The sequence below is a fragment of the Benincasa hispida genome, chromosome 3 (genome assembly GCF_027475165.1).
Source record: "Benincasa hispida cultivar pf3 chromosome 3, pf3_genome.v1.1, whole genome shotgun sequence".
Taxonomy (NCBI): domain Eukaryota; kingdom Viridiplantae; phylum Streptophyta; class Magnoliopsida; order Cucurbitales; family Cucurbitaceae; genus Benincasa; species Benincasa hispida.
The window spans coordinates 76,890,722-76,962,810 of NC_143480.1; the positions used below are offsets into that span (position 1 = coordinate 76,890,722).

Here is a 72,089-nt window from a genome sequence, read left to right on the forward strand (position 1 = left end):
ATTGTTCAACGTTGTACAGTGTAGGATCCGTGTCGAGCCCTGTCGGATCCTACATTTTCAATGTAAGAGTGGCGGGTAGGTTTTATGATAGAGAGGGGGAATGGCAAAGCAATGGGATGAGAAAAGTGTGTAAAGGGGTGGTGTGTTATAGGCTTAGTTTTATAATAATCATGGGGGCTTGTGTTTTAGGGAGTTTGGTTTCGGTGTTTTTGGTGCTTAGGACGGGGAATTTTTACGAAAATAACATATATGCAAGGTTTAGAAAGGGAGAATAAATTACAACACCACACACTAATACTACTACTAATGTTTCTACCTTTAGTGCTCTTTCCCTTTCACAACAAGAAGGAATGAAACCTTAAATGTATGGTTTTTACTTCCTAATAATTTGGTTTCTTTTTTCGTTTTCTCTTTATTTTGTTCTCGCAATTTGAAAAGTTTCGATTTAGTCTGGCTTGTAAAGGATAATAGAGAAGTAGATGAAAACAACCATGGAGGTTGAATATTGAAATTAGGGTTTTAGCTCACTTCCACGAGACTAGACTAAAAGCAACCTTAAATACTACCATGATTAAAATAGATTCAATGAAATTTTACATATGAAATAAATATTAAGGGTATTTGTAAATATAACAATTGGGTCAAAAGTATTTGCAGATATAGCATAATGCAATTACAAATATAGAAAAATCTAGACCCAGTTCTCAAAGTCTATCAATGAAAAATCATATCACTAATAGGAGTCTATCAGCAATAAAGTTTCTATCACTAATGAGAATCTATCCTCAATAGAATCTATAAATGATATATTTTTCTATATTTGCATTTTTTTAAAAAAGTTGGTATGCACTTAATTATTATCTTTAAAAGTGTTATTCAATTTGACTTCCAAAACTTGCAATGAGTAGCACTTTTAGTCATAATAATTAAGTGTATAGAATTTTTTTTTAAGAAGTACAAATATAGCAAAATCTATTAGGGGTTGTTTGGGGCACTGAATTGAGATATAGTCTAGAATTCATGTCTGTGGAGTTCATATATTTGTGGAGTTCATGTGTCTGTATTGAAAGAACTCTTATACAAGAGTATCTCTGAGCGGAAGCAGATTGTTCCAAATACATTGTGACAAAATTTTCACAATCTAACAGACAAGTTATGCAATAAACAACAAATTACCGGCATGCTTTGAATAATAAATAACAAGAGAACAAAATACGTATCAGTTGAAGAACACTTCTTCATCAAAACTCGTTCTTTCCAAACGAACTACTGCTCTCGCTCTCGCTGGAACGTCCAAGCAATCATTTACAAAAACTCTGGTTGTCTACTCACGAACGGCCTCCACACGAACACCGCAACAATTGGGATGACACCATCACTTAGAACCCTTGGTAATCTCGGTGTGAGAATCCAAAGTGTGGGTCTGTTCGAATTTGGTAGAGGGTAGGAGGATATGAAGATCGTATACAATGACCAAGCAAGTGGGAGAAGGGCAGGGTCTATCGTATAGACAATGCTTGATCGTTTAGAAGAATTGTCACACCCCGCCCCAGACCACCTTCTTAGCCTAGAGAAAGGCGTGACTGCAGCAGTTACCAACCCTTGGGCTGACACTTACTGCCTAATAACTCTTGCGGAATAAATTTGATACCAAATACAAATTATATGCAACGGGACGGCTGTAGGCCCACAAATTATTAACTTAAGAACTTAATATGTTTAGAGTATTTACAACATTAGATTTACAAGTCCCAAAACCCACAAACCCTAGTCCCTATATGAACAATAGCAACATGTGTACAATATTAACCGTAACCACCTAACAAACGGTTACAAGTCTTTTAGTCCTTTAGTGGCAGAGCAGATACTGAGCTATCTTCAGAGGATTTGACCGCTATCTGTGAGAGGGAAAAAACAAAAACATTTGAAAATGGGGTGAGCTTACGCTCAGTGAGTGACCGAGAAAACATAGTAAATTCTCATGCATAATTTCAAAAGATAGTTTTATCTGAAATATAATTTAATGCTGTATAAACAATTTCCAAGCGTAATGTATATAAAACTGTTTTAAACATAAAACAGTAAAATCATTTCTCAAATCAAAGTACTGTATAACTGGTAAAATAATCCCAACACCAACTGCTAGTCCAGAGAGAACCCTTTTGCTCAATCTCTGACTTTATTCGTCTGTGGCCACATTAGGTACTACTGCTCAGATACCTTCTCCTTGTACTTCAGTATCGAGCTACTAGGATACCTTCTCCAACATACTTCAGTATCCCGTTGGCTTGGTACCTTCTCAAACGTACTTTGGTACCAATAGATACCTTCTTCTTGTATTTCAGTATCTAGTTGGGTGGATGCCTTCTCCTTGTACTTCGGCATCGCATTTTACCAAAACTATTTATATACAACTTTTCTCTTTAAAGCATGTACAGTATAACACATATACCACATGGCTTTAAAGATGGTAATGCATGCTGGATAAAATCAATACATATACATATGTAAATAGTTTTTCAACAATATGCATGCGTTCACAACACAATTCAGATCTTGCTTGGAAACCACTTTATAAAACTAGTAGGCATGAGAATTATTTTCGCAAACATACTTTCTGTTAATGTTGTAATCAAACAATTTAAAAACATTTTAGCCACTCACCTCAAACTCTTAGGAACTTTTCACTCTAGTAGCTCCTCGGGTTCTTTTTTCACCCCTAGAATCTAAATTCAAATTACAACCTAGATTACTCATAGTTCCAAACCTTATTTGGAAATACTTCCTTCTACAAACTTATTCTAAAATGTCTTAGGAATCTTACCCTAAACTTTCAGCTCAGAATTCCTCGTGATTTGGCCGGAATCTCAAAATATTCAAGACTGGCCCAGACTGATTCGACAGTCTGACTCTTCTACCTTCTTCTCAACCTCCAGCCCAGTTCCTTTGAGCGTTTTCCTCCGGCAGCCTTACTATGAATACTAGACTTCCAGAGCTTTCAGATGAATTTAGAATCACTCCAAACACACGAGTATATTGGAAGATCACCTCGTCCAAAGTTGACACATTCCACTGAACCCTCACTGCCCTCTACTTTCTCTACCAAATTTATGATTTTTGTGTGATTTGAAAATGAAATCCCAACTCCCTATGCATTCAAATTGCTCGTGGGATTGACAGCACCTACTTGACTCATGGCCAAGTGTTAATTCTCCCTTTATCAACGTAAGCTGACTTCACCTTGATTCAATGTGTTCTTCCCAAACGCATCCAACACAATTTCTTAGGGTTTAAGAATTTCTCTTAATCGGACAACTAGATTTTAATTGACGTTTGCCTTTACGTCTTCAAGCTTTGTTTATATTCAAATTAGGGTTTTTACATGCATAATCCACCCCAACGTGTCCAAATACATCACCCAGAAGCTTGCTCGGCCATTCAATGCATAGGCGAGGTGTGGGCGTGACGTTCAAATCGAACAAAGCAAGGCTAACGCATAGGCGCTCTCGCTCTTTCCGCTCTCAGCAGTGTCGCTCTCTCCAACTTTCTCGTTGGTCTCGCTCTCTCCCCCCTTCTTGCTCAAAATCTCGCTCTCTTCACTCTCGCTCTCTCCAGCAATCTCGCTGGTCTTGCTCTCTCCAATCTCGCTCTCTCCAGCTTTTTCTTTTTCTCTCCACTCTCACTCTCTCCAGCTTTCTCGCTGGTCTCGCTCTCTCTAGCTTTCTCACTGGTCTTGCTCTCTCCAATCTCACTCTTTCTCTCGCTCAAAATCTTGCTCAAAATGATCTCGCTGATCTCGCTGATCTTACTCTCAACGATCTCGCTCTTAGCTACTGTGAACATTGTTTGTCTCCGTGCAATTTCTACACAATTGTGCCACTAGTCACTTGCCTTCCAGTGCCTTGTGCGCAACACGCATTTCATATACATTTTCCATACTTAGCCAATTTTTCCCAAATTTCCCAACCTCAATGTCCATATTTTTTTTTTCAAATTCCCATTCCTTCTTCACCATTCCACACTAACTTTCTCATCAACCTACTTATTATTCAAATTTCATTACAATTTTACCAATTAAAGCTCAACTTAAATTATTCAAGGAAAATCTACTTAACACTTAGAAATTTCCCTCCCTTTAACTTAGGATTTAACTTTCACTTAGATAATTCCTTTTATCACTTGCTTAAGTAAGGAAAATAGAAATCCGGATTTCACAAGAATGTACACGATCGTGTAGTAAATAGGATGCGATCGTATAGACGATCGTTTAGTAAACGCTCGGTGCTAAACGATCGTTTAGAAAAACTTAGGTGATCGTTTAGAAAGAGGCGCGCGTGTATACGATCATGTAGCAACGATGAGCTATCGTGTAGTCTCTCGATTTGCTATGTGATAGGTTGTATACAACTCGTGAGCGAATTATGTGATCTTTTGCAAAATGAAAATGATTTTCATTTTATTCTTCAGTTACAAAAACTAAATGAAACTTCCCACTATCACACGATTACGGAGAAAACGTCGGGCACAATTATCCTATAATTGTCCAATTAAAAATAATAAATATAATCATATTATATTTATTAACCTATAGTTTAATATCACATATAAACCATAGTGTTTTCTTTCTCCTCCACTAGATATAAATCATATTTATATCATTTTCCTTCAATTAATGTATCTCATACATAAAGTCAATCATATCATATATAATTAACCAGTTCAATCAAATCATATATAATCAAACTCCCTCTTGTCAATTTGAACATTTCAAACTAACCCAAAAGCTGATTCTCAACTTGAATTCATTGAGCTACCAAGAGGACTTTATGAACCTATGGCTCGAAGCTCCAACGATACATGAATAGCTGACTAAACTCTTTAGCCACGAGATCTACCATCCGTTAACTACCAAGCATTCCACTAAAGACCGACAACTGAACTCTTCTTGCCACAGATATATTTCTGTGTCCATCGGATATAACCAATCAACAGTACAATAACCCTTCACAAATGCTCGTAAGTACAGCTGGGCCAATTTACTGTTTTGCCCCTATTGTTACATCTAACTCCTTAACTAGGATGACCATAGGTAACATGACCTCAATCCTAGCTGTAACTACAAGGGCAAAATGATACTTAAGGATTTAGATGTAACTACATGGGCATAATGGTTATTGGCCGAGCTGTACTTACGAGCGATCTGTGAAGGGTTGTCGCACTGCTGATTGGTTAAGGTGGACATATAATATATCTGTAGTAAGGAGAGTTCAGCTGTTGGTCTGTAGTGGAGTGCTTGGCAGTTAACGGATGGTGGATCCTGTGACTAAAGAGTTTAGTCAGTTATTCACGTACCGTTGGAACTTCGAGCTACAGGTACATAAGGTCCCCTTGGTAGCTCAATGGATTCAAGTTGAGGATCAGTTCTTGTTGTTGATTTGAAATGTTCAAATTGACAAGATGTAATTCGATTATATATGATATGATCAGTGTGGTGTATGAGATACATCAAGTGGAGAGTTAATGTAAATGAGATTTACATTAAGTGCCATGAAATAGAAAAAGAGCTTTGGTTTGTATGTTTTATGAGATGAAATATTAAAACTATAGGTTATAAATATAGTATGGTGTGAACCCTGGACCCTAATTTCTCTACTTGAGTATGTTCCCTACTGAGATCAGTATGGTGAGTAGGTTGATGTGGAAACTAATGTGTAATGGTAGAGAAAATGGTGAAAAATTAGAAGAAAATTGTGAATTTGAAAACTTGACTCTTGGGAAAAACTTGAAAAATTGGCTAAGTATAACCCATGCGTAGGAAGTAAGAAAATTGACTAAGTGTTGTCCATGCATTGACCTTGATCATTTAGAGGTTATTTGGGGCGTTGAAGGAAGCCAAAGTGTGGCCAAGAACAATGCATGCAGCAGCCAAATGTATTGAGAGGTTAGAACAACGCATGCGGCAGCCTCAAGTTATGCATCCAAGGGCGCTGGACGTTGGACACGATGGTATGCATGTATGCGGCCGAAGGAGATGCATTGGTAGTTTTCAGTGGTGCGAGGGCATGCGGTGCAAGAGCTTGCAGTGATGCGAAGGCATGCGGTGATGTGGTACAAGGCATGCATCGATGGATGGCATGCGGCGATGGGGGCATGTGGCGATGGATGCGATGGACGCGGCAGTGCTATGCGATGGTATGCGGCGATGGATGCGGTAGTGCTACGCGATGGTATGCGGCAACACTATGCGTTGGTGATGTGCTATGCGTTGGACATCCGAAGGCTTGTGAGCGCATAGGACAAGCTAGTAGTATGCATTGAAAGAGTGTTGGTCATTATCCTAGTTGAGCGCATAGAGCAAAGGTAAGCCATGCGAAAGGAAAGGATATGTGGCCAAAGATGAGCTTGCGAGCATCTAGCATAATTGACCAAGTTGCATCAATTAGATGCACAAGGAAAGATTGAATGGACGCATGCGCCGGTTGATGGTGTCCGGACATAGGTAGGTTGCGGCAATTGGATGGGCGCATTTGTGGTTAACGCATATGAGGACGCATGCAAGGTCTTCATCCGGACATATGGCTTGTTGAGAAGAAATATTAAGCCTTAAGGAAATGAGATGAACACACAAGAAGACATGCAAAATTGAGCATTTTGTGTTGGCTAAGGATGAGGAAGACACCTTAGTTTGCAGTGATTTGAGGGTTGCGTTGATAGTGTGAGGGAAAAGACACTTGGACATACGACCAAGTAGGAGGTGTCGGCCTTGAAGAGTTTTTGGACGTCTATAAATAGGGCCAAGGACTTCTTTTCAGATCACAAATCAAAAGACATTAAGAAGAGTGGGAAAGCTGATTAAACTTTGCGTTGATATCAAAATCTATGCGTTGGTCATAAAGCTTCAACAGGGGACGCAGTTAGGCAGTGAAGTCTGGAAATAGCATCAACTTGGGATGAGGATTTCTCCTAGTATACTCGTGAGTTTGGAGTGATTCTAAAGCCACCTGAAAGATCCACAAGTCTAGTTTTCAGGGTAGGGCTGCCAGATAAGAAGCTCCAAGGGATCAGACTGGAAACTAAGAAAAAGACAGAAGGGTCAAGCTGTCAGATAAGTTTGGGCCAGTCTTGAAGATTTTATGATTCCGGCCAAACCACGAGGATTTATGAGCTCATATTTTAGAGTAAGTTTCCTGATATATTGAGCATGTTTGCAAAAGGAAGTATCTCAAAATAAGTCTTAGAACTATGAGTAATCTAAGCTTTAAATTGAACCTGGATTTTAGAGGTTCAAAAGGGAGCCCAAGGTAAACAAAGAACTTCTAGAGTGAAAAATTCCTAGATGATCAAGGTGGGTGACTAAAATATTTGACTAAATATTTAAAATGTTTTAAAGAAAGATTATTCTCATACCAGCTAGTTTTACAAAGTGATTTCCAAGCAAACCATGAGTTATGTTTTAAAAGCATGCATGTATGAAAAGTTTATTAAAAAGCTATTTATGTGTGTTTAAATATACCCAGCATGTGTTAGTATCTTTAAAGACATGTTTTCTATGCATTATGCTTTACATGCTTTAAAGAGAAAGTCATTTATGACTAGTTCTACTTGAAACGTGATGCCGAAGGACAGTTGAGAAGGTATCTGACCAGCTCGATACTGAAGGACAAGTTTAGAAAAGGTATCTGAGCAGAAGTACCCAGAAATATGACGGTACTTAGTATGGCCCCGTGCACCTAGGGAATTAAAGTCAGAGATTGAGCAAAAAGGTTCTCTCTTGACTAGCAGTTGATGTTGGGATTTAACCGTAGCAGGGTTATTTTCAACTAAGAAACAGTTTTAATGTTTTCTGATAAAAACAGCTTTATATGTTTTATGCTTGGAAATTGTTTATACGGCAGTAGAAGGTTACTGCAGAAGTTTATATTTCAGTTTAAGCTCACCCCGTTTTCAAATGTTTTCCTTCCCCCAAGTAGCGGTCAAATTCTCAGAAGATAGCTCTGCATCTGCTCTGCCACTACAGGACAAAGATATTATAACCCGTTTGTTAGGTGGTTACTGTAAATATTGTACACATGTTACAGTTGTTTATATAGGGACTAAGGTTTTGGGTATCGGGACTTGTGAAACTAGTAATGTAATTACTCTAAATATGTTGTGTTTTTTAACTAATAAATTTTGGCCTAAGAGGCATCCACTGTATATGAGTTTATACATTGGTATTAGAGTTATTTTCGCAAGAATTATTAGGCAGTAAGTGTCAACAAAAGGGATGATAACTGCTGCAGTCATGTCCTTTCCTAGGCTCAGAGAGTAGTCTAGGACGGGGCGTGACATATGGTAAGTTAGTTATTATTTATATTTATAATAATATTAATTATTGGATAATTATCTCTTTTTCTCTAATAACCAATTGAGTGGGAGGTTATTGGTGGTTTCATGGTAACCGTGAGATAAAAGGAAAAATGTTTTCCTAATTTTAGTAAGAAGTTAATTTGAGTTTTCCACTCTAAAAAATTACTCACTGAATAGTTGTCAAGTAAATCAAATTTACTAAACGACAGTTTGAAGAGACTAGACGATCGTGGAGTGTTCCTACACGATAGACACTTATATAGACGATGAGCTAGACGATCACACAACTTTTGCTAGACGATCGAATAGCTTTTGATAAACGATTGGGCATCGACCTATACGATAGGCTTTATCTTCTCCCACTTGCTTAATCGTTTATACGATTGCTCTTCCTCTGGTTTCTCATCCTCTAACCAAGTCCACACAGAGCCCACACTCTGGATTCTCACACTGAGAATATCGAGGTAACCTTTTTGGTGGTGTCATACTCAACTCGACACAGTCGAGGTTCTGTGGAGGCTGTTCGTGGTGTTCGGGGTGTTCGTGATCTTGGTGATTGCTTTGTTCGAGTTCGTTGTGATTGTTTAGTGTAACGATCATATTGTATGAACGTTCATTGTTGTTGTGTTGCTGTGATCGAGCATTCGTGATTAAGGGATCTTGAAGATGAGTCTTCAAAGGTTTGTTAAGTTCTTCCCTTGATCGTTTAGAAAATCATGTCATTATTTCGATTTATGCATAATTGTATTGTTTCTGTTTGTGACTGTAATTGTGTATGTTCATATATGATTGAAATTTGGAAAGATCCTTCTGTTGCTCATGAAAATCCACATGTCCGATTTCCTTCACCTACACCATTCCCAATGAGTAGAATATCGTCTACATACAACACTAAGAAAACTATCGAACCATTGACGATCTTCTTGTAGACATAAGGCTCATCAACGTTTTGGTTAAAGCCATACGATTTTATCACAGTATCAAACCGAATATTTCAAGATCAAGACGCCTGTTTCAGTCCATAAATGGATCGATTCAGTTTGCAAAATTTTTGCTCTTGACCTTGGGTAATGAATCCCTCGGGCTGCACCATATAAATGGTCTCCTGAAGATTGCCATTCAGAAAGGTCGTCTTGATGTCCATTTGCCAAATCTCATAATCATAATAAATGGCAATGGACAGAAGGATATGGATCGACTTCAACATGGAAACAGGCAAGAAAGTCTCCTCATAGTCGACTCCCTCCACCTGGGTATAACCCTTTGCCACAAGCCGAGCCTTGAAGGTTTTCACCTTCCCATCGGCACCCCGTTTCCGCTTGTAAATCCATTTACAACCTATAGATTTGACCCCATCAAGCTGATCTACAAGATCCCAAACTGAGTTGAAGTTCATCGACTCCATCTCAAGATCCATAGCTTTGACCTATTCATCCCGGTCAACATCATTCATTGCCTTCTAAAAAGATAACGGATCCTCAACGTCACCATCGACTACCATAGCCAGGATTTTCGTGAAACCCAGATAGTGAACGGGTGGGTTCGCAACCCTCCCACTACGCCGAGGTTCCCTAACCTCTTGATGTGGAACCGACCTACCAGATGAACTATCCTCAACAACTCTTGCTGATGAAGCAGGCCCTTCAACAACTCTTGTTGATATTTCAGTAGTTTTGTTGGAAAGCTCACGTAACACGACTTTACTACATGGACTGTGCTCCTGAATATGATCCTCCTCCAGGAAAATAGCGTTTGTGGAAACAAACACTCTGTTTTCTGATGGATCATAAAAGTAACCCCCTTGGGTACCTTTGGGGTAGCCTACAAAGAGGCACAACCTCGACTGTGGTTCCAATTTCTTTGGATTAGCCTCAAGCACATGTGTTGGGCAACCCCATATGCAGAAGTGGCATAAACTAGCTTTACGCCTGTTCCACAACTCCAGAAGTGTTCTCACAACACTCTTGAAAGGAACAAAGTTGAGTATATATACCGCAGTCTCCACTGCGAAACCCCAAAATGAGTCCGGTAAGGAAGCATAACTCATCATCAAACGAACTATGTCCAACAAGGTTTTGTTTCTCCTCTCCGCTACACCATTCTGTTGAGGTGTACCTAACGCTAAGAGTTGGGAAACGATTACATCTTCTATCAAATAGTCTTGAAACCCCAAATCTAAAAACTCTCCACTTCGATCTGATCGAAGTGTCTTAATGCATCTATCCAATGCGTTTTCAACTTCAGCCTTGAACTCTTTGAACTTTTCAAAGGATTCAGACTTCCATTGCATCAGATAAACATACCCATACCTAGAGCAATCATCAGTAAACCTTTGATAAACATACCCATAGCCTCTTCGGGCTCGCACATTCATAGGACCACAGAGGTCAGAATGCACTAACTCTAGAGGCTCTTTGGCTCGATAGCCTTTTCCAGTAAAAGGTCTTTTAGTCATCCTACCCTCAAAGTAAGATTCGTACAACAATAAAGAATTTTCTTCTAACTCGCTTAGAAGGCCATTCTTCACCAACCTCTCAATCCTATTGAGATTGATGTGCCCTCATCGAAGGTGCCAAAGTTGGGCATTTTCTTTTGGAGAAACACGTTGACGTTTATTTTGAGTTACGAAATTTTTAAACATCTTTATGTTATTGAGGGAACTTAATGCTAACGGCCTTAACACATACAAGTTATTTTCCAGTTTTGTTGTACAAATTTTTACTCCATCTTTATGAATAAACACTTTATCCACATTAAACTGAAGAGTATATTTACATTGTAACAAGCACTTTACAAAAATTAAGTCATTTTTCAACTCAGGAACTACAAATACATCTTTTAAAATAAAAAAACTATTCTGTAAAGTCAACTGGATTCCTCCAATTGCCACAATTGAGAAGACATGCCCGATGCCTACTCGCATTGTCATCCCACCAGCCTCCAGCTGCCGCCAGGATCTAATCCCCTAAAAAGAAGAACAAACATGATTAGTGGCGCTCGAATCAATAATCCAGGTAGAATCATCATTCTCCACCAAACAAGTTTCTAACACCAGTAAATCGTATACCTTTGTTCGCCTTGCCCTTAGCCTTAGTCACCTTCTTTTCCTTCAACCAGCAAGGACAATTCCTCTTCCAGTGTCCGTCTTGGTTGCAGTGGAAATACTTTCCTTGTCAACCGACGTCGGACGCCTATTCCACTGGGCGATAAGTGGTGGGTTAGCAGGCGCCTTCCCCTTCCTCTTACCACCCTTCTTCTTCTTCCACTTTCCAGTGTTAGAAGTAGGAGGTGCAAACTTCGTCCCTGAGGTCGAACCTCGATAGACGTCTTTGAAGACAAGGCAACGTTGGCCTCACCTCCCCTCTTCTCTTTACTTTTCAACAAGGATTGATATGTCTGCAACTCGTTGAGGAGAGTTGTAAGGGTATATTCCATTTTATTAAGAATCACATCACTAACAAAGTGGAGAAAGCTTTCTGGCAATGAATGCAGGATTATGGTAATCTGACTGCCCTCGTCGATCCTAGACCAATTCATCTCCGCCACTTCACGAATAGAGGTGCCTTCCACCATTTTGGAGTTGAAGATGTATTTAAGAGCCTCGTGATGGAGCTGTCTAGACGGTTGTTTGAACATCCCCCCTAGGGACTACATGATCTCACGTGCTGAGACCATGGGCTCATGCTTCTTGGCCAACACGTCACCAAGACTGGTCAAGATATAGGTTGGGGCCTTCTCATTCGCCCATGTCCAACACTCATACGCCTCTCGAACATTTTGAGCAGTGTTAGGAGCTGGAATAGGAGGACGCTCTTCTATAAGGGCGAACATAAGATCCTCGATGATGAGTATTGTCGTTATCATATGTTTCCAACTAGCGTAATTATCGCTAGTTAACTTATCGGCGCTTAGCAAAGCAATAGTGGTTGTAGCCATTTTAAAACTGTTGCTGAAAAACGCATAAACTTTTATAAGTCTTTTTCTAAACCACATTTAAGTACCCTAAGTGATAAAGACTTCTATTTCGCAATGATGCCCCAACGAGGTGGGACAAACATCACCGGTGGGGTGATTAGATGCCCTTTCACTGGGATGAGACACTCTCAACCATTAGGTAGAACCAACTCCTGGAACTGAATCTAACAGTCACCATTTGTTCGGTCAAGAACTGTTAACCCTTAACAATTCCGTGTAAGTATAATCCCTCATTTTCGGCCTTAGAGTCCCACCCTAATGTGCCTACCATGGGGAAGAAACAGATTAGGACAAGAGATTAAGTAACCTTATCCTATACAGGAGATCAAATAAAGAAACATGCAAAACTGCCATTCTATAGGGGGACACTCCCAGGGTGCCTCGAGGCGATGCACAGAAACTTTATTCAACCTAAAGAGAGAGACCATGGGATATGTTGTTGCACTTCTCGCTCCCACTTACTATGAACATTCTCTCCATCCACCTTGATATTGACATACCCAAATACCATCCATTAGTGGGACACTCCTAATGTGCCACGAGGCCGAGGATAGATCTCACGGTGTGGACAATTAAAGGGAGAAATGCGAGAAGTTTAAATGAAGCATCAGATGCCTTAAGTATCTCTCACTGAATGTTCTACCTAGGGGCTCATTAACCTAGACAATTCGGCTACTGATTTTAGTCTAAGTCCGTTAGTCCGCTAAAAAAAAACTTTTGTCTTTGAAATTAAACAAGTTCAAATAGTCATATTAAACTTTTAATGGACTGTCCTTAATCTTGCATGCATGTATCAAATCTATCTAATTCACCTTTCCAGGTAGGTTCCCAGGTAGGGGTGTTTTGTTTCTGTCACCTTAAAAACCCCAACCTAGACAGAACTCGTCTTAGACAAAAGGTCCCTTATAGATATATTTGCTACATTTTAACCTTTTATTAGTCAATTTAATCCTATTAAACTGATTAAAAGATTAAATTCTAAGATTTCTAATCATATCAGAACCGTGATCTTAGGTCTATCTCCACCAAGTGTTAAAACATTTTAAAAACCATGATTTAAAACTAAGTTGGCATGCATGTCTTTCTTATAGTTTTTAGTTCTAATTTATTTATAACCTTTATAAAAGAAACAATAAAACCATATATTGCCACACAACGAGGTATATATAACTCTTATAAATTTAACCTATGTGTCATGCTTTATGCAATGTCCAGTCATTACTATACATAACTTTTATATACAAGTAACAAACCAAGCACACATGCTTTTCTTACGCCCTTATACTATAACACTTATAATATAAAGATGATGCATGCCAATGCCTTTATGCATACATAAATATAACTCTTATATTATATGATGCATGAGCATGCTCTTACGTAATTTAAATCATGTTTCTCTAAATCATAACACTTATAATAAAGAGATGACACATGATCAATGCATAACCTAAGGTGGGATTTCTTCTATATGGCATACCATATGACATATAAAATAAACATACATCCTATGTACATTCACAAAGAATTAATGGACCGGGATGAACCATTTCAAAACCGGAAACAAAAAGAAACTCTATCTACCAAATTTTCTATCGAGCAAACCGGTTCATAGACGAACCGAGTCTTGAACCGTCGGGAAAAGCTCCCATCGTTTAGTAAATGCGGCCAGGTATATGATTGTTTAGTGCACAAGAAAAAAACATGTGGATGCTAAACGATCGTTTAGACGACAACGAAGCTACGAAGCCCAATCATCTAGACGATCACTTAACACACGATAAGTAAACGATTTACTCCATGATTGTGTAGTCAGGAACTAAGCGATGAAGCTTACTAAGCTACACGATCGTCTAATGCGAGCGCGTAAACCAGATCCCGAGTATCTAAAACTCAACTATCGTCTACCTCATCATTTACATGACTCGACCAATGCTTAGTCATCTTCATCCTCAAAGAACAGTAACCCTTGCCTCGAAGCTTCTTCACGAATGTCTCACAGACTCAAACAACTTTGAAATTATAGACTCGATAGTAGTTAATATGCCCAAAATGTAGAGGTCCTTACAATTAACTTCAAATGTAAAATGATTTAAACAATCCGAGGCTTCATCCCATAAACTCCATTAATCCCACTGAAGGAAATCGGAAGCGAGATTTCCATGAGCAGCAGAATAAAACTATTCCAAATTACAATCATGAATGAACAATACATTTACAGTCGACTTCAAACAAATGGTTATACAATTCATATAGATAAATTACAGCATGAATAAACTCAAATGAACAGAGATCAAACTCTAAGCACATATGAGGATGCATCTCCACGCTCCGTTGTGCGACCGCTCGAACAACAGTGACCACGAACACTCGATCTACACGACCGCAACACAGCATGAACACCGCACGAACACTTTGCGCTTGTCCTCAACGATTTCCTTAGTCACGAACTCCTCCGCAACACGAACGGCCTCCACAGAACCACGAACGGCCTCCAGAAAACGTCGACGATGTCGAGTTGAGTCTGACACCACCAACAAGGCGACCTTGGTATTCTTGGTGTGAGAATCCAAAGGGTGGGCTATGTTCGGACTTGGTATGAGGCAGACGAATGAAGGAAACACTGATCACATACACGACTGGGCAAGTGGGAGAAGGCGAAGACCTACCGTATAGGTCGATGCCCAATCGTTTAGATAAAGCTAAGCGATTGTCTAGAAAAAGCTATGTGATCGTTTAGTTCATCGTTTAGCTCGGTCTATCACCTACAGACTCTACACGATCGTTTACCTTGGACAAGCGATCGTCTAGCAAAGCTATGCGATCGTTTAGTAAATATTGCACGATCGTTTAGCTCGCCCAGCCGTCATTTAATAAATCCGAATTTACTTGACAACCACGTGACTTTCTTTTGCATGGATAGAAATCTCAAAACCTTTTCAATCTTTTGTAAAAACTTTTTTTTGAAAATAGGAAAACCATTTTCCTTTTAAACTCACGGTTACCATAATCCAATAACCACCCACTACTTTGGTTATTTAAAAGAAAAAGTATTAATGATCTAATAATTAATATTATTATAAATATAAAAGATAACCAACTTATCATACTATATTTATAACCTATAGTTTTAATATTTCATCTCATGAAACATATAAACCATAGTTCTTTTTTTATTCCATGGTACTTAATGTAAATCTCATTTACATCAATCCTCCACTAGATGTATCTCATACATCAAACCGATTATATCATATATAATCAAAATACCTCTTGTTAATTTGAACATTTTAAATCAACACCAAGAACTGATCCTCAACTGAATCCATTGAGCTACCAAGGGGACCTCATGGACCTGTAGCTCAAAGCTCCAACAGTACGTGAATAACTAACTAAACTCTTTAGTCACGGGATCCACCATCTGTTAACTGCCATGCACTCCACTAAAGACCAACAGCTGAACTCTCCTTACCATAGATATATTATGTGCCCATCTTAACCAATCAGCAGTACGACAACCCTTCACAGATCGCTCGTAAGTACAGCTGGGCCAATAACCGTTATGCCCCTGTAGTTACATCTGTCTCCTTAAGTACCACTGATCCTTCTAAAGAACATAAGTCATAGTCCTACTATGACTGAGTCTTCTCTTCCGAAGAGAAGTTGTGACCACTATGTTCAAGCCCCAGAATCAGCCCTTAAGGGAACAATCTCTCTACTTATCCCTGCTTCGGGAAAGGAGTGAATTCCATCTTGTAAATTGAGTTACTAGCTCCCAGATCAGACAAGTCCTAAAAAAGGTAGGCATGTTGAGTTGGCAATCTGGCCACTCTCACCCATACTAATCAAAGGACCGCCCTCAAAGGCAGGAGTTCCCAAAATACTCAGGATTGAGGTCGTGTCACCTACGGTTGTTTAGGTGAGATGTAAGTCTCTAGTATCAACGGCGTTATATACAAAGTCTAATCATCTCGTGGTCCAGGTCTTATACAAACTCTTTGTATAGGATACTTCCACTCCAAGTCTCCACATGAATAGTCAGGATCTACCATCTGTAGTAGTTTACAACACTTGCAAGCCTCTACAAAGTGGTTCGTATCCGTAGTGTCACCAGGATCAGGTATCCCACCTTAATCCTTATACTACAGACCTATTTAGGTTATCACTTAGTGCATGATCCACTTGTTTATCACATATACATGCTTAAGTTCACATAAGATAACTAAGGAGCTTTGTTTATTGGATATGAGTAAATGTCAGAATTAAATAACATTTATTTTATTCATTGAACAATGTGTATCTTTACAAAACAACGAGACTGCGGGAGAATTAAGACACCAATCCCAACACCCACATCCACAAACTATTTAACGCTTAAACAGAGAGTAGATATGCTTCACCCACTGAGAAAGTAAATGAAATTATTTGCATCAATGATTTGGAATAACAGAACCTGGCTCTGATACCAATTAAAGGAACTCTTATACAGAGTTCCTTTAAGTGGAAGCGGATCGTTCCAAATACATTGTGACAGAATTTCCACATTTACAATCTAATAGACAAGTTATGCAATAAACAACAAATTACCGGCATACTTTAATTAATAAATAACAAGAGAACGGAATACGTACCAATTGAAGAACACTTCTTAAAAACTCGTTCTTTAAAATCAAATTGCTGCTCTTGCTCTCGCTGGAATGTCCAAGCAATCGTTCATCAAAACTCCGGTCGTTTACTCACGAACGGCCTCCACACGAACACTGCAACAATGGAGATGACACCACCACTTAGAACTCTCGGTATTCTCTGTGTGAGAATTCAAAGTGTAGGCTCTATTAGAATTTGGTAGAGGGAAGGAGGATATGAAGATTGTATACAACGACTAAGCAAGTAGGAGAAGGGCAGGGTCTATCGTATAGACAATGCTTGATCGTTTAGAAGAATGTACACGTTTATGTAGTAAATAGGCTGTGATCGTTTAATAAACGCTCGGCGCTAGACGATCATTATCATATAGACAATGCTTGATCGTTTAGAAGAATGTACACGATCGTGTAGTAAATAGGCTACGATCGTTTAGAAAGAGGCGCACGTGTATACGATCGTGTAACAACGATGAGCTATCGTGTAATCTCTCGATTTGCTATGTGATAGGCTGTATACAACTCGTGAGCGAATTACATCATCTTTCACAAAATGAAAACGATTTTCATTTTATTCTTCAGTTACAAAAACTGAATGAAACTTCCCCCTATCACACGGTTACGGAGAAAAAGTCGAGCACAATTATCATATAACTGTCCAATTAAAAAAAATAAATATAATCATATTATATTCATTAACCTATAATTTAATATTACATATAAACCATAGTGTTTTCTCCTCCACTAGATATAAATCATATTTATATCATTTTCCTCCAACTAATATATCTCATACATAAAGTCAATCATATCATATATAATTAACCAGTTCAATCATATCATATATAATCGAACTCCCTCTTGTCAATTTGAACATTTCAAATTGACCCAAAAGTTGATTCTCAACTTGAATCCATTGAGCTACCAAGGGGACCTTATGAACTTGTGGCGCGAAGCTCCAACGGTACATGAATAGCTGACTAAACTCTTTACCACAAGATGCGTCATCTGTTAACTGCCAGACATTCCACTAAAGACCGATAGCTGAACTCTTCTTACCACAGATATATTTCTGTGTCCATCGGATATAACCAATCAGTAGTACGATAACCCTTCACAGATGCTCGTAAGTACAGCTAGGAAAATTTACCATTTTGCCCCTGTAGTTACATTTAACTCCTTAAGTACCATTGATGCCTCTAATGAACAATACATCATAGTCCTACTATGTGTGGACATCTCTCGGGCCATGAGAAAGTGTGTGGTGCCACATTATTCAAGTCCCGAAATTATCCCTTAAGGGAGTAATTTATCTACTTACCCCTTCTTCGGGGAAGAAGTGAATTTCATCTTGTGTAGCTGAGTTCCCAGCTCCCAAATCAGACGAATCCCCAAAGTGGTAGATTTGAGTCGGAAACCTTGCCACTCGCACCCATGCAAATCAAAGGACCGCCCTCAAAGGCAGGAGTTCCCAACTCACTCAGGATTGAGGTCATGTTATCTATGGTCTTCTTAGTGAAGTGAAGTCTTTGTCATGAACAGAATTATATAACGAGATGTTAACACTTCGTGGTCAAGTCTTATAAAAACTCTTTATATAGGACACCCTCACTCGCATGTCCCCACATGAATGATCAGGATCATACCATCTATAGCAAGTCACAACACTTATAACTATTCTACAAAGCGGGCCGCACCGTAGCATTACCAGGATAAGGTTTCCCTCCTATATTCATATACTACAGACCATTTTGGTTCACTTAAGACATGATCCACTTGTATGTCTCCACATACATGCTTAAGTTACATAATGACAACTAGGGATTTTAATTTATTGGTTTTTGGTAAAGCAAATAAAACATCCAATATTCAAAGACAATAAGTGAAGAAAATATCATATATTATACATCACAAGCGTTTGTTCAAAACTATGTTTATAAACTACAGGATACGGGAGTTTAGGGCATCATCCCCAACATGTATTTGGGATGCAAAGTTATTTGGTCTGGGCTCATATGTCTGTATTTGGGATGCAGAGTTGAGTTCAGATATCGTGGGTATCGATGCAGCTTTTTAACTCTAAATAATCTGAGTTTTATGATTACTATTTTTGTTTTGAAACTTTTTATTCAATAATTCTAACCATGTTTTTTTGAATAAAGTGCGGATTAGAATTTTTTTAAGTTTTAAAGCTTTTCTTTCTTTCTTTCTTTCTTTTTTCTTTTCTTTCTTTCTTTTTTTTTTTTTTTTTTTTTTTTGTAATGAACAACAATTAACCCATTACATTTCTTACAAAAATATGGTTAAATAATAAAATGAGAAACCAAAAAAAATCAAAACTTTTTATTCCTAATTTTTATCCATGAATTTCATCATCTTCTTCTTTTTCTTCTTCTGCCATCGTTGCTTTGTATTTGTATTCTATCATGATTTTTCTTAATTGAATCTCCCTCACCATCTTAGCAGCCAATGGAATGCCACCACATTTATTTAACAATTTCACCTTCAATTCCTCCAAATTTTGAGGATCATCAGAGAATAAATTTCCATTTTTTACTAATTCTTGCTAAAAAAAATCTCCATTTTATGTTTTGTTTTTTTCTATATGTTACATACTTTTTCAAATATTCTTAACACTCATTTAATATGTGAATACAATTAAAAAAAAATATGATCTACAAATTTCTACGTATAAATATTGTACTTAATGTAGTCAATATATTATTATTTATATAAAAAAAAACTATTCAACATACTTTAACAGTCATCAGTCATATAATAGTCAAAAGTGATTGTCGAAGTTAATGATCAAAAATGATTTTTGCTGGAGTTTGTAGTCGGAGGTGGTTATTGGAGACCGAAGTTGGTCGCATGAAGGTGGTATTGAAGTTGGCTACCAAATTTTGAAATCAGAAGTGCTTGTTGAATCTTGAAGTAGGTCGCATGAAGGAGATAATGGAGTTGGTTGCTAGAATTTGTCGTCGGAGGTGGTCGTCGAAGCCCAGAGTTGATCGTCGAGGTTGTCCGCTTGAAGGTGGTCATCGAAGTTGATCATCAAAGGTGGTTTTCATCGAAGTTCGTAGGTGGAGGTGGTTGCCAAAGCCTAAAATTGGTCGTCAGAGTTGGTCACGCGAATGTGATTGTCGAAGTTGGTCGCCGAAGTTGCCATCGAAGGTAGTTTTCGGAGCCCGAGTTGGTTCCCAGAGTGTGACAGCGATAGTCACCAACAGTGGCCGATGGATGGAGCCATTGAAAATATTGGAAGAAGAGAGGGTTGGGGGTGAGATGGTATGAATACCAACTCAATTCCACCAACATTTAAAGTTTGTGGGCCAAACAGATATAACCAACTCAACTCAACTCATGTCGATAAGTCAAACACCTCCTTAGTGATAAACTCCTATAAGAGATATAGTCTATCACTAATTCGAGTGTTAGATCTAGATTTTGATATATTCACAAATTCTTTTGTATAGTGTTATATCTGTTGATAATTTAGGTCGGGCTCCTTGCATAAATAGAAAAATAAATTAAACTAAATATTATAAATATAGCAAAACTTTAAACTAATTGCAAATATAGCAAAATTTACCTTCAATGCAGAGAATATATCCATAAAGCCTACTAAAGACACAAAAACATTGAAGGCTCAAAATTTTCAATTTTAATGATAGACAACTATCAGTGTCTGATTAGTGATAAACGCTAATGGACATCTTATCAGTGTCTATCACTGATATACTTATTTGATATTTTATTTGTTTGAGGTTTGTGATTAGTGATAAACTTATTGTTTCTCTTTACTTGTAGCCACATTGATAATGTGATTTCAGAAGAAGTTAACTACGACAATTGAAATTTAATTTTAGATTTCATCTTGGTTATATAATTTGGATTAAATGAGATTAGACCTTGATGGAAGTATATATAAGTATGTCCTAGTAGAATTATATGTATATATGGCTAATAAACCTTTTCATTGATAAACTCTAATATACTATATGACTGTTAGATGTATATAAAAGTTTATTATTGATTTTTTTTTATTTCAACTCTATCGACTATTATCTATCAGTGGTAAACTTCTATCACTCTATATCATTAATTATAGTTCTACCACTAATTTTATTTCTATCACTAATAGACAGTGAGAGAAGTCTTATAAGTCTATCACTAATGTACTTATTTGATACTTTATTTGTTTAAGATTTTTGTTTAGGGATAAACTAATGGTTTTCCTTTACATGTAATCACCTTGATAATTTGATGTCAAAGAGATTAAAAAAATAAGCATTGGTAGTTATCTAGATCAAGGGCGATCATGCCTAGATCATGGGTGGTTTCCCGAAAATAGTGGATAAGTAGGTAATTGTCAATGTAATGGGTGGTTACCTTAGTTAGTGGTGAATGGATCAAATCACAATGCGGAAGCGTGTGAATGTGTGTGTCATTGAATTCAATTTTGAAGAATCAAGAAAAACCAAAAAAAAAAAAAAAAAAAAAAAAACATATATGATCAATTTCTAAACAACATGTTTTATAGGGAAGATGAGGCTTACCCTTGAAGAATGTCTTCAATGCTAATCCTTCTAAACGAAGCCCCACGTACAAAGAAAAATCTCCCTTGAACAGAATCGACGAAACACTACCACTAATGTCTTCTTCGCTATACTCAGGCAAGAATCGGGGTGATGGGATCCAACCTTTGAAGAGAACAATCTCACAGAAGGAATGGTTCTGTAAAAAAATTTTTGAGAGAGAGAGAATTCTTGTGTGAAAGGGATGGGAGAGTTTTGTGAAAAAACAACGTATATTTCACTTATTTGCTAAATCCCAATTAAAGGAGAACAAGGAGTTAATTGGAGGAGTTATAATTCTCCTCCACTAACTCACGATAAATAATTCCCAACGTGAGTTATCTTTTATTTAATTATATATTAAACCTAATTTAATATATAAATAAATAATATTAATTAATTAATAATTAGCTATCAATATATTAATAAAACCATATTTGAATCATATTCAAATATAAACCTTTCATAACATACAGTTTTAATATGAATCTCATTCACATTAATTTTAACCTATAGTTTTATATAAATCTCATTCATATAGTTAATATTTGAGTCTTATTCAAATATATCTCTCTTATATTATAAAGTTTAATTTTGAATCTCATTAAAAACTAACTTTATATTATAATATATCCAAACACATTATATTAATTGCATCTCATACAATTAATATTCCCTTATCTAATTTGAACAATTCAAATTAATCCGAAACTAAAATGTTCTTGTTTTATCATTAGTGAGCTAGCAAATGGACCTAATGGACCTACAGATTAGAAGCTCCAATGATACGAATTTAATTAATTGAACCCTTTAATTAAATTAATAAGCATTCAAGTTACTTCATTAAAGACCCATAGTTGAACTCTTCACGCTATAGATATATATTTTTTCCCACTGACATAACCATTAACAATAAATCAACCCTTCACGAACTGCTTGTAATTACAGTTGGATCAAATTACTGTTTTACCCCTATAGTTACTTTTTGCTCCTTAAGTACCATAGATCTCTCTAATGAACAATTAGTTCATAGTCCAACTATATACTAAATCCCTCTCGAGCTAATGAGAGAGTGATATCTTATTGTTCAAGACTCGGAATCAGCCTGGGAGCAATTCATCTACTTACCCCAAAAATGAAAATGAGTGAAATCTTGTGTAGTTATGTTTCCAGCTCCCTACTCGAATAAATCCCCAAAATGGTAAGTTTATTGAATCGGCAAAATTGGTCACTCTCACCCATACAAATCAAAGAACTATCCTCGTAGATAGAAGTTCATAACTCACTCAGGATTGAGGTCGAGTTACTAATAGTCATCCTATGAAATGTTAATTTCTTCAGCTAATTATGTTATAAAGAAAGATTAAACATTTTTTGGTTTGGTCTTATACAAACTCTTTGATAGGATACCCCCATGTCTCCACATGAACGATTAGGATCACATCACTTGTAACATTTACAACTCTTGTAACATTTACAAAGTGGGCCGCATCTATAGTGTTACCACGATAAGGTACCTGACCTTATCCATATACAACTATATAGGTTATTGTTTGAACATGATCCACTTGTATGCCTACCACATATATGTTCAAGTTACATAGGATAACCTAAGATCTTAGTTTATTGGATTGAGTTAATTCAATTTAAATGTCAAATAAAATAACTTTTTTTTTATTGATAAATAATTCGTATATATAAACACAAACTACGAGAACCAGGAGATTTAGGATACAATCTCAACAAGTGGAGAGTGGAGTAATACTTGAAATATGGGTAGCTACATGTGAGAAGGCCGTGATCGTGGGATAGTGTCTAAAATGTAAGGTAGCTACTCGTTCATGAAGACTGAACTCCTAGATGGAAAGGTAGGGGTGTTGATGCATTGTAAATTATGATCAATTATGGTATAAGTTGCAGTGATATGTTATGCGTTGCACATACAAATTTTCCTAATAAGACCCAAGTATAAGCCTCATTAGGTTTCTTGGTAAGTTCAAGGTCGAACATAGGGACTACTGAGTAAATATGCGACAATAAATTTGATTCCCTTGCTGTGGTGAAAACAAATAAGTTGGATGGTGTTTTGATTAAGTATATTTCCTATGCGACGGAGTTCGAATAAAAAGTTGATGAAATCAAGAATTACAATGAGTATGCGATGAACGGGTTGAGAAGGGGTTTAACTAACACTTTCTAAGATTGCGTTCAAGTTATGTGATCATGCTACACACAAATAACAGCAGGTCATCTCTCAATGCAAATTCAATAATTCCTATTTCTAGGGTGCATGCGATGCGTAATAGCAAATAGAACTTATGTCTAAGTTTCTATCTCTTGTTTATGCGGTACTAATCTGGCTCTCTCAAGCTTAGATTCTAATATGGCTCTCTCAAGTCTAGATTTTTTTTTTAGACTACTCTCTCAAGTATCTCTAAAGGGTGAATGACGTATACATAAGACAAGATGATCACATAAAGTGTAAATCTTAGGTCATGCTAGCTAAGTACTTCTCAACCCATTCAGAAATTTAGCTACTCATGCAAAGTATGGAGAGATTGAACATAAGTTGAAATGAGTTTTTCATTTTCTATAAATAAAATGCATAATACATAATAGCAATGGAATGTAGAGATAAGAAGCCCGGTAGCAATGTCTTGCTTCCCGCGGCTTTTTACACTGTCTTTTTCACTCCACTTTGTCCAACTGAATGTTCTTGCTTTCGCAAGTGTTGGCCCTCTCTCCCTTTGTAGCGCTTCCCGACAGTCTCTCGATCTGCCTAGGAATGATCTCTCGGATTCTTTGCCTCTTAGCTCGTCTCCGTCTTCTAAGTGTAAGTATGAATATGAACAGACTAACGGCTCTCTATCTTGTATATGATCTAACTTGTTAACCTCTTTTACAATGGTGGCCTCTGGTATTTATAGGGATTAAGGTTAAGTAGCCTTTCTCTCTAATGATTGCAATGATGGGCGGTCATTAAATCTCCTACTCTGATGCGCTGATTAATGGTCACTGAAAGTTGAGTGTACTTGCTACAGTGTGGCATTAACGGCTTATCAACTAAATTCGGACTCGACCGTCATCAGCTTTTCGTCCCATCATGATTTTTTATGTTGTCACCTTGATGCGCAGTCTTTATTAGGCCACCTTCTTGAGCAACTTCTCACGAAGGCATACGATCACATGACTTTGCGATCGCAATCTTTCAATGCGCGCAGACGCCCAATTCCTTGGATCGCAATTTTACTTGCACCAATGCATTTTTCCTACACAAAATAAGTAAATTAGCTACTTTTATGCAATGGGCGCATGCGATCGCAATTTCTTCAGTTTAGCGCTTTTGGACATGATTTTGTATATTTTTACTGTCATTCCCTCATTTTTTTACTTATTTGCGCTGTAATAATGTGCATTTCTACCCATTATCATGTGTTCAAATAACTCGACAACCTAAATAACCCAGACTACCCAACCCAAACTGTAAGGGTTGGTTTTAGTTTTATTCTTGGGTTGGGTTGGGTTAAAATTTTTCTATTTTTGTCAGGTTAGGTTGGGTCTCGAGTTGGCTAAAAAGATTTTGGGTTAACCAACCCAACCCAAATTACATATATGTTAATAATAATAATAATACTTTTTTTTTCTTTGTTTAAAGTTTGTTATAAATATTATAAATATTTGGTATTTAACATTTGAATTTTATGAGATTTTAGTTATTATCCATATGTTTAGATAAATTTATATATTTTAAATTAATAAAGAAAAAATAAGTTATAACTTGACAACCCAACCCAACCTAACCCAACCTATGTATACCCTTATGGAAGGGAAGTGGCCAGTTAGCCACCCTCACTAGCTCATTCGCCCCACAATTCTCTATTGAAACTTCTCATCCACACCTATAAAAGAAAGACCTTGGGGTTGTCCAAGGCAAGCCCTTTGTTGGGAAAGATCCTTGTAAGACACTTTGTGTTCCCTTGAGTCTTGTAAGCACTATAAGTTGATTTCTAGTGCGAGTTGCTATTTTGGTATGTTACTTTATCGATAGAGGTGACTTAAGCGATATTGCTACCAAGAGTTGTGTTATCTTCTTCTTCTTCTCTTACTTATTCTCATGTGTGAAGTCAAAAATTCTCGTGTGAGTTCATTATTTCTAAGTGTTGTGTGGTTGTTTGTTGGGCAACCACTTGTCACGTGGCAAAATTTTAGGTTGCACAAAAATCGTGTGGTTCTTAGGCCGCAATGTTGAAGGCAAAAAATTTATAATCAAATTCCACCACATGACAAGTGGTAGTAGAGCCTCTTTTCTATTCTACTCACACTTAAACCGAGAGTTTCACTGAAGCTTGATCTGAGACCACACACAATAAGGAAAAGCTTATGTTCGTACCATGTCTGAAACCCTGAGAGATCGAATTATTAACCTAGAAGATCACATTGGTACACTCCCAGACAAGCATCCAACCTCCTTGGTTGAGAAGATAATGATGCACGAGGCAAGACTTCATACAATAGAGAGCGACCTAGGAGACTTCATCAACCAAACAAATGGGCATTGAGAAGCAATCATTGCCAAGTTGGAGCACCTATCCTCGAAGATGGCCAACAACGCAAGGACGTTGAAGGAAGAACTTGATCTGACAGGTAACAAACTCTCTTTAGTAAAAAAGGTATTGGTTAACTCTTCTACTAAAACCAATGCTAGTTCCAAAGTAAAGATACCATAACCTATAATGTTCAAAGGTCCGAGAGGTACAAAGGAAATAAAAAAATTTCTATGCGACATAAAAGAATACTTTAAGGCCGGAAGGATCCCCATGGAGGCGCAAATTGGCATCACCAGCATGTACCTCACGACAGACACCAAACTATGGTAGTGTACCCAAGCACTTAACAATGAAAGTGTCAGGAGACCAAAGATCACTACATGGGAACCAATGAGGAAAGAACTTAGAAACTAATTCCTCTGGGGCACCATAAGTTGTACTGCAAGGAAGGCCCTCAAGAAGATCAAGCATTCGAGAACTCTTTGGCATGCAAGGAATTCATTTCTTTGATATAAAACATTCATCACATCTTCGAAGAGGACAAATTATTCAACTTCATCTTCAGACATCCATGGTCTCAGACGGAGTTGAGGAGGCAAGCAGTTAAAGATCCTTCTTTTGCTTTTTGTCGTCGCAGATCCCATTGTGGATATCACTACTACGACATCTTCCTCTTCCAATGTCAAGAAGAAGAGGGATTGGAAGAAGTCGAATCACAAGAAGCGCAGGCTCAGAAGCAAAGTGAATCGCGGTGACAAAAACAAAGGTAAGGCCACTAGTTCCTTCTCCACTAGTTCCATAGAGTCCTTTATGTCTTTTTATGCAAAAGGCCACATAGAGCCCGAGATTACTTCAAAAGGGATAAGTTGAATGACATGCTTGAAGAGAGGGAAGTCAAAGAGGAGACATGTGATATGTTAATAACATGTGATGGATTGATAAGACTATTGTGGTTTAACGCTTAGTTTTATCTAGTCGAACCCAAGTGCAAATTCAACCAGAGTCCTGGTGAGTCCGAGGTCGAACGCAGGGATTGCTTGTTAATGTGCGATGAAACTAAAAATATGATCGTAGTGTAAATTGAAATGTTCGAAATGGTTGAGTGAATAAGCTATTTTGAATCTAAATATTATGCGATGAGAATTATGTCTAAATGAAATAGTGTGAATTTTAATGACAGATATATGATGAAAGGGTTGAGAAGAATTGTCACTAATACTCTTAAACAACTAAGTGGATTATGCGATCAAGCGATTCCAACACTTCTCAGTGTATCTAGCCACATCATCTTATTTCTTAGATGCATGCGATGAGTGCAATGTGCAGAGGATATACTTATTTCTAAGAAATATCTTCTCTTGTTTTATGAGATCCAAATCTAAGGTCTCTCAAACTTAGATTAAATTTACTTAGAACAATCTCTCAATTGGTTCAAGCAAGTTGTATAAGCATGCATAAGACAAGTTGATCATCTGATTCTCTTGTTGTTAAGTATTGTCAGCTGCACACTTCTCAACCCATTTGACAATTTAGTTGTGTATGATATTGATGAAAAAGATGGACAAAAGATAAGATGAACATGTATTCATATTGCAAAGTCTGAATTTGTCAATAATAAAAGTACAATGCAAATACACAAAGGAAAAAAAAAAGCATATAGAATCAAGTCGTGGTCTGCAATGTCTTGCTCCCTATAGCTCCTTTGATGATTTCTTCACTTAGAACATTAAACAGTGATATCCTTCTTCCACTCTCACAGGAATCCTAAGCTCTCACTAGGAAATTTCTATGGAAAAATAGGAAGGTTTTTTAGCAGAGTTTCCTCTCAAAATTTTCTCGTCTCCCACTATATGTTCTTTCTGCATGAAATTTGCATGGGTATTTATAGGTGTTCGAGGATACTTTTTTTTCCTTTTTTTTTTTAATTTTATCTTTCTCATGATTGCATTGATGGGGGGCATTAAATTCATATCTGTGGCATCTCCAATGTGTCAGGGGTTCATTGAATCTTCACAAAGTTCTCTTGTCGGCTACCAACACAGTCTGTGATTTAACTCCCACCATCCATGTCATGTCAAGCCTCATCACTTATAGTAATGCGATCTTCCGATTTTCTGGCAGTTCTTGCTTGATCGCATCAGCGGGTACTTAGCTTATGCGATCATGCGTTCATCTGGTTGTGCTAAAGGGTATCCCGCACAAAGATAGCAATATCAGTCCGAAATTTAGATCTGTTAGATATTGAGAGTGTGTGATCGCATACTCCTTTTTTTTGTAAATTCTTTGGTAAAAAATGTTGAAACTTCATACCTTTCTTTTATTTTTTACATGGAAGAGATACAAAAACTTATATTTCTTATAAGTTATCAACATGCATAGTAAATCCCCTATAGTTCTTGAACACCATCTCAATTACCCCTGAGCCTTATCACTTTAATCTCACAGTGAATGTAAATGAGGTTAACGTGTTTGTTCTGCTAGAGATATGGGTGACCAAAAACTTTATACGGTGAGGATGACAAATTGGTTGGGTTTGACAGTCACATCAAGACTGTCAATTCAGCGGTCCAACCTACTCATGCATGTCAGTGGCTATGTTGGAGTTCAGTTCATGGTGTAGCCAATGTTAGTTCAAAGTGACGACCCTACATGACTTCGATGTAATGCTAGGAAATAAGTTTCTAGTCAAGGAAAATCTCTTATGCCTTACTTAAATGGGATATTGGTCTTCTAGGAGACGATCACGTGCTTTGTACGAGTGATAATGGTCAACAAGGGTTTGGATGGTAATCCTTTGGCACCTATCAAATTAATTGGGCCTTAAGGAAGGCTTGATTAGGAGTACTCATGTATTTTCCACCTTTAGCATGAGCATCCCAAGAAGCTGAGAATGGACACTTGGACAAGAACCTCTTATCCTTAGGAGATTAAACGGTAGTGTTCAAGGAGAAGGCGTACGATCATCAACCATTTTGTAGAGTATAGATGTATAGTGGCATGTAAATCCAGAGACAATCGATTGTGAGACAACTGAAAGAGAACAGGCCCAACAGGACACCGACTAGCTCAGGAGGGGGAGGAGCACGCTCAAGCCTAACTGGAGGTTAATCAAATACTCTTGGGCGAGGCTCGAGGGTTTGACAAACTTCCCCCACCTGAGCTAGTCAACATCCTAGTCTAGTATGTCCTTTTAACTAGTTTCATCGCCAACTGTCATTAGATTTACGTGTCATCATACATTTGTACTCCACAAAATGGTTTCCGATCATGCGCCTTCTCCCCAGGCTTTTCCTTTCAACCTTCTAAGGACAAAGACGTTCTCGTTCGATTGTCCATTCTCAAAACTTCCTAGGGTGCTCATGCTAAAGTGGGAGATACATGAGCATTCATGTCTTGATCAAGCCTTCCTTAAGATTGAGTTAGTTTGACAAGTGCAAAGCGATTAGTAGCCGAACCCTTGTTGACCACTGCTGCTCATATAAAGCATGTGGTACCTTCCTCAAAGACCAACACCCCATTTAAGTAAGGCAAAAGGGAGATCTTTACCTTAACTAGGAACTCCATTCATAGTATCACATTGAAGTCATCTAGAATCATCATCGTAAACATACATTGGTTCCACCATGAACCAAACACCAAAATAGCCACTAACATGCCATGAGTAGGCTGGGTCGTTGAATTGAAAGACTTCATGCGACTGTCACTCCAAGTTATTGTCCAACCCAACTAATTCGTCATCCTCATTGCCATAAAGTTGTTGGTCACCACTATGTCTAGCAAACACATCAAACTCATTTAACTTCATTACCATGTGCATGAGATTGAGTGATAAGGCTCTGAATTACTTGAGTTGGCATTCAAAAACTGGAGAGGATTTACTCTACATGTCACTTCTTCGACTTCCCTCTCCTAAGCCTGACATTTAACTTCTCCCTTCTAGAGAAATTGCAAGCTTTAAGTAGTGTTTTGCATAGAAAGCAACTAAAAGACTCTGTGGAATTAGTGGAAAAGAAACTGGTGGTCTTAGTAGGAAACGGTCTTTAAGGGGCATTTAGTGCAATGAGTTGGTTATTATAGTCCTAGGTTATTATAGTAGGGTTATGACAGTTTGTGTTTGGGGCATAAATTATTTTAGTTTGCATTATAATAGTTTGTGTTTAAGGTATCAACTATTTTAGTTTGAGAAGAAACTAGTAAACGTTGCAACAAATAATAAAAAGATGATAAATCTAAAATAGTAAAAACTGTAGCAAATAGTAAATACCGTAGGAAATAGGGGTTTTGAAATAATATTGACTGTAGTTAATTGAAAAGTAGAAAATAGTATTTACTATAGTATGAGGATGATAATTATAGTCTTAGGATAGTCCTTTCCCTAAACGTTTCCTAAGTTCTTTCCTCTCCTTAAGCATGACATTTAACTTCTCCCTTCTTTAGAGCCTCCCTTGCAACCCAACTCATGTTTCTTAGGAGGAATTGGTTTTTAAGTTCTTTCCTCATTCATTCTCATGTAGTGATCTTCGATCTCCTGACACTCTCTTCATCAAGTGCACGACATACGCCACTGTAGTTTGGTGTCTGTTGTGAGGTACATGCTAGCGATGTCAACTTATGCCTCCACGAAGATCATAATGGCCTTAAAGTATTCTTATATTTCCCAATATTATTATATGTCCCATAGGAAAGTTTTTACTTCCTTTGCATCTCTCGAATCTTTGACCATTGTATACTCAATACTTTGGAACTACCGTTAGTTTTAGTAGAAGAGACTGGCAATACCCTTTTTACTAAAAAGAGTTCGCTACCAATCACCTCGAGTTTTTCCTTCAACGTCCCAACGTTGACCCCCATTTTGGAGGATAGGTCATCCAACTCGACAATGATAACTTCCAAATGCTAGCTCATTTGGTTGATGAAGCCTCCTAAGTTTCCATCTATCGTATGGAATCTTACCTCGTGCATCATTAGCATCTCAACCAAAGTGGTTGGATGCTCATCTCATAGTGCACTAAGGTAATCTTCTAGATAAATAATTCAATCTCTTAGGCTTTAAAACAGGGTGAGAACTCTTAGCTTTTCTTGTTGTGTGTGGTCTCAAATCGAGTTTCGATGAAGCTTTCGATATGACTATGGGTAGAATAGAAATAGGGCTCTGATACCACTTGTCACATGGTAGAACTCAGTGATAAATTTTTCGTGCTCAACACATAGACCTAAGGAGGTTTTCCTCAGTACATCCTAAATTTTGGCCTAACAAACACCCACACAACACTAAAAAATGATGAAATCACGCAAGGATGTTTTCACACTTTAGGTGACTGCTAACTTGTAGAAATACAAGTTATTTATATCATCTTACTTAGAATATGCGGCAATAGGAAGGAAAAGTTGCATCAAACATAAATAAATTGGCTTAGAAATGCAAAAATTGTAAAGGTGTTGGAAGCACACCCGCAGACCGCATTGCAATGGCAAGAAGGATGTCCAAATCTTTGTTTTGCAGGTAACAGGTATCACCGCATGCGACAATTGCTCGTGGACAAAAAAGAGCAATGCATTCTCGGGGATTTTGTATCACTGCATGCGACGATTGCTCGTGGATAAAAAGAGCAACACATTCTAGGGGATTTTATATCACCACATGCAATGATTGCTCGTGGACAAAAAAAGCAACGCATTCTCAGCGATTTCTGAAATTGTACAGCTTTTCTGATGTACAACCTGAAAAATGGAACGTGGAGCAGACCTAACATTCCCACCAAGCCTCGACAGGAAAAAGTAACTTTTCAGAGCGGGACCACTGACGTAGGAGGTGCTAAGGTCTATAAATAGTGACATTAACACTCAGCAAAATAGGGGAGAAAATAGAGAAGAAACACACGGAAAAAGAGACACTTTTCCCTCGAGAACTCTCCTGATAAGGAAGTTCTCCACCTCATTCCTCCATCACGCCGGCAAGCAAAATAGCTCCGATCGAGATTCGTGCCAAGACATTGACACGCTGCTCTCATTTATTCTTACTTTTCGTTCGTCGATTGTTGTTCATTCCTTGTCTTTCATTCAAATCTCTGTAACAAGTGCTTTATTTTTACCAGTTAATATCATTATCATGTTCATCTTCATCTCTCTGTTCATCATAACGCATTCATCTTCCATATCTCTCACCATGAGTAACTAAACCTCTAGGGTGCGGGGGAAGGATTGAGCGAGTAAGTCAATCCATGTTGAAGAAGTCGGCTAAGTTTAGTTAACGCATGCTCAATGGCATCTTCACCTGTGAGAGCAGAAGTGAAGATGCTAATCCACCTCTCGAGAGAAGGTTGATAGAATGCGTTAACTAAAGCAATAAGTATTTCTAGAGATGGAAACTACATTGCATTCACAAACGTTCATCCCTGATCATCATAGAGATATGGTGACGCAGGCGATCACCGAGAGGTGTAAGCCAAGGGGAGACAAAACCTTAGTTGCGTCCTCAATAGGATTGACAAACTTGCAATGTTATTTCCCCAAACCCGTTCTCACTCTGATTCTATCCACAAGACTTGCCATCGCATTCTCTCACACACACTTTGCAGCACTTCAGATTTATTTACCTATTTATTCATTTATCATAGCATTTTCCTCTTTACCTATTTATTCATTTATCAACACATTTTACTTTTCCGCACCTCACAATATTAATTTGATAACGGTCGCATACATCACATGATTGTCGCATTAACATCACAATCCTTGTGTTCGACCTCGGATCACTCTGAGAAACTTGCAGTGGAATTATCCTTGATTTCAACGCAAGAAAACTTGTGACACGCATAAACTACATGAACGCATTCTATAGTGAATTTTGTAGTATCGCATATATTATCTGGAGGCGTGATTAAGATAACGCATATAGCATATCATCAATCTTTGTGGTGCCATTACATCCGCCGCAAAGCAACAAGTTTTCGGCGCTGTTGCCGGGGATTGGCAACTTTAGTGCTGATATTTTTGTGATATTGTGCAGGACAGATTTCTGGAGTACCATGTGCTTAAGCGAAAAGCAGCTGATGGTGCATGAGTACTGGAACAGATCCAGAATTCAACGCCGACCCAGAAATCGAGAGAACCTTTCGTAGGAGAGCACGCCAAAATCGGAATAGGCGTCGCAGAGATATGGCAAACAACAACAATGAAGGGTCCAAAGTAAATCAAGGAATGAATCGATCGCCACAAGACCCAATCTTTCTGGCTGCTGATCACTATATTCCTATGAAGAACTATGCGGCACCCAATTTATATGATTTTTCGCCGGGTATCGCAAGGCCAACAGTGGAAGAAAATGTCAGGTTCGAAATTAAACCTGTTATGCTCCAGATGATACAAAACACAGGTCAATTTGGAGGCTTGCAAGGAGAAGACCCGCATGCACACCTCACCAGTTTTGTCGAGATGTGCAATACATTCTCCATTCCTGGCGTGACACCAGAAGGCATCAGATTTCCTTACACACTCAGAGATGAAGCTAAGAAGTGGGCCCATTCTTTGGAGCCAAATGAGATTAACTCCTGGGACCAGTTGGTGGAAAGGTTTATGAAAAAGTTCTTCCCTCCCGTCGTTAACGCAAGAAGATGACGGGAAGCACTAAATTTCGAACAAGCAGAAAATGAAACTCTGAGCACCGCTTGGGTGCGCTTTTGACGTTTGGTGAAGAACTATTCGCATATTGGGATTCCTGATTGCGTCCTCATGGAAACTTTCTATAATGGTCTAGATAGAGCGACGCAAGCAGTCGCAGACGCCTCAACAGCATGAGGGTTTATGGATAAAACTTATACTGAAGCGAAAGTTATCCTAGATCGCATATCGCAAAATACAGATGACTGGGTTGATGACGGATACGGAGGCAGGGGCACCGAACGAAAGAAAATAGACAGAGCCATTGTACTAGTGGATAAAATGACCATGTTGGTCACCCAGATGGCCGCAGTCACCTCGCTCCTACAAACCATGGCCAAAAGTCAAGGAGCTCTCTCTCAGAATGCAGCGCAAGTGGCAGCAGTAAGTTGTATTCAATATGGAAAGGATCATTCAGTGGAAGTCTGCCCGTCCAACCAATAGTCCGTATACTCGATCCAAAATAAACCCTTCAGCAAATAATACAACCCCGGTTGGAGGAATCATCCCAACCTCAGTTGGGGAGGAAACACTGACCAGGGAGGCCAGAGGAATCTGCAAACCAATTATTTAGGGAATAGAGGAAATCCCCCAGGTTTTCATCACCAAGGTCAAGGTCAAAATAATTATCAGAACAGAAAACCTCACAACTAACCTTCTTCATCCAACACTGCACCAAATTCATTGTACTTAGAATCACTGCTTAAGGAATACATACAGAAGAATTATGCGCTCATGCAATCGCAAGCATCTTCCATTAGGAATTTGGAGGTACAGGTTGAGCAGCTTGCGACCGAACTAAAAAATAGAACACCTGGTACACTACCCAACAACTCAGAAGCACCTGGACCTAGTGGAAAAGTACAATGTCAAGCGGTGACATTGGGCAGGCAAGTCTGGTCGCCTGCGGAGATGCGCTTGCAGTAACATTGAAAATCTTTTTTTAAGCCGCATCCATATAAACTATCTTTACTGCTTTGCTACTACCTTTACTACTTTGGTAAATTAGTTTCCCTTTCACTCTATGTGCGTTGATTATATTGAATTGAATGAATGATTCGTGTGAACATCGCAATGACTTATCATTATGGTTTTGGGATAAGCATTGCGATGTCGGTTATACAATGCGATGTCGGGCATGCATTGCGTTGACGGGTAGGAATTGCGATGATGGGTATGCATTGTGCCCATCTTCCATTTAATAAAAAAAATTAAAATAAAATTTGGGGAAAAGGTAAACATACGAACGTTTAAACTCCCGAGGTTCATTATTGCATAGCAGACAAAGACGTCTTTGTCTGCTAGGTCATAATGGAGAGGGGCGCGATAGGATTTTTGGATTACCAAGGCCTACCGAGCACACTATCGGTATGCGTTGGGCCTTTCAGGGCCCAACCTATAAAATCCCCCCTCAGCCTCATCAACGAGAGTACATCCGCATTTTTCACACAAACCTCCCCAAAACCCTCTGCATACTCAAACCCTACAGTACGTTCTTCCTTACCCAAAAAAGCACCACACTTTTTTTTCCCTTCACCTGAACCCATGGCCGGACAATCGTCGCATTCTTCTTCCCAACCATTATCCCCATCCAAAGCCCCAGTCTCCGCACGGGAGGCGACCTTTCTCGCCACCAGTCGTCGCCTCGCCGCCCAGCCCAAACTAGTCCCCAGTATCGCCGAAAAACACAGGCGAAAACCTTCAGCGTCAGCATCTTCGTCTACCGCCGAGAGGGGCCAAGCACAGAGAGTGCCCCTACCACCGGTCTTGGGGTGGCGCTCCCACTACCTCCAACCGAAAGTGAACAGCGGAGAAAGGATGACAATGAGGTATTTGGGAGCATCTTAAGTTATGTGGAGAAGGACGAGGGGTTGCTGGAAGCAAGAGTGGTGAACCAACCCTTGCCGTTGGAGGAGGAGATGGTTTCAGCATCGCGGAGGATGGCCCTCACAATCTTAGATCCTAAGGAGAATGCCCCAGCAGACTCCAATGAGAGACCCATTAAGGTTGTTGTGGAGGTCATAGAGGCATGGAGGCGGGTGAAGAAGCCCGAGAAGGAGGCAGAGAAGAGAGTCGATGATCAACGGGCAGAGAAAGATGAAGTTGTCCGGAAAGAAAGGAAAGAAAGGAAAAGAGGAGAAGCGAGAGAAGGCATGGCAGGCAGGAAGAGAAGCGCCTGAGAAAAGAAGAAGAACGGAGGCAAAGGGCAGAAAGCCCGGATTTCGAAGGAGAATCCACTACCGCAAGGGTGGAAGGGAGGATGTCAGTGCAACTTGAACCAGCATCACAGCAACAAACCTTATGGTCGCATTCAAGATTAGTTGTGACGGAGGCTCAACTCCGAGGTTCGGACGACAAAGAAGATCCTGACATCTCCCCACTTATGCAGCGTCGCAAGGGGAATGCGCCGCAATGGTCCACAAAAGACCCAACAATAATGAGCGCATAGAGAAGGAGAGAGAAGAATGAAGGAGGAAATTGAAGGAGAAGGAAGAAAAGATGACAAAGGCGCGCCAAATCATCGCCTCAGCCGATTTGGCTAGACGGCTTCATGACAAGGAGGTTCGTCTTACCAACGCAAGGTCAGAAGAGGAAGAGAAGAGAAGGCTCGAGGATGAGCAACGCATTGCACTCGCCTTTGAGCAATTTGAAAGAGAAATGCAAGAAGAGGAGGAAGCGAAGAGGAAGGAGAAGGAGAAAAAGAAGTTGTGCCGCAAAGCCAAAGTTCAGCGCAACATTAAGCTAAAAAGAAAAGAGAAAGAAGAATGGGAAAGGGAAAAACAAAAGTAGGGCAAGGAGCGGGAACGCATTCAATGACAAAAATCCCGCCTTGCATCCGCTCAAGAAAAAGGAAAAGAGAAGGTGGAAGGCAGCGAGTCTTTGACGACCAGGAAGCGCCCAAAGGTCCTAAAAGAAAATGGTGATTTATTAATGGAAATGGGTTTCTTTCCTACACCGACCCCACTACCAAATCTTATCATCAACATCATAGTGGAGCATGGATGGAAACTTTTTGTCAATGGCCATCCATAGTCATCCCCACAGTAGTACAGGCCTTTTACCATGGCCGGCTCCACGAAACCGAAGATGCGGTGGTCGTTGATGGGAGGGTAGTGCCTTTTAGCGTCAAGGACATCAATCAGCTCTATCAGTTAAAGAATTTCCTGGAGGCACCGGGCAACAAAATGATTGATGATCCTGCTGAGGAACACATGGAGAACACATTGAGGATACTGGCACAACCATGCATTAATTGGACGGTGTCCTTGACGTGCATTAGGACCCTCGCATCCAACCGTCTGCTACCAGAAGAATGACTTTTGGTCTATTTGGTGAAGAGACAGCTCATCCCAACCTCTCATGATAAGAAAATTTCAAAGGATAGAGTCATGGTCGCATATTGCATTGCGTGCGGCATTCCGATCGATGTGGGCAGACTTCTTGCGAGGCAAATTAGAGGTTATGTAGGCCGCATCAAGAGCCAATACTTTTTTCCATGGGCTGTCTCCAGCCTATGCCTATTTATGGGCGCTGGCATTGAAGAAGTGTCAATGACAGAAGTCCATGGCCTCATTAGTACAAAAATCCTGAGTCCTTCTCAAAGATTCGTCGCATTGCCCTGAGCCTCCACCAAAGCGGCCCCTTATCGATCTGAATGCGTCGCAACCGCCCAGACCCAAGAGACGGCGACGCAATGACAAAGGCAAGGAAATAATCCAAGGCAGTGCATCGCATCAACCAACCAATTTACCCTTGGAGAATCCCTTACCTTTAGTCATCCGACCACCAAGCCCCACCACTGAGCCCCTTTCCCCACTTCCCGATCATTTTACTAACCATCTTCTTGCGCCTAACTTCAACCCCTCATTCCCAACAGCATCCATTAGCCATCCATCGCCACCCCACCTTTCCCTTCGAACATCGTCGCATGTTGATGACCCACACGGTTTGGGTGCGGGCCCTTCCGCTTAGCCCCAAACCGATGCAGGTGAGACATCGATGGCACCACCTCCCACCACATCCATTATTGCTGCCCTGGAGGATATGCAGGGGTTTTTATCCCACGAACTCTCTTCATTCCACCAAACCTTGATGGAGTTGTGAGAAAGCAACGCAGAGCTGCGCCAGGTGATGATCAACATTCAACGCAATATCTTTACTCTTCACCTGAATCAGAGGCAGTTAGCAGAACGCAACCAAAAGTACTTCAACTTCTTGATCGCATACTTACATGGTCCCGTGGTTCCTCAACATCTGCAACAACCTCTTTTCTTTCAAGAAGCGCCACCTGGAGCTCCTCCACAACATCCTCCCCACAATGAGCCCTCGCCTCAAGTTTAAATTTGGGGGTGTACTACCTTCTTCCCTACCTTTTTATTTTCTTTCTTCGATTATTTTTGAAATTTTTGTGTTTGCGGTCATTACAATTTTTTTTGTACTTAGTCAATTTGTATATATTGAATGACTATCTTTCCTTATTTCTTGGCCTCTTTATTTATGTCATCCTTTGTCAATTCAATGCGGTAGTTCCTTTTTTCTTTTGTGTCGTTTACTTGCGCTACTATGATGAGTATTATGCGTAACCTTAGCGCAATTTCTTTATATATCGCATTTTCTGCCTAATACTTAGACAATTCATCGCAATAGTTTCAACTTTACCTTCTCTAGCACAAGACTCTGCTCAAACCTTCTTTTCAAACTTTTGACTAAGTGTTTTGTCTTTTCTGTCCAAAACGACGCAATGAGAACCTTGCGGCCCTCTAAAATTGGGGGTGGAAAGGGTCTGAGTAGATGCGTTCATCTTCAAGAAAATGCGTTCATCTTAAAAAAAAAAAGGAAAAAGAAAAAAGAAAGAAAACTCCGCAGATAAGAGTTAAGTCGTGAAAGGAACCTGCTCGTAGTTGGATGTTCACATGACACCCGTGGGAGCAAGCCAAAACGAAGGTAGGTTACTAGGATCGATGCAATACAAAAGAAAAAAAAAAAAAAAAAAAGAAAGAGACAACTCCACTGACCAGCTAAAGTAAAAACTTGGCCAAGGGACAAGAGTTGAAGTTGAGCTTGGTACATAACCGAAGTTGGATGTTCGCATGACACCCGTGGGAGCAAGCCAAAATGATGAGTGTAACCATGATCAACGATTTCTATGGTAAGACACAAACCAGACTATAACATAAAAGGCGCATTTCATTTTTTTTTTTTTTAGAAAAAGAAAAAAATATATCTTTTCAAAACAAGAATGGAACTTTGAGCAGAGGTTTGTCTAAAGTAAGACTAAAGTAGAGCATGCTGAAAAAATGTTCAAAGGATAGAAGGAACTAGTGATTTTGAGAAATTATGTAGAGGAATAGTATTCTGAGTAGCCAATTGGCGCAAAACAAGGACAGGACTTGAGCTGAATTGCCTTAGTAGAGGATATGCTTGAGGACAAGCATATATCTAAATTTAGGGGTGTGATAACTTGTAGAAATACAAGTTATTTATATCATCTTACTTAGAATATGCAGCAATAGGAAGGAAAAGTTGCATTAAACATATTAAAATTGGCTTAGAAACGCAAAAATTGTAAAAGTATCGGAAACACACCCGCTGACCGCATTGCGATGGCAAGAAGGATGTCCAAATCTTTGTTTTGCAAGTAACAGGTATCACCACGTGCGACGATTGCTTGTGGACAAAAAAGAGCAATACATTCTCAAGGATTTTGTATCACCACATGCGACGATTTCTCGTGGACAAAAAGAGCAACGCATTTTCGGTGATTTCTAAAATTGTACAGTTTTTCTAATGTACGACCTGACAAATGAAACGTAGAGCAGAGCTGACATTCCCACCAAGCCTCGATAGGAAAAAGTAACTTTTCAAAGCAGGACCACTGACGCAGGAGGTGCTAAGGTCTATAAATAGCAACATTAACACTCAGCAAAATGGGGGAGAAAATAGAGAAGAAACACACGGAAAAAGAGACACTTTTCCCTCGAGAACTCTCTTGATAAGGAAGTTCTCCACCTCATTCCTCCATCACGCCAGTAAGCAAAATAGCTCCGATCGGGATCCGTGCCAAGACATTGACACGTTGCTCTTATTTATTCTTACTTTTCGTTCGTTGATTGTTGTTCATTCCTTGTCTTTCATTCAAATCTCTGTAACAAGTGCTTTATTTTTACCAGTTAATATCATTATCGTCTTCATCTTCATCTCTTTGTTCATCATAACGCATTCATCTTCCATATCTCTCACCATGAGTAACTAAACCTCCAGGGTGCGGGGGAAGGATTGAGCGAGTAAGTCAATCCATGTTGAAGAAGTCGGCTAAGTTTAGTTAACGCATGCTCAATGGCATCTTCACCTGTGAGAGCAGAAGTGAAGATGCTATCCACCTCTCGAAAGAAGGTTGATAGAATGCGTTAACTAAAGCAATAAGTATTTCTAGAGATGGAAACTACATTGCATTCACAAACGTTCATCCCTGATCATCATAGAGATATGGTGACGCAGGTGATCACCAAGAGGTGTAAGCCAAGGGGAGACAGAACCTTAGTTGCGTCCTCAATAGGATTGACAAACTTGCGATGTTATTTCCCCAAACCCGTTCTCACTCTGATTCTATCCACAAGACTTGCCATCGCATTCTCTCACACACACTTTGCAGCACTTCAGATTTATTTACCTATTTATTCATTTATCATAGCATTTTCCTCTTTACCTGTTTATTCATTTATCAACACATTTTACTTTTCCGCACCTCACAATATTAATTTTATAATGGTCGCATACATCACATCATTGTCGCATTAACATCACAATCCTTGTGTTCGACCTCGGATCACTCTGAGAAACTTGCGGTGGAATTATCCTTGATTTCAACGCAAGAAAACTTGTGACACGCATAAACTACATGAACGCATTCTATAGTGAATTTTGTAGTATCGCATATATTATCTGGAGGCGTGATTAAGATATCGCATCGCATAACGCATATAGCATATCATCAAAATCTTTGTGGTGGCATTGCATCCGCCGCAAAGCAACAGTTACACACAAGAATAAATAAGAAAAGAAGAAGAGAACACAACTCTTGGTGGCAATATTGCCTAAATCATCTTTATTGATAAAGTAACACACTGAAATAACCATTCACGCTACAAACTCAACTTGTAATGTTTACAAGACTCAAGACACCAGAAGGTATCTTTTAAGGATTTTCCACCACAAATGTCTTGTCTTGGACAACCCTCAAGTTCTTCCTTTTATAGGCGTGGATGAGAAATGGTTGAGAGATGATTGTGGGAAGACTGAGCTAGTGGCATGGCTAACCCCCCATTTCTCTTCCATCTAGGAGTCCACCATCTATGACCGAGTAACTACCTTACATTTTCTACACTACCACACGATTATGGCTCACTCATGAGTAGCTACTCTATTTCGCGCAATATACTGCTCTCACACTAACTAAAGTACCCACATATAACATGGACAACTATCGACTCCACTATTTCTATGCAGCCACTAAAGATCTGAACACAACCACCTATGATCTAGCTAACTACCCACATTTCTATCCACATATAACATGGATAGCTAACTATCCATAATTTTGAGAAACCACCCATAATCATGAATAATTACCCCTACCTTGCCACCAATTTAGCTAGCCGCTCACCCATTTAGTTGGTTGCATGCCATTTAACCCCATAAGCGTCACCTTGACACTCATGTGCCCCCCTACGCACCGAGTGTTGTGCTTACCCTTAGCACATCATCTGGGCCTCCTACCAACGTTGTGCCCTATGTCATGCTATCTTTCTTTTAGTTTTTCGTGCACCTATCCGCGTGTCAACATATGGACACACGTCCTAACTAACCTCCTGTTAGCCCTTATGAGCTCTTCAGACACTCAACATGTCCCACCCCACCACTAAAATAAAAATTTGACATCACATTGACAAACTATTAACCAATCTTCACAAGGTTTCATGAATCAACCCATTATAATTTTTTAAAAAAATAAATATTAAAAAATCACAAATGAACGTAAAAACAAAATATATGTACAAAAGGTGGAGAAAGGCCACGACTAGGGATATAGTCCATATTATAAATATAAAACATTAAATAATTTTCAATAAATACCAAAATAAAAATAGCTCAACGATAATTGAAATGACTTTCCACCATAAAAATTGGAGATTTCAATCTCCAATCTTGTAGTTTTAGTCATTTACTTCTCGTACTAAAATATATATATATGTACAATAGTTGTCAATAAATATAAAGCAGGGTTGAAACAAAGTAAAGGACGAGGCAATTGTCCCTCTAGATCATCTAGATTTTAAAATTGTATGTATAACATGCACCATAAATTATCAAATTTGCCTAGAACGGTGGTGACTTTTTCCCCTTTCTAATGGCACAGAGAAAAAGTGGATTGTAAACTCATTCAAAAGATATAATGGGGATTAAACCTGAATGATATCGAAAAAAGAAACGGTTGCTTCGTTGAATTATGAGCAGTGACAACGGTGCTCACAATAATACATACTATATTTTACAGACAAGCAAGCATGCTTTTCATCAACTAAATTCTCAGTATCATGAGCCTACATTACAACTCAATACCATTGGATTTTGGGAAGAAAAAGAAAAGTAGGGACTCAATCCACAACCAAAACTCAACTGTTAGCTTTAAAATCAATAAGAGAAAGCTGAAGGAAGAAAGGCAGCATGGGATAAATTAAAAATATTACAGAGACATTATTCGTTTCTTTTTCCCCATACGAATTACAATTGAGATTAGCAAATTCTCTTTTTTTTTTTCTTTTTTTCTTTTCCTTTTTCTTTCCTGATCCCACCCACCACGTGCCAGAGGGTTAGCTCTCGGGTACTTAAGAGCAAGTAGAGAACCAAAAAGGAATTGGCGGAAACAACTAAGTTGACAATTGAATAAAGAAACCATTTAATTAAAAAAAAAAAAAAAGGGAAGAAGAAGAAGAAAAACCCTGCTTTTACCACCATCATATTTGACTGTATAACCCAACTTTTCCAGTCCAAATAAATTAGTCACCTTGCAAGCAGTAAAGCTGACGGATGTTTCCGGAAGCTGCAGGAACAAAGACAACCAAAATAAGCCATTTATCTATCGCGTAGCGCTAACAAACATGCACAACCAATTGCAGGTTAAAAGAGAAGCCATATTCATCACTACAAAAGAACCTTGGATTGATAAACATCTATTGTCCTAGTTATCTAGCCAGTCTAGTTATATCTCCTTTTATCCAATATGACAACCTCAGGTATTTGAGAGACTCGTCCTTTCCCCACTCAATTCGATAACTTTAATCCCTTCTACTTTTACTGCAGATAATTGGATGGCTGAATAGAACTCATGCTGATAGAATATAATTTGTACTGAAAATCCTCTACTGCTATGCCAAATGGAAACAGATTCAAAAATATTAAAGCTACAAGTGAAAGAAGAAATAGAGGTAGGAAGACTAGAAGAGGGAAGCAGAGGCTGGTTCGTAGGATAAAGCTATCATTGGTCCATGTGCAATGTGCAACGGCAGCAACCCCAATGGATGAGATATGATCGAGTTCAATACTTCGAGAATATATAGAACAAGGTACTAGAGTATTAGAGGCTGCGGATGGGCAAATGATTTTGGGCCAACCTCTTTTCCACGTCAAAGGAAACAGTTACAACCTAAAGAATATATAGAACAAGGTACTAGAGTGATGCCACAGAGTGAGTCAAAAGTAGCTCTATATGAGAGACCTCATTCAAAAGGTTATTAGATGGATGCTGAGTTACAATGAAAAATGTAAGGGGGTCTGTTTTTTATCTACATAGCACCATGGACTATCAAAGCTAGAATAAGGAAATGAAGATATTATTGGTTCAAGAAAGTCACAACAAGAGGGAACAAAAATATTGCAGTTAACATGTCAAAGAAGGATCCACACATGTTAACGTCCCAACATACCTGCTGCTTAGAAGAATGAAATTCAGGACCTAGATCAAGATGGAGAAATCTTGCCCACTTAAATTGTTCAATATTAGACTGTTTTTTAGCCTAGTCGATGAAAGAGAAGGATGGGAACTAAAGATTTTGAATGGACCATTGACTAATCGTGAGGATATTCTAGCCAAACAGACCTAGACGTGTTTTAAGATTCTACATTTTGATGATTATTGAATTATTTATGTAATTGTTTATATTTAAGGTTAACTCAAGTTGGAATTGTTAAGCCCCGTATGGTTTGTGAAGCACTTTATAATCTTTTCAATAAATCAATTTTTTTTTTTAAGAAGTCTTCTTCCCAAAAACGTTTGATTTTAATTTGTATTTTTTTTCTCTGTTATCAATCATCTATCAGCGGGTCATCTTTGCAATCAAATCAAGTCTTTTAAATTAAAATAATAAAAAATGGACTTCAATCAATCACAGCCTCTATGTGTATATATAAAGTACATGCAAAGAAAAGAGAAGATCATTACCATATAGCCAATCTTTGAAGTATACATGAAGTGCAGATGATAATTCTCGCTTCCGATTCTCTTCAAGGGGGGTTTCTCTCAGTATTTGCTTTACTTCCCCCAAAGTCTTTTTCTGAGGGTAAAATGTAATCAGTCCACTATATGAGGTAATTGAAACCAACAAAATCTAAAATGAATTCAAATAAAGACATTCAAAAGCTGAATACAATTGTTTGACAAACATGCACATGCCATTGCAAGCTTAAATCTAATCAGCAAGTTTTGTTGGACATACATTCCTCTCAAGAGATGCCATATAAGCATCTGGCAACGAGAATGGATTGCAGTCAGAAGCTCCAGGAAATTCACCAGAAACCCAGTTCGGAATCTGCAACAGAAGATAGAGCACCATTAGAAAAAATGTATTTAAAACAAATGTAAGACAATCTTTTCCATCCATACAAAAAAGAGCAGAAACCCATGCAACCCTAATAGGAAACCGCAGTGCTAGATAATACTATTTTGAATCTTAATATACCTACTCTGGTAGGCTGCATCATAAGTTGAAAACACGATCTTTGTCTTGTGTCATTTATTTATTCATTACTTGATAGGAAGCAAACGAAATCAATAATAGAAAAGAGATGATATAACAAAATGGAGATGACATATCCCCAACTAGCCATGGGGATAACAAAAAGGACTCCCAATTGGTATAAATTTTCATAACAGAAGAGCACAGTCTGACTTGATCCTATAACTCCTCACGGCAAGAGTCACACAGCCTTGAAACAACCTCATGTTTCTTTCACACTGAAGTATCCATAAAAGAACAGAACAAAACAACTCGAACAAATGGCTGCATGAAACATTAAATAAAAATACTGCCACCATAACTTTTTTTCTCCCTAAAAGAATAGAAGGCCTACCAAAAAATTTGTGAACTGGTCAGGATCCAGACATGTAGCAGTCTCAGTTTGTACATCAGAGACACCCGCAGGATGAGATAATGAATCATGCGGATCTACAACCCCAAGGGCAATTGGTTCATCCCATCTGTTCAGAGCTGCCTCGATGCCAACTTCACTCATGTGTTCTCCCAATTGAGAGTAAAATGTATTATACGGTGCCACCTGCAATGATATATAAAATGTCCAACTTAATGAAAATTTAAGGCAATCCTATTTTCTAATGAATAATATTAATAATAACTCGCCTGCAACTTGTGATTATCCCCAACAATCAGCGGTCGTTGATTTACCCCCAAAAAGAACACACACTCTCGACAGTTTGCAATGCAGACTCTTTTTGCAACAGTAATTAACTGAACTCGCTCACAATGTTCAACTCTTACAGCCTGAAAAAGAAAAAGAATACATTTATTAAAAAAAGGTCAGATTATTTAGCTCGTGGGGAGATAAATAACCACGTGAAGTAGGATGAACAAGAAAAGAGGACCAAGAGTCCAACCTCTACTCTCGTGCAAATTTTACAAAAATAATAATAGCATTTTTTTATAAGAAACAATTTCATTGATGATATGAAATTATGACAGAAATGGAAGCCCAATAACGAGATTTCAAAACTTGTCTAATTTGAAAGGAGTCTAGAGTAAGAATAAAAATAGCATATCATTTCTGTCAAATGCACGAAGAGTAATACAAGAGTGCCTGAAAAATCCAGTCATGGAACTATGGATATCCGAGATAATATAAAAACGATGGATAATGCCACCTTGAACACTTCAAACCCAAATCAAATCCTCCAATAGAAGATCCCATTTACATTCCCATCCACAATCCTTTGGCTTTTAATTACTCTCCCAAGTGTGTTTAAATGTCCTTTATAATTAATGTCAATTGAAGTTTCCTTTTGTAGACTCTCTTCAGCACAAAAGATGTTTTTCATTAATGGTAGCCTCCACAGTTTACTACAAACTACTCCAGTTGGCATGAATCAAATGAGAAACATGATTGCAGAAGAATAGAGAGAGTATGCTAGCAAAGCAAAAGCTATTGAATTTTACAACATCCAACAACTCAAAATGCTCGTGAGAAGATCCTCCAACTATGCAATGGGTGGATTGGGCAGATCTTAGCATCGAACTTGCACCAATTGTACTGTCACAATGGGAGGATTTTTGGAGATGCATTCTAAGTGTATCTTTGGCATAGTTTAAGTGATTCTGGACAGATTAAAGTGCTTTTATATATATATATATATTTACATGCGTGATAAACAAATAAAATTTACTTATAAAAAATAAGATTGAACTAAAAGCATTTCTTAAGAACCTTATCTAATTTTAAATTGCTTTGACCAATGGTGACTTTCAAATCACTATCAAGTGATTTGAAATTTATAGAATTTGTTTTGGATGCAGTTCAACCAAACAGACTAGTGAGTACAATCATTAAAAGAAAATACAAACATATAATTTCTTTTATTTAAACCACTTTTGTGTTTAAACTAATAGGTGATAGGAAGGCAAACAATTTCTATATTGGCTAAGGGAGAGAACTATGGAACATAAGTGAATGACAATTATCTCAATTCGTATGAGACTCTTTGGGTGAAACACACTCACACACACACACACACAAAATTTAAAATTAAAAAAAAAAAACCAAGAGAGTTCCTACTCAAAGTGGACAATTTTATACACAAACGTAGCAATATGAATGGCTTCTTTTATTCTCAACAGGTGGTATAAAGTCATGGTCTAAACCTAACTATGCCAACAAAACCTCAAAGTTTGAACAAATAAATATTGAAGCCTTACAGTCATAAGGAGTTGTGGATGAATCCCTAGATTGGATACAAAAGTGCTCAAGTGGCAAGCAAGTAGATTAATATCAAAGTCGAGTAGATTGATAAAAAGATGAAGAGTAATCCTAACAAGTTTGGTAGACTAATATGAAGGATATATCTTTGTTCAAGGGGTGGGATAAAGAGTGCAATAGTAGTCGACACCAAACATCCATGGTTGTGTTCTACCTGAGTGTCATTAGCTTGGATAAAATCAAGCTTTCATAAGTGAATGAATGATTCGAGGAGATATTCGAGAGGCACTTTGTTCAAATCTATGAAGCACGGACACTTCATATTAGAGGTGGTATCAATATCAGACACTTGTCGGACACGGATTTGTCCGGACACGTGTCGTGTCCGACATGCCAATTTGCGTGTCCTATTTTTTTTTAAATTTTGGACATGCAGTGAACACTTCAAGGACATGCTGAAAAAAAATAAAGAAAGTTGTTTAAAATTTGGGCCCAAATTTAAAGCCCATTAACTTTCTTTTCTAAAAATTTAAAAAAAAAAAAAATTAAAAAAAAATCATCCCCCACCTTGTCTTGCACTTCGCAAAAACAAGCAGCAGCAGCACAAACGACGCCTTCCCACACCAGAGAAGAAGTTGCTGCCAAGCCAACACTGCTTGTTGGTTTTTGCTTGCCATCGATATTATCAAATATCAAGTATGTTTTTCTTTAGCTACTGCCTACTACTGTTTACCCATCCATCCTCAAAAACCATTTTATTTTTTTAGCCACTGGCCACTGCCTTTTACCTACTCATCCATTTTATTCTTTTAAGCTACTATCATATCAGTATGCGGTTTACCCTTCCATCTGCAAACCCTTTTACCTGTTTTATAATTAAGCGACTGCCGTTTACCAGGGGTCCAATCTATTTGTTTTTTCATTTTTTTTTCTATCTTCAAAGTTGAAACTCTTATATTAACTTGACAGTTAGACATTTTATGTTTTTTTTTAGTGGAGTTCATTTAGTATCTTATGTTAAATGTACATATATTCTAAAAAAATAATTAAAAAATAGTGAATCACCGTGTCCGTGTCCTAGTATTTAAGAAATTGGCGTATCGTCATGTCCTATCGTATCCGTGTCCGTGCTTCTTAGGTTCAAAGAGAAAATCATTATGAGTGCAAACAAAATCCCATATTAACGAGAGAAGATCGATGGAATACAAGTTAGGGCAGTATCTCCATTGATACAATGCCTTTCATACAATGCCTTTGATTTGAGCCAAAAACAACGTCACAAAGGCTTATGCTCAAAATTAACAATATCATACCATTGTGGAAATATTCACGAGTTCCCTTGTCCTCAATGAAAGGCATGCAGCATGCCAAACTCAGTCTAAATAGAGGCCAGAATCACATAACTCACCTAGTGCATAATCAAATTCAAACCAACAAAATATGTTTTCCATCTGTTCATTAATGAAAACAATGATACAGCTCTCCACACAATATTATACATACACAATCAACAAACAGCATCCAATAGCAAAATGAAACTACTACTAATTATTACCTTTCCAACTGCTCCAAGTACAATGGTAGTATCAGAACATCCATATATTGTGGCATATCTCAAAGGTGCTAATATGTAAATGACAGATTCATGGCTGTTAAGCACCTGTGAGCACAATTAATATATTAAAAATAAAGTTCAATTTCGCAAGCACAGCAGAATAACTCTCTTGGATCAAACTGCTTTTTATACTTAAATAGAGAGAACCAAATCAAATCAAACAATCATTCTCAGACATCAGTAAAACAAATAAAGATCATTGGCAAATTACTTCAAATCTAAAAAGATAGATTTGACAATAGTATAAAAATCTGGGATGCAAATACATTGTGATTGCATTATTTTGTTATGTTTCATTTAGGATGTGTAAATTTAACATAAAGATAAAAGCAGAAATGTCAAGTTAATTGACAATAGCACAAAATACAATACAAATTGAACACATTTCATGAAAATTATTAATTTACCTGGACATACTTTTAAATCTGAATTAAATTGAACTTTAACCTGAAACCAACCAAGTTTGATAAAAAGGATTAAGTAAACAAAAAAGAACAAACTGTGAACAGCGATGGCAAGGCTGACTAATGGCAAAGAAAGATGGAGAGGAGATACGCTTGCTGTCGCTTGAGGTGTGGACTGAGGAGGAATGCTTGCTGTTCGTGTCACCATTCAACATTCTTGATGTTTGGGTGGGCTTAGTATGCAGAACGGCAGAAAGAAGTGAGGGGGGCTGGAGTAGTTTTAGGGTAACTTCGTTTTCATTGTTTTTCTCATTCCTTTCCTTTCCTCTATTTTTCTTTTATCTAAACATTAAAAATCTGCACAAAGATTGAGAGGAAAATTTCCAGTGTGTCCCTTAGTATCTTTTATTAAGATACGTGTATCTAAAAATTAAAAAAGAAATGGGTATGCAAATTAGCATATCCGACACATGCCCAAAGCATCATATGAACATATTCGTGTCCAATACGTGACCGACATAGATTCTCTGCCTCAAATAAAGTATCTACGTTTGACAGGCCATTACTACTCTCCCATATAAGATGAAAAGAGTTTGGAAATAGATTCTCTACCTAAAACAAAGGATATATGTTTCATAAGGCATTACTACTTCCCATATATAATGAAGAGAGCTTGGAGATTGGTTTTTTTCCCAGAAGATATAAGTGGGGAACAAGTAGAATGCCTGGAATTAACAACTATCAAGTAAACATGAAACCTTCACAAATAATATGGCCCATTGTGGCCACATCTGAATCTACTTGTCAACACATCACAAGCCATATGCTCAGAAGTAAAAGAATAACAGATCCAGTGATCAATACTCACTTGAAAATAAAATAACAATACAGACACTAAGCTACTACACCAGATTATTATTAAACAGCAGCAACAAATCAATACAATGACAAACCTTCACAGAAGAACCTTTGAGATCAGATGCCTGCTTCACAAGTGAAGACTTAGAAATTCCCTCAATATAACTAGGACCCCTGCTGATGCTAGTCTTATTGACTGAACTTGTGGATGCATCAGCCATAGCAACATCTGGGTCTGATGAACCAGATGGCCCATTTTCTTTAAGAGAAGCTCTCTCTGAAATATTTTCTAAAGAGGACGCGATGTTTTGCAAAATCCAGTCCAGCACTTGAGCTGCTGGCACAGGAACAGCTGGCATATCAGGATCTGAGTTAGCGAAAAATGGAGCATGTTGGCTCAGTTGAATTCCATCAGATCCCTTATCACCAAAATGAACCAAAAACCCAAGGTGCTCAAATCTTTCCACAGATAAAACCTACAAGATTGCATCCAGTTAGCAAAGAACAAGATATTTTGAAACTTGTAAGTGAAAGCAAAATGGTAGGAAATAAAACAGAATCAAACCATATTGAAATATAATGGATGAAAAATTACGACAAAAACCAAATATTTCGAGGTACTTGGACTCACCCTGTAGAGATCACTCCAAATCTGGATCCCTAATTCACTGAACCAAAAAAATTGTCTCCCCCACCCCACCCCCCCCCCCCCTTTTGTCACCCCCTCTATTTATATCAAATCTTTAACATCTCTCTTCTCTAAGAACTACTATACCCTCAATATCCTAATAATACTCTAATAGCATACCTGTCACAAAACATCAAGATGGTAGACTATTTTCAAGTAGATCAGCTATAATAAACAAATAAAAATTCACCCTAACATTACAAAATTTTTAAGATCAGTAGTGAGAAAATACAAACTAGCAAAGGCATCAGGAGTTAACATGCATGCAAAATTGCAAATAATGAGGCCAATTTTTTTTCTAAATTCTTGTGTATAAATAATAGTCTAAATCGATTGGAGTCAGTCAGCTATAAAGTATTTTGGCGCCTATAACTTATAAAAGAAGTCAACTGCAAGTACATAGAAAATGCCTCAAAGTTTTAGCACATTTAAATAAGCCAAATGCAAAATATTAAGACAACCCATGGTAGACACGACCAAATCATGGATAAACACATTAAAAAAACTACAAAAATATTGACACAGCACAACCAAAAATGACGATTAGAACTTAGTATAGTTAAAGCTTCATCACATTTTTTCCATTGTATCCCCCCCAATATACACGTCATAATCTTGCGGATTACCAAGGAATTCTAGGATGACCCCACCAAATATCAAAGCAATCTTTCAGCCTCACAAGTGCATGAGTAAGTTCAACTAATAATTGCATTGATGAGGCCACTCAAGTACAACTGTAAGAGTGAAATACTACATGCCTATCTGCAGGGCGCACAAAAGTATATTTCTTGACCACAATGCAATAGCAGTAAACTAACTGAATTTCGAAACAGTTAGATTACCATATTCCTTTTGATTTAGAGATAGCTTACAGATTACAATACAGTTCTGTGCTCATTGAAGGGAAAATTGGTTGGAAAAATCAAAACCAATAAAAAAAAGACACATGACATAAATTAAAATGCAGGTGAAGGGTTACAATTAATTCAATCAAACACCAGTATTTATTTTTCTGATTTATCCTGCTTCATCATAGTAGATTTCTAATTTTAAAAAAATAACAAAGGAAAAACATTAAAATAACAAATAGATTTTGCTAATGTGAGAGTAGTAGCCAAATTACTAACCAAAGATTCCTCTCCTTCCCCGTCTACAGTCTCTGCCAAGAGAGAGAGAATGTTGGCCAAGTGCTTTTGTAAATATGATAACTGGTGAGCCTCTTCATCAGCCTGTGATGGCATGAATCGACGGCTATTGCTGCGCACAAGCTGCAGTGTAATGGAAGAAATATGAGCTAATTTTAGCAGTACACTGGTAATAAAGTGATTAATGTTCTGTAAACATTTCTACCATACAGGAATAAAGAGATAATTCTCAAAAATGTGCAGGACAGTGAACTGGAATGGTAAAGCATCTAAAAGTGAACAATCAACTTCCTCAGTTACTTTGCACATCTAAACACCAGCTCGTATGGATGGAAAGAGAGAGGAAGCACTATTTCTACAGTGCAGAAGTATTACTGTCAACAAGAAAAACTCAGCAGAACCAAGAAAAACTAATGATACTAAAAAGAGCCCTGTCCAGAAAAACATTAATCACCAGAAAACATTAGTGTCATTATCTAGAAAATTCAAGCCCATGGGGCTCATGAAAACCAAAACAAGGTCTACTCAATTGACCATCGATGGTTGAAAGCAATTCAATTTCTGGTTCAGCAAACAAGTTAAAAGTGAAACCTACTTCAGAAAGGGAAAAAAACACTCTAACCCAATAGAGGAAAATGAAACCAGTCTGTTAAGGAAACAATTTTCTACAGTTAACCCGCAAACCATTGTAACCAAGCACCAAACAGGTAACCTATAAATGAAAGTACTAAATATTCTGAGTTAACTAAATTAAACACATTAATCCAGTAAACTGAAGCTCTTAATTCCCACCACATTACATTATACTTTGCATGCATTATATCGAATTCGTTACCCTCATTCACTACCAATCCAGAAACCACCAAAGACGCAAAAAAAAAAGAAAAAACATCATATCGAACAAACAACTGAACTCTCAACAATAAAGTTATCCCCGCCAATCAAATATCAGCAACCCCAGAGAGATAAAAAGTAACCTGCAAGGGCGAAAGGGCGGACAAGTAGCCATCGAAAGCAGAAGTGGAAGGCCAGACATCAGCGACAGCAGCGGAATCCTTATGCGATCGCGGGAGCAGTCTCTTGTAAGACTGAATATACAAAAAGAGAAGGAGATCAAGAACATCAACGCCAAAAGAGTCGACATCATCAGGAGTAGCATTGACGAGGGGGTCGGAGTCGGAGTGGAGAACGGAAGCTAGGGTGTCGAGGACGAGGCGAGCATGGTCAATGGAGATCTGGAGGGACTCGGAAATGGCGGAAGAGTTGAGGCGGTGGGAGGGGGAAGAAGATTGGAGGAGCTTTTGCTTGAGTGGGATTAGGGTTTGGATGGGGTCGGAGAAGATGAGCTTGGGAATGGGGAGGAGGCCATGTTCAAAGGGCTCACGACGGGGATGGATCAGAGAGATTGGATCTTTAGGTGGCAATGAGGAAGAGGGTGACGAAGATTGGTCAGTGGGTTCGGTCATGGCGATGGAGAAACAGAGAGAGAGAGAGCGAGTGAAGCGCAACACAGAGCTTTGTGAAGATGGCAGATCCTTTCAGAGATCAATAACCAAAGGAGAAGGGATGTGTTGGGATTCCCTGCAGCACGATCCACCGTTTGTATACACGTGGCTATCTTTGATTCGTTCTCGGGAATGTCATGACCCAAAGCATGCTATTCCAGTCAAAGTTAACATTTTAGTTCAATATCGTGTTTTGATTGATCAAGAAAAAAATATATTTTTTAAAAAAAATCATTTTTATTTAAACACTTTTAATAAAAAAAAATAGTTTAAAATATACTATAAAAATATTTCAAAAGGTTATTTTAAAGAATTATCAAACACTTTCTTTAAAAATAATTTATTTTCAAAATTAAACCTTTGAAAACTTAAATCAAGTACACCCTAACTTAGGCTCATTTTGGTTTTTAATGTTGTATTTTTTTCATTTGGCAATAAACGGTGAAATCAAAGATCTAACTTCAATATGGATGGTATAAGTTTTATGTCAATCAATCTATACTCATTTTTCTATTTTAAATTTATATTAAGTGGGTTTGGGTTATTACCAATTTTGAGGAAAAATTAGGAATAGAAGACAAAGTTGATAAACTCTATTTTAGCCTAATATGGGGAATCATATGATTCATTTTAGTAGAATTTGGGTATGGAGATGTGAAGTGTGGGAAGTTGTAAACTCTTAAAAACTACGGTGTGAATGATGGATAAAACGTGAAATTTATGTTTATTGGTCGTGGAGCCCATGAAATTTATCGGACAAATAAGGATTAGAGTTTACAAATTTACTCCACCAACTCCTTGGGCCAACTCATTCCCTTTAGAGTAGATTTCAAATTTATTGCTTAAACTTTGGAGGATGTAAAATATTCTCGTGGTCCCTTTTTAATAACGACTCTCGTTAATTATATTCAAAAGTCCATTTTTTCTATCCCACTTTCTCTCATCTCTATTTTTTTCCTAAGCTTCTCTCTAGCTTATTTCCCTCTCTTGTATCTTTAAGTTTCTCTCAAACACTATTATTTACATTTTTGTTGTATTTTGGGCTCTTATATCTATTAGATGGTATAATTAAATTTACCTTTATCCATTAACTTAAGCTTTTAGGTTAATCGGTGATTTAAGTTAGTATTAGAGCAGATGGTCCAAAGAGGTTTTGTATTCAAGCTCCTATAATGTTATTTTCTCTCTATTTGATATTGATTTTCACTTGTTGAGTGTTCTTCATATTTCAAGCCAACAAGTAAGAAAGAGTGATAGATAATATAATTAAATTTGTCTTTACCCATTAATTTAAGTTTTTAGGTCAATCAATGATTTAAAAATATCATCCCCTAGAATTTGGTTTGATTTTGCAATACTAATATTTTTTTTGGGCAATGTGTTTATAATTAATTTTTTTCTCGCAACATTTTTCAACAATTATTTTCTCATAGTAGAACACATAGGAGGATTATCTAAAAATGAAAATCATTAATTGGTGAATTTCCCACATTGCATAATTGTGACGAATATGATCCAAAAGATCATAATAAATTAGCATGTTGTAATCTTATTGCATTTACAAAGAAGTCAATTCAAAATTAATAAAAATGACTTATTGTCTGTCCAATAGAACACTTCAATTATTTAATGCTTGTTTGCGATGAAAGACCGCAACAAAATAAACCATGAAAGATGTTTCATAACCTAACGTTTACTCCAAAGCCCTATAATACAAACGCTTCTCATCTCAATACAATATAGGTAGGGCTTAAGATTTATTTTGCTGCAAGATATTTACAAGATAAAAAGATAACATCTAGAGGCTATTTGGGGGCCCAACATGAGATATTATATCCTTACATCCTCTATCATCTCATTGTTTGGATGCCTATTATCTTATCTCACCGATTTTAATTGTTTGTAGACCCATTTTCGGAACGTGTTTCGTATCTCACCATCATTTTTCTTCCGTGTATCGTATATCATCTCAGTGCCTGAACATACTCAATCGTTCATATTCGATCAAAACTCCCAAAATATCATAACTCTGAACTCCCTACATCTTATATCATCTCAGCGCCCCAAACAACCCCCTAAAATTACACGAAAATGTTCCATAACCTATATAGGTTCACTCTAAAACCCTTGTAAACGTGCATACAAATGTGTCTCAATGCATTAGAAGTAGGGGTTGTGATTTCTTATTCTGCATGATATTTACGATAAAAAGACATCAACAGAATTTCTCTCTATGTGTTTCAGCTGAAATCTCTGTGTGTTTTTATGTAGGAAATCCATGCAATCAGATTGCATAAACAAATTACACTTCCTACTTCAACAAAGTGAGTGGGATTGGAATGGAATAGTGACTAAGGTGTTCAACTCAAAGTGGGAAAATCCCACTTTTGTGGTTTTTCAAAATTTCATATTTTTCTTTTTAATTTTGAAAACAATTTTCAAAATCAAAATCATTTTTCAGTCTTAATTCTTTAATTAAACTGAAAAATGTCAATCTTACCAAAATTAATTAATTTTTAAATACAATTAATTTAAATAATTAAACAATTTAATTAATTATATTAATTTAATATCAAATATTAAATTATAAACACCAATTTCACTACCATGAATCCATATTCATGAAATTAATATTTAAATCATATTTAGGTATTAATCGATTCTCCAATTTAGGTACTAATTCCCTTAATTTGAATTTAAACGTTTCAAATTAACTTATCACGCTATATTAAGGTTTTATTCCATTTATGAGCTAGTAGGGGACCTAATGGACCTAATGGACCTACAGATCATGGGCTCCAACGATCCGAGATTAATTGGCTAAACTCTAAATTAACCCTCATTCATTAACTACTAGGTCACTCCACTAAAACCCAGTAGTTGCAGCCCATCACTATAGATATATTGTGTCCACTCGGTATAACCATGATTAGTAAGTTAACCCTTCACAGGTTGTTCATAATAACAACTGGGTCAAATAGTTGTTTTACCCCGAGATTACCTTTTGTTCCTTAAGTTCCGTTGATTCTCTAATGAACAATTGATTTGAGATCCAATCATCAAACTGAATCCCTCTTGGGCCAATGAGAGGGTGGGACCCCTTATTCAAGACCTGGAGTCAGCACTTAAGGGAACAATCTCTCTACTATCCCTAAAAGCAGGTTGGAGTGAATTCCATATTGCACCTTATGTCCTCAGCTATCTACCTGGTCTTACCCCTAAAATGGGAGGCTTATTGAGTCGACGCTGTTGAGCTAACCCTCATCTATGCAAATCTAAGAATAATCCTGAATAAACAGGAGTTCGTAGTTAGTTCAGGATTAAGGTTCTACCTAGGTCATCGTTTTGAAATAGTCAGTCTTAAACAGTAAATAGCGTTATAAAGTAAGAGTGACTTATTTCTTAGTCCGATCTTATGCAAACTCATTGCACAGGACGCCTCCACTCCTCATATCTCCACATGAAAGAATTAGGATCACTTCGTTTGTAGCACTTTATAACGATTATAACAACTACAAAGTGGGTCGCATCCAATAGTGCTACCAAAATAAAGTACTCAGCCTTATTCATATACCATATACCTTTTTGACTATTTACTCGAACATGATCCACTCTTATGTCTCCACATAAAGTTCAAGTACTCATATAATAGTCATGGATCTTTTAGTTTATTGGATTTATTTCTAAAACGAAATAAGCAATTCATATATTCAATAACAACTTTATTGATTTATAGAATAAGTTTATTATTTACAAACCACGAGTTTTGGGACATAAAACCCAACAAAAGCATTCCAAAATTTTCACCACAACTTAAATAATATAAAAGACAATGTATAAGAACATAATATTGTTACCAAGATGTCATTCAAACCAAATTGTTAGATTGCTTGAGTTTTTAAGTACAAACAAATGGAACAAAAGTAATACATAAAAGTTTCAATTTGATTTTCGTTTGTTTGATCCAACTTATGCCTTTAAGACAGCTATAGATCTGGAAAGATGTATATATATATATATAATACTGTTGAAACCGACCACCTTCCGACGAAGGTATTCGTGCTTGGATGGCGACTCAAGATCAGCCTCATGAAAACCTTATATTCCCTGAGGAGGTTCTACCCCGTGGAAACGCTCTTTAATGGAACTTTAGCTTTAGTAGACAACAACGAATAGTTAGAAATCATGGTCGTCATAAATGTGGAACTTGCAAAAAAAACCAAAAAAAAATTGTTACGGCCGAGTCACGGATCTCGCTCTCTTTAAGACGTTTCGTGGCTCTGCCTGATTGGATATATAAGCATGCAACGGAAGCAATCAAAATCATGGATATATAAGCATGCAACATAAGCAATCAGAATCAATAAGCACTCTAATTTTATTTGAGTTCTAAAAGCATGCAAATCATATTTTTCATAAGAGGGTTTCATGAAACACATACCTTTGAAGAATTTCTCCAATTCCAAGTTGTTCCTTACGAATTCTCAGCATCAAATCTTTAGTGAACTACCAAGATATTTTCTCTACTATTTCCAACCTTGAATTTGAGTGGTGGAACTCAAGATTGGAGTGAATTGAGAAGGAAAATGGAGTGGGTTTGAGTGAAGATGAATAATTCTGTAGAAATCTCAATTTCCTGCAGCTCTCCCTTCAATTTCTCATACATGCAGTTTATTTGGAAAGTCAGCTCTTTGACTCATCAAAGAGCAATTAATTTTGCTTGCTAGGTGTTTAAAAATGAGATTATCCACCAAAACATCAAAAAGTTGGATGTTTCCATTAATTCTAATTTTTAATTTTCAAATTCATTAATTAAATTCAAATTTTAATCTAATATAAAATCCAATTTCTAAAATTGAAATTAATTTGATTTTAATTAATTAAACAAATTTAATTAAATTAATCAACAATTTAATATAAAAAATTAAATTAATCAAACACCTAATTTTAAATATGAATCATATTCATGTAATTAATATTTAAATATTATAAACTCTCCAATTTCGTTTAATTTTGATAAATTAAACGTTAATTATATCGAATATAATTGTATAAACCTTAATTTGAAATTGAACAATTCAAATTCAAACCCTAATTTACAATTTGAACATTTCAAATTGAAACCCTAAATTCAATTTGAACACTTTAAATTGAAATCGTTTCAAATTCACTCAATTTACTAATTCAAGGTGTTCATATTTTACGAGTTAATAGAGGGACCTTAGACCTACAGATCATGAGCTCCAATGATATGAGATTAATTAACTAAAACTCTTTTGACCGAATTAATCAATATTCGTTAACTGTCGAGTCACAACACTATAGTTCGATAATTGCACTTTCCTCACTGTAGATATATTTGTGTCTACTTGATTTAACCATAATCAGTAAATCGACCCTTCACAAGTTATTCGTAATAATGGTTGGATCAATATGTTGTTTTACCCCAAAAATTATATCTTACTCCTTAAGTTCTACTGATCCTCTTATGAACAATTTGTTTGTGACCCAATCACTAATCCAGATCTCTCTTGGGCCAATGAGAGGGTGGAGCCTCTTGTTCAAAACTTAGATTCAGCACTTAAAGAACAAGCTTCCTCCTATCCCTTAATCAGGTAGGCGTGAATTCCATCTTGGACCCTGTGTCCCCAGCTATCTACCTAGTCTTATCCCTAAAATGGGAGGTTTATTGAGCTGGCATTGTTGAGCCAACTCTCACCTATGCAAATCTAAGAATAATCCTGAATAAACAAGAGTTCATAATTAGCTCAGGATTAAGATCGATTTACTTAGGTCATCTAAGCGAAATAGTCAGTCCTAAACAGTAAACAACGTTATAAAGTAAAAGTGACTTAATTCTTGGTCCGATCTTACCCAAACTTATTGCGTAGGATGCTCTCACTCCTCATGTCAATATATGAACAAATCAGGATCACTTCGTTTGTAGCACTTTACAACAAATTGTAACAACTACAAAGTGGGTCGCATCCGATAGTGTTACCAGAATAAGACACCCAACCTTATTCATATACTATAGATCATTTTGGCTATTTACTTGAACTTGATCCATCTTTATGTCTCCACATAAAGTTTAAGTATTCATATAATAACCATGGATCTTAGTTTATTGGATTTAGTCTTTATGAGTGCAATTTACAAAATTCAATAACAACTATATTGAAGAAATGGTGAATAACATCTTTATTGATAATAGAAAATGTTTAACTTTACAAACTGCGAGTTTTAGGACATACAACCCAACACTACCTAGGTGTGCAAGCAGGTTAACAGTATTGTCATGTCGTCCCCAGGATAAAATAGCCCTAAAAAATTCTCGATCGGAGATGCACCGTCACCAACCGAAAAACTCACATAGTTCAGACTGATTGCTCAAAAAAAATCGGGAGAATATAAACTAGAAAAGAAGGTTGAGAAAGGAGAGTGGAGAATGAAGAGATGGTTTGAGAGGCTAAAGGCTTGCGCCTTTTTATAGGTATAGGGAGCCAATAGTATCAGCCGCAAACAACGCTCAGGCATAGAACATGCAAAGTCGCAAAAAACGTGGAGCCACTGAATGTACGCGCTAATGAATTATCACTCATTGCAACACGTGGAGCGTTGGAAAAAATAATAAAATAAAAATAATTAATAATAATAATTCTTTCATTTAAAGAGTAATCACACACATGCACGCTCGTCATGTCACATCCGACCAAATAGGAGCGTGGGTGTGGGATTCCCACTGTACCCACATTGGTCTATCTTCTTACTCTCTCTAAAATATGGGTAGCCCTTGGGGCCCAAACCCAAGCTCCAAAAAGGGGATTATATGAAGAAGACTTCACTTCTCGACTTAACCAATGTGGGATTCTTAAAAGCCATTTTTCCTTTTAAAAACCAATTTTCAACAATCTCCCACTTAAAAATTTAAATACATAAGAAATATGTTTCTCATCGAGTAGTTTCAGTCTATACAACACTGTGCATAAGCAAATGTGTCTTGCAACTTGAATCTTTACGTAGTGTAGATGATTCGTAATATACTAGAGTAACCCCTAGTTTTGAACTTTATATCTAACAACATCTCACACACAGTATCATTAGGGTGTAGTTCGAAATGTCCATGCTTTAAGGCTAGCATGTGTATCCTAGTTTAGTGAACGCTCTAGAGAGTTTGCCTAAAAACTCCATAGGAAGCGACCCCCACTCTTCACATAGGTAAGTCTATCAAGAGTACTCTTGTAGCTAGGTACCCTACTTGACATCAAGTATAGATCTCATTAAGAACTAAGTTCAACCTTTCTTACGCTTTAGGATATCATGCTCAGACTCTAGGATTGTGTTAGTTTTAGCATGATTCACATTGTGTCACTTATGATCAATTATTACCCGTTGAACCTGTTTCTTGGGATCTTCAGTCTACAGGTTAGGTTTTCCTCACAGTGATTCATCTCTCTATAGGCAAGAGTCTCATCCTTTTTGAGGTTTTGAAAACCTTCTCTCTAGCCAGTCCTTTCGTCAAAGGATCTTCCAAGTTTCTAACTGCACCAGTAGTGAGGAACTCTCTAATGGTATTGTGCTTACGATGTATTTGTCGTCTCTTTTCATTGAAATAATGATTACGATGTATTTGTCGTCTCTTTTCATTGAAATAATGATTCTAAAACTTTTTCGATTGTTACAGTACTATCGCAATGGATCAATACCGTTGGTACCAACTAAACCAGCCAACCTCTTCACTAATATCATTTTTTACTTTGGGATGATGCTCGCATACTCATAATGATTAACACTATTACCAGTATTCTTGAACAATTTAATACATGTTGGTTTACATTCAAAGTAATTATATTTCTTTAGAATCTTTCTATGAGATTAATCTAAAGAAATTCCATGCCCAAGATTATACTTGCTTCTTCTAAGTATTTCATGTCACACTTGCTTAAGATTTATCTAGTTTAGAAACCTTATTTTCTTGACCCCTCTCTAAAATATGGCCTTTCTCCTCACTCCCTCTAAAATATGGGTACCCCTTGGGGCCCAAACCCAAGGTCCAAAAAGGGAGCATATGAAGGAGACTTCACTTTCAAACTTAACTGATGTGGGATTCTCAAAATCCATTTTTCTTTTTAAAAACCAATTTTCATCAACATATATTTGAAACATAAGAAAATGTGTAGTAGGATGAGTGAAGTTCAAAAGTAGCTTAAACCCTCTACCCTGCCACTCTCAAACCTATAAAGTATCCCAAAACTCTCTAAAAAGTGTCAAATGTCCTTTAAAACTTCAAATAAACCTATTTGCACTCTACATGCCCCTGAAACCTATGCAAGTATCATAAAGGTGTCAATTGAAGCATTAACCCAAAAACAAGTTCAAGCTTAAACCCTCAACTTTACACCTCTAAAAACTACAAAGTACCTTAAAACTCCTCAAAAGGTGCTCATGGTGTCCTTAAAATCTAAAATAAATATTTATACAATTAAGTCAAGCGACCTTTCCACTCTACCTGGCCCCAAAACTTATGCAAAGTTTCAAAAACGATGTTATTTGATGTGTCAACCCAAAAACAAGTTTTAAAAAACCCTCTTACCCCCCCCCCCCCTTAAAAAAAAAAAAAAAAAAAAAAACCCTACACAGTAGCCCAAAGCTTCCTAAAAAAGTGCCCAGTAACCTTTCAAAACCTAAATAAACTTCTTTCCACTCTACCCACTCTTGAAACCTATGCAGGTTTCATAAAGACGTCAATGAATGTATTAACCCAAAACAAGATTCAAACCTCTACCCTTCCCCTTACCCCAAAAAGAAAGAGAGAAAAAAAGAAAAAAAGAAAGAAAGAAAGAAAGAAAAACTACAAAGTAGCCCAAAACCCCTTAAAAAGTGCCTAAGTGTCTTTTAAACCTAAAACAAACCTCTATGCACTCTACCCTCCTTGAAACCTATGCAAGTGTCAGAGATGCCAATTGAAGCTTTAACCCAAAAGCAAGTTTAAGAAGAGTTTGAACCCTCCATCCTACCCCTTCATAACCTAGTAGCCCAAAGCTTCCTAAAAAGTGCCTAAGTACCCCCAAAACTTATGCTAGTGTCATAAATGCTACCATAACTGAAAAAAAGTCCTCAAATGCATGAATTGGAGGACAGTCACACATACTACATGTTTTTTAGATTTGTGCCATAAAACCTCATAATTAGTTAGTAATTTAATTATTTTATATGTAATATTATGTTATCCACTATAGTTAAAACCTTAGGTTTGTTAAATGTAATCTTGAATTGAATGTGATTGACATACTGATGAATCAGATTCAAGAAATAACCTGAAGGATGAACTGATGAACATTATCTTCCTTGATTAAGACCAAACTAATAGTGGTATCTAAAACAACAAGATATAGGAATAACTCTCATCAAGAAATAGCTTGAAAAGGAGTGAGACTAAGCTCAAATAACTTTTAAGTTGCTCAAAAGCATACTCGTTGATGAGTGAAACAAAACATAGCCTGATGATGTGTAGTCTTGTAAACATAATTGTCCTTTGGTCCTTAGTGCAACACATACTGTTAGCAAGTAATACAAGAGGTACTCTAAATATCAAACACAAGGGAGCGGATGTAGCAAAACTCTAAAATGACCAAGATTTTCCTCAATAATGCACATACCCTTCCGTTGGAGAAGGTCACCTTTCATACAATTGCAACTTTAACTCAAACTTAAGCATGGTGAACCAAAATCAACACCTATTCGATCTTCTATGAAGTATCCTTAGGATTCTAAGCCATTAGACCTATATGTCTATAGTTAATGAGAATGTAGGTGAATAAAACATAATCCAAGTTCCTAAAGGCCAATTTCTAGAATAAAAAATAAATGCTTATGTCTAAGCTCTTTTCCTGAACCTTTTAATAGGCCAAAGAAATGATGACGAATCCTTTCTCGATCGATCAAATAGAATTTATAATCTTCGATTAAGAACTTCAACTAACAAGTAATATTAGTAGCAAGATTGGGTTCGACCACAGGGAAGCGCAGAAATTAGTTCTTCAAAGCCCATTTTTAGCTAAAGTAATAAATGGGGAGGGGGGAATGTGTGTGAATTTGAGAATTGAAAGATAAACGAGCTAAGAAAAACGGTTGTTCCTTTAAAATGTAAAATAACAATATGTGCTTAGCTTATAGAAAATCCCCCTAAATTTTTGTTTGTGATCCTAGGATGTCACTCAATCACTCTCGATCACATGGCTTACTTAAGTGAAAAAACAAACATTAAGCATCCTAAGTTATTAGTTAAGGTTTTCGCCCTAATTAGACTATGTATTGATTAGCAAAGAATGAAACTTATCCTAAGACTAATCAATCACATACATTAGGTTCTAGGGCAAGCCATGAACTATTAGATAATGGAAATGTCAGTTAATTAATCGATTACGCTTTATCCCTAAGCCACTCAAGATAGCTACATGATGTTACCAGAAACGCTGTGAAAACAAACATACACCCATGTGATGACTTTAGCTACTTGGCAACTAACACATAACAACTACAAATTACATGTTAAATTTCTAGTGATTATCATGCTAAAATATTTAGGTTGTCGATTCTAACCATTCAACATACTAAATAATCAAGCAAGAGATAAAGATGATCAAGAGATAAGAATTTATATAAATGAAGCATAATCCTCACATAAACATATTTTAGGTTCATCCAAATCCATAAAATAAACAAAGGTTAGTCAAAATTACATACCGAAGTAGCAATCGAGGCTTGCCAACATCAAACCATATTTACAATTTAAAGAAAACAACCTAAAACTAAGAAGAAGAAAAAAAAGGTAAGAAGAAGATACAGAAAAAGACCCATAGCTCGAAATGGGCACCTCCACTTCATTCTCTCTATAATTTTGCCCTAAAAATCAAGCGATTTTAAGGAAATCGATGGAGCGCAAGGTGTCGCAGGATAACGTTGCAATGCTTGTGGTTTTCATACACAACATCGTGTTGCAATGCCTTGGTGTGCTTCTCAATGCGCCCCCTCCCCCACCTCCAAGTCTCCGTCCTAGGTGTCGCACACGAGCACCACAATGTTGTGTGGCGTTTTGCCTCCCAATGCAAGATTCCTCCATTATGCTTCTATTTGCTTACTAATTACTTCGTTTAAGTATAAATTATACCCGGAACGTCCAGACTGCTTTTTATGCTTGATAGTCTGTCTAAGAACTAAAATAAACATTAAATTAATAGGAACTAGCATGATTTAGGCCGAAAAAGATAGTTCATTTGGAAAGCCATCACCGTTTCAATATTATACTCAACTTTTGTATATTAATTTAGATGACCAATTGGTCACTTTTGATATTTTGAAAACCTTTGGGCGAAAAGTCTTCAGTCTGGTGCAACTGCACATTGTCGAGAAGTAGTAAAAAGATTGGAAATATCCAAGGCAACAATTTTTCAATAAAATTCTTAGAGACAACAAAAAAATTTCTCAAAATTACAACTAGTAACCAAGTGACAACACAAACTGTCTTAATGGGTTTTGAAATTGTAAAAACAAAAATAAAAGATTGAAAAAATCGATTATGAGAAAATGCGGAATTTAAATACGATCCTACCTAATTTTAATGAGTTATAGCCTTATATGCAAATATAATTTAAACTTAATCAACCAATGCTTAAGGTAAATAAGATTCTACACATACTTGATCTTCTATGAAATATCTTCAGGAGGCTAAATCATTAAACCTATATTTCTATGGCTGATGAAACTTAGTTGATTTAACATACAACCCTTTTGGTTTTATAGGTCCCTAGCCCTATGCCTAGGGTCAAAAGCGAGGTCTTATGTCTAAGCTCCTCTTCTATATTGTTTTTATTTGTTCCAAACCTGATGTAACCCTTTCATTATTAGATAAGATTTTGAGTATATTAATTTAGATGATAAATCTAAAATAATAATAAATCTATAAATCTATAAATCAATAAAAAGAAACCCAACATTGAAAAATTAAATTCTAATTAGACTTTTACATATTAGACTTTTGCTCTTGTATTATTGGTAATCACATATTTAAACTCTGACAATTAAAATTAGTTCATAATTAAAATGGTAAAACACAACATTGAATTAGAGACAATGGACATAATGTTAAATTTTTTTAAAAAATTAATTATAAGGAAGGTAAAGATACTAAAATCTAAATAAAAAATGGCAAGGAAACAATTTTAGTGATAGCCAACTTAAAGAAGGAAAGTACAATGAATATTTATGAAGTAGTAGAAAAAGGCACAAAAATATTCAACCAAAACAGTGAATTAAGATGTTGAGAATTAGTGAAAATTCACCAAATAAATGTGCATAAAATTAATTAGTGTGAAAACTAGAAAAGTTCCATGCATATCACCCTCAATTGGTCTTGGATTTAAACTTTTTCAAGTGAAAATCCGACCTTAACATTCCAACTTTCGTATGGAATGGATTGAGAAAAGAAGATGATGAGAGCAAAAAATTAAAAAAGAAAAAAGAAAAAGAAAAAGAAAAGAAATTTGAACTTACTACATGAATCTAAAAGAAAAAGAAAGGAACCACAAGATGAATTAAAAATTATTAGATTATTTCGATAAAATGAAATGAAAAATACAAAAACTAAGCTACTTGAAGCATAAGATTGAAATTAAGACAAGACCTGAATAAATAAAAGCTCTAAAAAATTACAAAGAAGAAGCTTGAAGAATAAAACTGTGAATCTGACTCAATCTTACTCGATTCAACCCTTTTCGAGGGGAATCGTGTAAATTACTGACCAAGACTTTCGAATGGGACTGAATCGGCACAAATATAGTAGCTTATGACTTCAAGAATCGACTAAAAACGGTAAAATAAACAAAAAGAAAGTGTACATAATTTTTTTCTGTGTAGAAGAAGGAAGAATATAGACTCTTGAATAATTGTATTGCTTGAATGATTGGATGTCTCTTTTGGAGGCATTTTTATAGAGTCCCAAAAGTGGAGGCTGCTGAAGATTATGGGACACTTATGGTTGCCCAAATTTGCCAGGATTGGAAGAAAGATTTCCTTAATTTTAGCCTTGAGATTGAATCTGAAATTAATTTTCTATTTTGGGCGATTGCTGCAACAATTTACTTTTCTGGAATGCTGTCGAAATTTGGCTTCAATGAATTTTCTGCAAAAATATACCAAAATAAAAAAAAATCTTGCCCATTTTAAACTCTTTTTCACATTTAAGCTCAAGAAAGACACATCATATATATCTCTTCCTCCCCACTGAGTATTTTATAACCTAGGGTTTAGTTTACTTAGAAAAAACACGGCTAAGAATTTTAACTAAGTGACTTCTTAGGTTTGTCCAAGAATAACTTTTACCTTGAAAAGTTGAAACAACTTTTGATCATCATCCATCAAACTCTTTAACGAAGTCTTTGATCAACTATCGCATGCTTGCAGAAAATCTATCTAATTCACCTTTCCAGGTAGGTTCCCAGTAGGGGTGTTCCGTTTCTGTTAGCTTAAGTAACCCAGCCTAGATAGAACCCGCCTTAGACAAAAGGTCTCTTATAGATATATTTAATACAATTTTAATCTTTTATGCCAATCAATTTAATCCTACTCAAATGATTTAAAAGATTAAAACTTAGGTTGCTAATCCCATTAGAACCTTGAACTTAGGTCTATCTCAATCCAATTTTAAAACCTTTTTAAAACATGAGTTCGCCTAAGTTCACATGCAACTCTTTCTTATCAATTTTAGTTCTAATTTCCTTTTTAACGCTTATAACAGGAAACAATCAAAATCAACACAATGTGAAGCTACACATATAAGGCATTCATAACTTTTATAAACGGCCTAAGTATCATGCTCCATGCATCGTTCATTCATTGCTACTTTTACATAACACTTATACAACCAAGCAACGAACCAAGCAAACATGCTTCCATTCACCCTTATACTATAACGCTTATAATATAAAGATGATGCATGAATATGCTTACTACATGCATAAATATAACTCTTATATTTCATGATACATGCGCATGCTCTCTTGTAATTTCATCATGCCAAAAGCTATATTATAACACTTATAATATATGATGCATGAATAATGGCATAATCTAAGGTGGGTTTCAAATCTATATGTCATACACTATGACATATAAACCAACATACATCACATGTACGTTAAATAAAAGTTGATGAACCGGGATAATTAGCCTTAAATCCTAAAAAACTAAGCTAACTATTACAAAGAGCAAGGAGTCTCCAGTTCAAACAGGCGAACCGAGTCTTGAACCCTCAGGGCGAAGAAATGTGTCTCCTTGATCGTGTACCAAATCCTTGTGATTGCCTACACAAGAGAGTAAATGTTATACTCAATCATTTACCAACGCTTCCTGAGCTTAAACGATCGTGTACTTTGCGATGAAGCATGAGGTACGCGATCGTGCAACGCAAGCCTTAAGCGATCAACTAAATGACAATGATGCGGTGAAGCATAATCGTTTAAACGATCGGTGAGCAAGCGCGAGGTATCATATACCGTATGATCGTGTAGTCAGTAACTATGCGATGAGGCATGCTAACTACACGATCGTTTAGTGCGCGTGCCTTTTATTAAACGATGAGCATCAAATGCTCTACGCGATCGTCTACCTCCAGCATCTACACGATCGAGCAACCAACGCAATAGAGCAAACTCTTTAACCTATCGTTTAGCATTAGTTAAACAATCGTTTATTAAATATTACACGATCGTGTAGAACTTTTCTACACGATCGTTTAGCCAAATCTCAACGATCATTTACCTTAGGATACACGATACGACCAACCTTTGGTCTTCTTCCTCGCTGAGACCGCATCTTCATGCTTCAAAACTTCATCACGAACGACTCAACGAACTCAAACACTTTGAATTATAAACTCGATTGCTTGTTAATTATGCCCAAAAATGCAGGGGACCTTACAAATTAACACTTTATAATCGTAAAGAAAGCTTTAAACAGAGGTAGTTAACCCATAAACATTCATCAATAAATCCACACACGCATTTAACACTTAAACGCAATGTAGAAAACCCACCACAATTGTAAAAGAAGTTCAACAAACGAAATGGTAATTTGGAATATCAGAACAACCTGGTTCTGATACCAATTAAAGGAAATCAGACACGATGATTTCTATGAGCAACAGAAGGATCATTCCAAATTTTATTCGAATTGAACACTAACAATTACAGTACAAGAATGGAAACTAACAGGTCATGTACAAAATGAAATTACAGCATGTAAACGATAGAATCAAGGGATATAGTATGTGTACCTTTGAAGAACCATTCTTCAAACTTCTTTGATCAATCTAATGCATCAAAGACCAGCAACGCTCGAACGAAACGATCAGTACACAACATGAACACTATGAACACAACGACCACGAACCCAACGAATGACCTCCATGAACCAATTGAGTCACACTCAATTCATGAAGTGGGTAAGGACATCACCACAATGGTTACCTTGGTATTCTCGGTGTGAGAATCCATGAGTTATGGGCTCTGTATGATCTTGGCTTGAGGAAGATACAAGAGGACAACGATCGTGTAGACAATCAAGCAAGTGGGAGATAGGAAGCTGTCTATTATATAGACGATATGCTCGATCGTGTAGTAAATGGCAGCCTATCGTATAAACTATGCCATGCGATTGTTGAGCTATGATCAGTTGATGAACTATCGTATAGTCAAAGCTCCACGATCGTTTAGTCTCTCTATAGCTATCACTTAGTGAAACACTTTCACTTGATAGCTTTCTCCGTGAGTTCTTTTCCGAAAGTGGCAACCTCTAATTTTAGGAAAGCAATTTTCCTTTTATTTCACAGTTACCATAAAACCACCAGTAACCTCCCACTGAATCTGTTATTAGAGAAAAAGAAATAATTATCAAATAATTAATATATTATAAATAAATATGATAACCAACTTACCATATTATATTTATAACCTATAATTTTAATATTTCATCTCATGAAACATACAAACCATAGTTCTTTTTCTATTTTATGCTACTTAATGTAAACTATATTTACATTAATCCTCTACTTGTTGTATCTCATACATCACACCAATTATATCATATATAATTGAATTTTCTCTTGTTGATTTGAACACTTCAAACTAACCCCAAGAACTGATTCTCAACTTGAATCCATTGAGCTACCAAGGGGACCTTATGGACCTGTAGCTTGAAGCTCCAACGGTACGTGAATAACTGACTAAACTCTTTAGTCACATGATCCACCATCCGTTAACTACTGGACACTCCACTAAAGACTGACAGCTGCACTCTCTTCACTACAGATATATTTATGTGTCCATATCAACCAATCAACAGTGTGATAACCCTTCATAGATCGCTTGTAAGTGCAACTGGGCCAATTTACCATTTTGCCCCTGTAATTACATCTAACTTCTTAAGTACCACTGATTCCTCTAATGAACAATAAGTCATAGTCCTACTATGACTGGATCCCTCTTCGAAAGAGAGGATGTGGCCACTATGTTCAAGACTCGGAATCAACTCTAAAGGGAGAAATCTATCTACTTACCCTTGCTTTGGGGATGGAGTGAATTCTGTCTTGTGTAACTGAGTTTCTAGCTCCCCAATCAGACAAATCTCCAAAAAGGTAGGCTTGTTGAGTTGGCAATTTGGCCACTCTCACCCATACTAATCAAAGGACCGCCCTCAAAGGCAGGAGTTCCCAAAACACTTGGGATTATGGTCATGTCACCTATGGTTATTTAAGTGAGATGTAAGTCTCAAGTATTAACGACGTTATATAAAGAGACTAATAATCTCGTGGTTCGGTCTTATACAAACTCTTTGTATAGGACACTCTTGCTCGCATGTATCCACATGAATGGTTAGGATCAGACCATCTGTAGTAGTTCATAGAATTTGTAAACCTCTACAAAGCGGTTCGTATCCGTAGTGTAACCAGGATAAGGTATCCCTCCTATATTCTTATACTATAGACCTTTTAGGTTATTACTTAAGGCATGATCCACTTGTATATCTCATATACATGCTTAAGTTTACATAGAATAACCATGGATCTTTATTTATTGGATATGAGTAATGCAAATAAAATAACTCTTATTTTATTAATAACAATCTGTACAAAGTTTAACAACTACGAGACTCCGGGAGAATTAGGACACCAATCCCAACAATCTTCCACTTGTTTTAATGCCTCAGGAGACTAATGTATAATACATGAAAAACAAGTACAATAAACAATAAACTAGGGCATACTTTATACCCCAGTATCATCTCCCACTTGCCCTAGACAAGATGTCGCATGTTCCATAGACCCAGACTCTCCAGATGACTCTTAAACACTTTAGCCCTGAGAGCCTTTGTAAATGGATCATCAACGTTGTGCTCTGACACGATCTTCGTGACTATCACATCACCGTAATGCACAATCTCCCTGATCAAATGACATTTCCATTTTATATGCTTACCTCTATGATGATTCCGAGGTTCCTTTGAATTTGCCACAGCCCCATTGTTATCAAAATAGAGAGTGATCGGAAAAGACATATTTAGAACAACTTTCAAATCTATAAGGAATTTTCTCAGCCAAACAACCTCCTTAGCAACTTCACAAGTGGCTACGTATTCGACTTCCATAGTGGAGTTCACGATGCATCCTTGTTTGATGCTTCGTCAAACTACAACCCCTCCATTCAGAGTGAACATTGATCCTGATGTCGATTTTCGAGAATCTCTATCAGTATGAAAGTCAGAGTCTGTGTATCCTGTAAGGATCAAATCCTTATCTCTAAACACGAGCATGTAGTCCCTTGTTCTTCGAAGATACTTTAGGATTGTCTTGACTGCCGTCCAGTGATCTAATCCTGGATTGGACTAATAACAACTGACAATCCCTACTGCATAGCAAATGTCAGGTCTAGTACATAACATTGCATACATTAAGCTTCCAACAGCTGAAGCATAGGGAATCTATCTCATCTCCTCAACCTCTTGAGGTGTCTTAGGACACTGATCCTTAGACAAAACAATTCCATGTCTGAAGGGTAATAAACCCTTTTTGGAATCCTGCATGCTATACCTGATCAACATTTGATCGATGTACGATACCTGAGACAAGGCCAACCTCTTGTTCCTACGATCCCGAATGATCTGGATCACTAGAATATATTGCACTTCTCCTAAATCTTTCATTTGGAATTGGGTGGCTAGCTACTTTTTAATGTTAGTTAGAAAACCTACATCATTTCCAATGAGTAGGATATTATCCACATACAGTACCAGGAAACTATTGAGCTATTGATGATTTTCTTGTAGACACAAGGCTCATCAACATTCTGATCAAAGCCAAACGATTTGGTCGTACTGTCAAATCTAATGTTCCACAATCTAGACGTTTGTTTCAGCCCATACATGAACCTATTAAGCTTGTAAACTCTTTGCTCTTGATCTGGAACAATGAACCTCTCTGATTTAGCCATGTAGATGGTCTTCTCAAGATTACCATTAAGAAACCTAGTCTTGACATCCATGGCATATCTCATAATTATAAAATGTGGCTATGGACAGGAGTATCCTGATAGACTTCAACATGACAACAGGTGAGAAAGTTTCCTCACAGTCCATTCTCTCGACCTGGGTATAACCCTTTGCCACAAGTCTAGCCTTAAAAGTTTGCACCTTTCCATCTCCACCTCGTTTTCTTTTATAGATCCACTTACACCCTATAGGTTTTACCTCATCAGGCTGATCCACAAGTTCCCAAACGTTATTGAAGTACATAGACTCTATCTCCTAGTTCAT

At 37.2% G+C, this 72,089-nt stretch overlaps 1 protein-coding gene across 1 annotated transcript; it reads right to left on the bottom strand.

Annotated features, from left to right (window-relative positions):
* Positions 1-42,456: 42,456 nt before the first annotated feature.
* LOC120073840 (uncharacterized) lies at positions 42,457-53,293 on the bottom strand. Its single transcript, XM_039026713.2, has 9 exons — positions 52,698-53,293; positions 51,703-51,843; positions 49,983-50,363; positions 48,566-48,670; positions 45,444-45,584; positions 45,157-45,360; positions 44,523-44,615; positions 44,249-44,360; positions 42,457-42,850 (listed from the first exon to the last, which is right to left on the bottom strand). The coding sequence occupies exons 1-9, from the start codon at positions 53,184-53,186 to the stop codon at positions 42,807-42,809; spliced, it is 1,710 nt and encodes a 569-aa protein (XP_038882641.1). The 5' UTR covers positions 53,187-53,293; the 3' UTR covers positions 42,457-42,806.
* Between the last annotated feature and the right edge of the window lie 18,796 nt (positions 53,294-72,089).

Bases quoted from the DNA above. Each gene is read 5' to 3' on its own strand.
- LOC120073840 (XM_039026713.2), bottom strand. From the start codon at position 53,186: ATGACCGAACCCACTGACCAATCTTCGTCACCCTCTTCCTCATTGCCA. The intron at 45,361-45,443 runs GCGAGTTATTAT...ATATCATTGCAG, and splicing joins GGGATAATCACAAGTTGCAG to GTGGCACCGTATAATACATT. The intron at 42,851-44,248 runs GTAATGATCTTC...TTGTTCCTGCAG, and splicing joins CTTCAAAGATTGGCTATATG to CTTCCGGAAACATCCGTCAG.